This window comes from Pezoporus occidentalis, unplaced genomic scaffold, assembly GCF_034315485.1.
Source record: "Pezoporus occidentalis ecotype Australia unplaced genomic scaffold, CSIRO_AGI_Poc_V1 ctg193, whole genome shotgun sequence".
NCBI lineage: Eukaryota > Metazoa > Chordata > Aves > Psittaciformes > Psittacidae > Pezoporus > Pezoporus occidentalis.
The window spans coordinates 416416-488272 of record NW_026913782.1 but is presented as its reverse complement, the minus strand read 5'-3'; the positions used below and the strand labels follow the sequence as shown (position 1 = coordinate 488272).

Genomic DNA, 71857 nt, shown 5'->3' with positions numbered 1-71857 from the left:
GGCTGAATGTTTAGAAGCTGTTCCTATTGGGGTTAAAGCTGGTTTCCTAAACACAGACCTGTGTTCTCTCCTTGTAACCTGGTTATGGACCATGTAATCTATGGCACACTTTTAGAGTATAATCATATGTAAAAGTCCTTGGTCAAAAAAAGCAAGCAGACAACACTAGATCTCAGCAAACCACAAATGTGCTTTGAGATGTGAGTGTGGGCAGACCCAGGAGCTGAAGACTATGCTATGCATCACGCAGAGGGTAATTTTATGCTGACTTAAAAGAAAAACAAACCAAAACTAAACAAACCCAAGAAAAATGGCAAACCAAGCCCTCTAACAAATCTGATTCAACCTGAGATCTTCATATGGCTGTGATTTGTGATTAGCTTAGTCTTTCCTTCCCGGATGGCCTCTACTGGCTTTCAGTGATGTAGCAAAACACATCGTCCTATGCTTCTACCCCTGAATTAAAAGCAGCCTGCAGTCCTTGCTCACAGGTCTGCCAGCTGAAAATTCAAAACTGCTTTATTTTTCCCTTTTTGGACCATACTCTTTACACACATGCACATGCACAGAGCTCCTGAAGGGGTCAATGGGAGTATATTATTCAGGGATAAGGAAGAGAATACAAGCCTGTCTTGCTGGTGTTTTTCCTAGGATCAGGTGGAAAGATGGTATTTGCAGGGTACAGTTTGCTGGAACAATGCCAGGCTCATGCCAGCTGCTGCAAATTCATGGAATCATAGAATTATTTAGCTTGGAAAAGATGGTAATAAGCCTATTTCTATGCGAAAGAGCTTATTGCTAATAATTTCTGTCAGCTTCTAACCAATTAGTGGGTTTGTTTTGTTCTTAAATCAGATGTTTCCAAAAAGTATTTTATTTTCTGTTTTTACTGCAGTTTTTTAATGCAGTACTAATGGTTGTCAGCTCCATCTGACTCATCCAGCCCAGAAACCAACTTAGGTTGGTTTCTAAAGAGAAAAGCTAAAGTAAAAGATAAAATACAAAATATTTCCCCCCCAAAATTGCTTTTTCCTCTTGCCTGGAATTAATATGAACAGATTTCACAGTAAGAAGTCAAATATTTTGCTTCTCTGCTCTGTTCTCATGAGACCCCACTTGCAGCACTGTGTGCAGTGCTGGTATCCCCAACATAAGAAGGACATGGAGCTCTTGGAGCAAGTCCAGAGGAGGCCACGAGGATGATCAGGGTCTGGAGCACCTCCTGTGTGGGGACAGGCTGAGAGCATTGGGGCTGTTCAGCCTGGAGAAGCTGATTGGAGAGCTCAGAGCAGCTTCCAGTGTCTGAAGGGGCCTACAAGGATGCTGGAAAGGAGCTCTTCATCAGGGACTGTAGCACTAGGACAGGGGATGATGGGTTCGAACTGAAGCTGGGGAAGTTCAGGTTAGATCTAAGGCAGAAGTTCTTCCCTGTGAGGGTGCTGAGGCACTGGCACAGGTTGCAAAAGAAGTGGTGAATGCCCCATCCCTGTCATTGTTCAAGGCTAGGTTGGACAGGATGTGGAGTAGCCTGGTCTAGTGGAAGATGTCCCTGCCCATGGCAAGGAGTTGGAACTGGATGAGTTTCAAGGTCCCTACCACAAACCGTTATGTGATTCTGTGATTCTATGAATCTGCAAATAGCCAGGCTGTAACCATTTGGGCTCTAGGCTGGGAGAGGACACCAAATAGTGGGTGTACCTGGTAGGAGTCAAGCAGACACAAGTCAAATTCTTCAGAAAGCATTGACCCTAAGGTGATGATCTCACCATCTGATGCACAGAGGCACTGTTGAAGAGCCATGTTTTGCCGCAGTACCCATTTTGAGCTATTCTAGTAAGATACAGTAACTTCAAAGCATGGTGGGAGATCCTGTATATGTTATTGTGAGCAGTAGACAACCTCTGCTCTCTTTCTTGTGCTACAGCTTTTCTTTTTCCATAAACATTAAGGAGGAAAATAAGGAAATAAAAATAAGTGGCCAGTACCATTCAGGTTTCCAGGTCACATCAGTCTGTATCACGAAGCAGGCATCAGAGCTGGCATAGGCCATCAGAGGGCCTGGGGGCTAGATTGTTCATAAAGACCAAAACTTCCCAGGAGCTGGTCTTTCTTCCATGGCAAGGCTGAGTGAGATGGAAGAACCTGAATTTCTTGCTGATCCTATGTGTGGCTAGACAGGTCTTCACCACCAATCTCATGCCTTTCATGAGCTTGAAATCCACATTACCATTTTAAAATAAAAAGCAATAACTGTGTGAGCTCCCAGGCTTTCCAAATGCCTATTTATAACTTCATATACCAACAACCAAATTCCTATATATACTGCCATCCCCAGCTGATTTTAATAAGTGAGCCTCTGTTGGATCCCCAGCCCCAAATGATACTTCCCATTCTAGAGGGGCCCTCAGGTAGTTGCATCTTTGCTTTCTAGCTGTCCTGCAAACAAGAATTGCAAGAGAAGAATCTTTGCTCAAGTTGGAAGTGCCAGATTTATTCCTGGTCTGCTTGGTGGAAGAGGAGAGCTTGTTTTCTCCATCCAGGCCTGCCTTAAGTCCTTATCATGCCCAGCAAATATAGATCATACAGGAGGTGAATTCCTTTGGCATCTCACCTGGCATAGCCCGAGAGTGTCTTCTGAAACACCCAGTTTGTAAGGAAAGTCAACAAAAGCATGTCTGATGCTCCTGTGGAAGTGCCCCCCCCCCCCCAGTCACATTTTCTGGAATGTGGGGAGGAAAAAGAAAGCTCAGGACTACATGGAGTTACAGACTAGGAGGTCAGAGGTATTGTGCTTAATTCATCTGATCCTCTTCTAGAAGGAGCCTAATCTTGATTTTGAATTTGCCACAGCCAGGGAACCCAGCAAAACCTTTGGGAGGTTCTACTAGTAGTCAAACATCAGCACTTTGACTAGTCTGAACTTGTCCAAGTTTCAACTTGCAGCTTCTGGGTGGTGTTACACCTCCGTCTTTTGTACCACACAGCCTAGTGGAAAGCTCTGTTCTTGCAGACTGATCAAATCCAGTCCTTCATTTTCTCTGTGATAAAGTGTCAACCTTTTACTATACAAGGCAAACTTTCCACACTCACTCTGCTTTACAGCTTATTAACACCCTCCTAAACTACAGACACTGGGATGGAACAAAGTGGCTGCATCTAGACTGTCCCTGAGATACATACAGGGGGAAGTGGTGGGCTAAAGCTGTTCAGCTTGTTGACTGGCTCCACACATCGACATGGTGGCCTCTGGGACACCATGGCATGGGAGGCTGGTGTTCCTTGCTGGGAACCCACATTCTGGCAGCCCCTATTTTCCTTTGGAGATCCCAGGACCAAGACCGAGGCATGCAGCAAAGACCATGTCCTGGTCATGGCTGAATGTGGCACATCTGTACAGCTCACCTACACAGGTACAAGTTAGATCCCCACCAAGATTTCTGTTCCCCAGCAGTTCCTCACAAGTGGAGTCGCATCCAATGGACAATGGTTTCGCAAGGAGAGGTTGCAAGGTTGTTAAGATTCACAGATGCGCTTAGGCCTCTGTATCCCAAGAATTTCCTGCCTTGTCTTAGAGACTTGGTCTTTTGATCACTGCATTTGCTCAGGGATTGGTACTCATTTGGCTATTCACCATGACAAGGCTGCCATTGCTTTGTAGGATAGAGTCCCTGATTCTATAATGACCTCCTACAGTCATTGCTTCATTTACCTTTATATTGGGGTATATTGCTTATATGCTGTTTGCTTATTAATAGCTCACCCTGCATCGGCGACCTCACTTCTTTGTTCACCCCCAATCTGTGTCATCTGCCACCTTTATCAGCAAGGACTTCGTGTTTTCTTCCAGGTCACTGATAAAGATGCAAAGTAACTCAGCTGTTCTTGTTAGCAGAAGGGGCCAGTGGGACTGTCCCTTGCAGCTTGTGGGTTCTTAAAAATTGGGGCTTCTTATTATACTGACCACAAACTTCCCCCAAAGATAAGCTGCCTAGGAAATGACTCCTGTCACTATCCCACTGGTATTCCAGAGCACAGCTCTACTGCACATGGCAAAGAGATTTACACGTACTGAATTCACTGTTAGTACTTTGACAAATAGCATAATGCCTCAGAGCTAGTTCCTGCATAATCACTTCTGTATGTTTTTACTGACCTTAGAAACAGAAGTAGAGATAAGAACAGTCGAGGAGATGGAAAACATTTTACCAGATGCTCCTTTGCTCTGGGCTGAGACAGGCTGCCTGGAAACTGTTAAAAGACGTGCTCCAACTTCCAGTGTTTTCCTCAGTTTTGCAGTGACACAAACACCCTTTTAAAGGTTTGGGTTAAAAGAGGGATGTGTTTCAAAGGAATGCAAAGGAAGAAAATGAATTTTTGTGTTGTGTAACAGTCCAAACAGATATCTGTGTGTGTGTTTTAATCACGATACGGACAGGTCTGCCTCTGTGGTCATTTATGCATTGGATCCTATTCAGAGGACGTCAGGCAGGGCTACAACCCCAAACAGATGGACTAGTTTAATGATCAACTGAAATGGGAGGCAGCATTATCTGGTTTGAGACATTTTATGCCTAATCTTTAAAAGCTTAAATTAAAATTGTGATGAGTCCATGTTGCTTGCTCCTTCTGATCATGCATTTTGCAGAACCATGTTCACATTGTGATTATGTACCTGGGATTATCTGTGACTTTCACCCAAGCATGTTCTCAAGAAGAATGTGTCTTGACATATCCAAATGCATATCCACCATGGCAAATTCCATTCTCACTGTATATCACTATCAAACCAAAGTTTGTAGAACTAACTAGTCTTTATTTTTTGAGTTCTTCTTCTGCATGTTTCAAACATGAGAATTTTACTTGTCTGTGTTTCTGAATTCTCAGAAGCAGCAAAGTCAAATAGGTGAGATCTGTTTTCCCCTAAAGGTGAGGATTTCCTGCTGTATCACATATGGCTAACCTCAGTGAAGTTTTAGCTAATGAAGCAATGATAGTGTCAAACGCATTTCACGTCATTCTTTGAGAGGAATATAATGGAGCTGATTGAGGGCTCTGCAGACATTAAAGGCCATTCATGTGTTAGCAATATGGTTTCTCTGTGGTGCTGTGCCTTCAGGCTTACAGTTATGAAAGTGTTTGTAACATTTTCAAGGGTTACAGCATGAAAAAACTGAGCAATTGCATTTCCCAGAGTCTGTCAACTACTTATCTGAAAACCAAAAACCAGGTTCTCACATCAGGTTGATTTATTTATTACATAGCATATTACATGCCCATATAATGTACAGGGCACACAATCAATTGTTTTTCTGCTAAAAATGAGATTCAGTAACAACATATACTTTATTTTTCACACTCCAGCAAGTGTGCACCAGCATGCAATTTTATGACTTTGAAAGAGAAATGAAAGCTGGATAACATGTTTAACTTTATTTCAGTTTTATGAATGTCCAGATGTGCTTCTCCTCAGTAGATCCTGTCTGTTCCAATACCTAACTGCTAACAGACATGGCAAAGCAAGGAGAAACCATTGAGATATCTTGTGTTCCCTGTAAAAAAGTGTATTAAATAACACACTCCTAATTCACACACTTTAGAGACCACCCAGATATTTCCAGAGCTGCCATATACCTACAACTGTTATTTTTGCAATGTATATTCAAATGCATTAAGACTGAGTAAAACTAGACTGTAATTGTTGAAGGCCACACACCAGATTACATTGAATTCTGCTGTTTAGTAATTTAAAGAGATTCCAACCTGAGAAAACATTATTTTTTTTCAGTGTTTTGCCCATGATTAGTGCCTCAGTGAGGTTCTACTATGATTTAATTTACTGTAAGCAGTGTCATTTTATCAGTAGCATGCCACATGTATTGCCTGTGCATTTCCTTAAAGCCTAATTAACCTTCAATATTGCATGGGTTAGTTAGTGTTGAAGGCTCGAGTGCTGGGGTTGTTTTAGCTTGTGTTTCCTTTTAACACCGACCTTTTCAAATTCCCTCCTAGATAATGGGATACGACTTTTAAATGGAAGATATAGCTTTCAAAATGATTTAAGATAATAAGAGATAAAACAACAGAGGAGCTGAAAAAAACAGATAGTGTCTCGGAGTTAAAAGGAAAACAACTATCAGTGCCCCTAGCAATTGTATAATTTGGAGACATTTGAAAAAGACAGGTCTTTAGAGGAGGAAAAAATGCCCTAAACTGAACACCACTGCTTTGGGGTTGTGAATTTCAGCTGGTGTGAAACATGAAGGGTACAGATAAACTGCATCTGATGTAAAGCTTCACTGCATAGAGTTAAACCAGCAGAAAATTCGAGTAGGAGGAATGAGCTCAGGCTGGACCAAAACTCCACTTTGTGTGGCCATGGCAGCTTTGGTCCCATGTTACCAACCTGAATAGGAGGAATAGGCTTATACTGGGGGAAGAACAATTCTGATTGCAAAGGAAAGGTGGTGTGTGCACTGCTCTAATTTGTTGTGCTCTGGCTACATGAGCTGCTGGATTCAAACAGCTCAGAAAGACCCACAAGTCCCACAGTGCTGTCTGAGCTCTGCCTTGGGCTGCTGCTCCTTCAAAAATGTCTGGAGGACCCAGTCCAAGGTGATGATGGATGTTTACCAGCTGTGAGAGTCATCACGGGGAACTGCTGCTGCTCTGAAGGTAAGACCTGCTTTTTGGGGTAGAGGATCATTTTCTAAAGAGAGCAGTCTTTGGCATGTGCCAGAAGTATGCTATCTGCATTTTTATTGCAACTCTCAAGGTCTGATTTACAGTATTTAGTGCCATTTGTTTAGTACCCTCCCTTCCCTTTTTTAAAGGAAAGATGACTGGGTCTTTTGGTGGTGGAAACACCTGGAAACCATTACCTTAGCATACTCCAAAGGCTCAGATAACAGAAGGCGAATAGAAGTAGCACAAGTGTATTTATTTGGGTGTTTTAATCTTACACATTTAAAGCAAATCCGCTGATCATTTCAAACCTCAGTCCTGATCTGTGAAGGCTCAGAGTTGCCAATACTGTTAGTGTATGTGCTGATAAAGTTGTGTGTGTTCTCTGGTGTGCTGTCTCAAGGGAAAGTTGGGCTCAGGAGATGAGGTTTGACTTCATTTGCTCCATGTGACCTTAGTCTGCGGCTTGAAACAGTCTGCTCCTTGTTTCTCCCACTGTCAAATGAAGATAATGATTCATAGCCATTCTTAGGACAGCGCTTTGAAATTTATAAATTAAAATATTATTTATATTCAAGAGGTTCCCAGACAAGGAAAATGAATGATTTCCATAAATGCAATATATTTTTTCCTTGCATCATTCCAGTCTGGAATGTCATGTCTAGTTTCTGGCACTCACACACATTGAGGATGTGTGTGAGAGACAAGTACTTACAATCATTTTATGTATATAGAGTCCCTCTCTATAGCAGGCCTCTGTGTGTAACTTTCTGTATGTACCTGTGCATGTATAATAGATATACAGGATACCACGTGAAGTGAACATGAACCCTTCCCATCTCACATCTGTGGGCTGACTGCCTTTGTAGAGCCCTCAGATAGCAAAGCTGTGAGTTTGAAAGGTCAAAACTCACTCAGCCTGTTGCCTAGTGAAATATAGACATTAACAACTTTACTAGCTAAAAGGATGATGTAATGTTTGTCACAGGATGATGCCAGTGTGTTTACCTTAATACAATATTGAACTAAGGTCCAGCCTGCATAATTTTGGTTTCTGTCCAGATGATAATGAAAATTGCCATTGGGTGCCCAGGGAGCTCCACGGAAAAGCTTTCTCTTTTGCAAGAGCAGTTGCACAGGGCAACTGTGTATCTATGAAAGAGTCTAATATCCAAAATAACAAGATAACTCTTGCTGTCTGCAAACTGGGAACCCTCCTTCCCCGGTCAATGGACCAGCTTGGAAGCTCACCTCTGCCTTCTGCTGTGGGTCTTCAAGCTCTCAAGATCATTCATCAAAATGTCTTTCTTCCTGGTTCTCTGTGTTTCTGTATCTAGAGGTCTTCCTGCTACAGAAATTCCTGGCTGTCTTCGGTTTGACTGTGGTTGCTTTGAAAGGAAAAACTACCTTTTTGAATGGAATCAGTGTGCTGTTTATCTTCCCAGAGCCCTTACTTTGTTAAATAGCTTGAAAGAAAGTTCATGTTTTTTTTCTGTGTCTCTTGCTCACTCTTTTTCTTCATGCTTACCCTGTTCTGTTTCTGTACTGTTTGCTACCCTCATGTAAACTGTGTTTGGTGAGTGAAGGTAAAAATATGAGAGAGTGTTGAAGTGAATATAACAGAAATATACATTGTTGAGGAAAACGGTTTTGTTTTGTAAATCAGCTTGTTTGTTCTTGACTTTTTAGAAATAGCAAGAAGATTTTATATTGGAAAGGTGGTGAAAGGGAGACAAAATATGATGGTTAAGGGTGAATACTGGGAAAGTTGTAACTACACCTTCTACTAAATATGTGTTTGGTAACAAGAAACACAAATATTTGCAGATCTCCTGAAGGAGAAACAGATCATGGAAACCCTTCTTCCTTTCTGATTGCTGCAGGTTGGTTGAGCCACACTTGATCCAAACTTATGTAGATCTCAGTTCAGATCCCTCCATAAACCTGATCTTTGCAGTAAGCCCTGGAGGATGCTGGCTGCTGGACTTGACTCTGTCCAGAGCAGGTGGATATTTGCTACATAAGGGGCTGTGGAAAACAAAAAAGAAGCTCACTGCACTATTTCCATTTCACAGAAAGAACCTTCTTCTTTAGGGAATCAGAGTTTCCCAGTATAGTTAATTTCACAGCTGAGAGACACGATCAGGTTGCCTTAAAGCAGTTAAGAAATAAGCAAGAGTTTAAAAATCTATCGATCGCCTTTTATTCTGAGCCTATTTTTAGAAGGTGGAAATTTTAATATGCATGTTTTTTTCAGGGCAGGGGGAGAGAGAAGAGTAAATTTGCATTGAGAGGAGGGAGAATGAATAAATCTGAAATGGCTTCTCCTGATGAGGCCAGGGTAAGGAAATCACCTATGCTCAGCTCTGCAGAAAAGCAGGGCTGCTGCTGTCATTGTGTGGGGACTGTAACAAGAGGAACAGGAAAAATATGTACTCAAAATTGGCTGCTCAGTGCATTGGATGGGGATCCAAAATCACATCCCCTATCAGTAATTTATACCAAAGTCTGCCTAGTGTGAAAAACCAATTGCTTGAGATCGATAGAGATTTAATGACCTCTGAAGGGAAAATAAACCATTCTGCCAAAATGCAGAAGTTGCTAGCAAAGCCTGCTTGAGCCCTGGAGAAGAAAGGCCATCCTGGGGAGATGATGAGCACCCAGTGATGGGGTGCAGTTGGGATGCAGGGGGTCAGTGTAGGAGCCCTACTTGGCCAGTATTGAATGTATTAACTGCTGGATGTCTGCAGTATCAAAGGCTGTCAGATCCCTCCATCAGGATCTGAACTTCTTTTCCCTGACTGAAGTGGTGATGATCCACCTCCTGATGGAAGCCCTGGGCCTGAGTAAGGAGGAAAGGGAAGATGCTAGTGGAAGAGGGCACGTCAGAGAAACTCTATGGCTCTATGACTTTGAGATAGAAATGTCTCAAAGGCAGGCACCAAGAGGATGGTGCCAGACTCTTTCCAGTGGTGCCCTGAGCCAGGACGAGGAGCAATGTCCATAAACTAACACACAACGAGTCTCAACTCAGCATGAGGAAGAACTTCTTTACACTGAGGGTGTCAGAGCACTGAACAGGCTACACAGGGGGTTCTGGAGTTTCCCTCTCTGGAGACATTCAAACCCACCTGGACATGTTCCTGTGTGACCTGCTCTGGGTGCCCTGCCTTGGTAGGGGGTTGGACTGGGTGATCTGCAGAGGTCATTTCCAACCATAATGGTTCTGTGATTCTGATTCCTAGAAAATAACAGTCCTGGGGAGGTTTTAGTAGACTTAAACCCAGAACAAAGCTGATCTAAACAGTATTTCTAGCAGATCCAGATAATCTCCCTAACACTACCATTAGAGACCTCTGCTCAGGATTACCGACTGATTTCTTGTTTACACTGTGTGATGTTTCACAGCCAAGCAGAGGTGGGACTGTAAGATATTTAGCACTGGAGTCATGATGAGGCCCTGAGGTGCACTTCAGGAATTATCTGGGCTCTGGCCAAATAATACATTAGACAGTGGTGCATGTTTATTACCAGATTGTCTTGTAACTTCCTGTCTCTCGTTAAAGTTTCTGAGTCAATGCAAGTGGAAATAAGAGAGACCCGTTAAGCCATCTAGTCCATCTTCTGTCCAGTGCAGGATTCCTCTCCTGAGTTCAGTTGCTTATGCTTTGCAAATATAGTTTAAAATGTATCAAGAAATGCATCACTTCATTGATGAGAGTAATCAATACCCTAACAGACCTGTCGATAAGTTTTCATTTTCTTTTACATTTTTTCCTTTAAAAATATCATCCTCTTGCAAGTTATGCCCACTGGTGTTAACAGCCCTTCTGACATACATAGATGTCTATTGGAACTTCCTCTCTTCATTGCTTAGCCAATACATATATCTTGAGGTCCAGACTTTTGCACATTTGCCCATGATATATTGCTTTGTAAGTAGGCCTATTAAAATGTAGGGGAAAGGATGGAATAAGAATTGAAGTGCTACTCCACGGGAATAAAAGGTGCCCCAGTACACCCCTAAACTATTTTAATCTTTCCTTAAAAGTCAGCCTAGACAACCCCTTAGACACTACTGTTGCTCTTCACTGAACCTGCCCTTTTAGATGCTAATAAGGTACCCAGGAGTGAATTTAGTATTCCTACTGTGGTCACACCAAAGCCATATGGAGTGGAATCTTTTCTTCCCTTTTCCAGGAGGTGATGTCTTTGAATCTGAAGCCAAAAAATTTCCCTTTCTCCTTTTTTGCTCAGTTGCATTTAATGTGCTCTCTACTATCACCCTCAGACTTCTTTCAGCATTAGTTTCCTCGTTTTCCCTTCTGTGGAATAACTGAGTTTTGGATTATTTTCTCTAGATGTCTAGGCTTGAATTTCAAATTGAGAGCCCTTCTGTTATTTGCTCCCCATAGGTCATATATCATGTCATCAGCTATTAAGCACAATTCTAAATGTGGATTACAAGTTATGGATTTAATTTCCATTGATTTTCAAGGGGGAGGAAAGAACTGACAATTACCAACATATCTGAATTTAAATTCCATCCCTCTGCCATCAGCAGCAGAAATAATGGCAATATTATTCTTTTCAGCTTAACAAATGTCTTCAGAAATATTTACAGTTTAGAAATTGTAAACCTTCTCCTTAATAATCCAGAAAAGAGATCCTTTAAACCTTTATTTATAGCCAAATGAGAAGTAGAAAATGGCATATTTAGGGTATACAATCATTAAGTCTCAAGGAAAACAAGTATGGGAGCACTCTTCAGGATAGGTGTAGGATTGACTGGGAGAAAACTGTAGTCTAGTAATTATAATTCATTCTTAATTCAGGATGCTATATTTGGCTATGGTACCTGTAAAGTATTTTAAACTAAATTTACCACTGATGTGCACTGAAAAATGAATCCAATTGAACCACACATTCTCTAATGGGTGAAGCAATTTTGTCCAGTTCTTGCAAAAGTTGAAATAAGGTACGCAAATGTTGTTGGTTTCAAAAGTACTGCAGAAAAAGAAAGTGTCTGACATGCAGGTAAGAGTTCTCCACTCTTTTGTACCTAGAGGGAAAATTCATTAAAGTTGCCCTTGTGAAGTTGAACAGAGTTTGCTGCTTTGTCTGGATATATTGAAACACAAATAATCCACATTTCAGCTCCATTTTAGAAGGTAGGTATGTTCCTGGCACCAAAATTTCTTCTACTTCAGATTAATTCATGGGATTGGTGGAAGGACATGCACTTGGCCGTTGTCTACGGCACTTCCAACACTGTCACTTAGCTTTTGTCCCGGGGAGTTAAATGAGACTGTGCTAAAAAGAGTTGACCATCAACAGGTATTTTACTCCAAGATTCCCAAAAAAGGGCTTCCCCCTTCCCCAGTTCCTTCTATAGAGAAGGCTTCACACAGATGTCTGGGTGAGGACTTAAACTAGACCCAGTTTCAAAAATGAACTTACTTTTCTTTTTCCCTAAGTACAGCCAGAGTCTGAGATGATGCAATCCTGTGGGAATGCTATTGTGGGAATAATCTGTTGTATCACTCCAAAAATTGCAGTTCCTGACTTAATTAGCTCACAGAGCTTGAGATATGTAACACTGACCATTACAGAAAGCTTGATGATAAAGGGTAACGATGCAACACAAACGCTTTAAATTAACACAAGCTGTGCAGAAACAGACTCCCCAGGATGCTGTGTCTCAGTTTTAAGGAAATTCTCCCAGAGATGGGAGGTACTAGAATCTGTCCTTTAATTTGCCCTACTTGGACTGATTATTCCTCCTTCGTATGCTAACTTCCATTCCTCTCCAGGAATAGAGACAATTTTGCATATTTAAAACTTTTGGAAACGTTTTGAATATCCAAATCTTTTGATATTTATCCACACTAAATCTAACACAGACGTTTCCAGGCAGTGATGAACCTAATAACAAATACAGCCAAGTAATAATTAGCCACAATAATATATTGCAATAATCAAACTGTAGTAATACCAGCTTGATGTGGAGAAATGGAAAGAACATTTAAAACCCAAATGTGAGTTCCATAATAAAAGTACTCCCTGCCACTCTGTAGGAATGGCTACAAAAGATATGGCAGCATCCAAAACCATGAAGTACTTGGCCTGAGTTTTCATTTTTTAATGCAGTTGTCAAAAGTCTCCTTGAAGAGCAAGCCTGGTGCTTGGAAACACATGGGAGTGCTACTGTGGACATTGTGGATGAGAGCCCATGGGAGGAAGGTCTGATAGAGGATGGGAACCAACACATGTGAACTGGAATGATGTGAGGTAAAAACATGGTGCAGGGCTGAAGAGCAGGGACAGCAGCCTCTGGATGCAATCTCCATTACAGGAATAATAGTGGGGAGCATGTACCTACCCCTCAGGCACTCCAGCTTGTAACTCACTGTGTATTAAGCTCAAGCCACCGAGAAGGGAGGGTTCATGCTAAGGTGCTAGACTGTGCAGTGTCTGAATTCTAATGGCTGTGGCTCAGACACTGGTTCCCTCCTGTCGACTGTCTTGTCAAGAGATTGTAGCCCAGCAGACGGGTGGTAACAAACAGCTGGAAGGCAAGAACAACATTTACTCAATGAATGTGAATGAGAGCCCTGCTTTAAATAAAGTTGCTGTCTGCTGACATCAGTACAATGCCATAAGGCAGTGACTGCTGCACTGGTTTTGGATCTGAGCTGGGGAATGAAGCTTGCACAGGTCCATCTTTCAGTCCATGCTGAGATGTCATTGGGGTTTAACATCTTGCTTGCAGGGGGCACCGTATAGGCCCAGGGCCCTGAATCTTGTCAATTGTATTCTTCGTTTTTTCTCATCAGATTTTGGGACCTATCAATTCAAAGTGGAAGATTTAATTGCTAAAAGGTGTGGAAGCTAGCAGCAACAGAAAATAGCTACATATGTTTATATGTATATATACCATGGACATGAGACACATAATTTATAGCCCTGATTGGGGTGTTCAGCTTAGACACTTTGGACTGACTCCCTGGGATGTCAGTAGAGCCTGTTCCTTGATGTGTCAGTCTTGTATGGCCATCTTTTGAGTTTAGGCTCAGTGATTACCTAGGGACAGACCATAATCTTACAGGGACAGGATAAGTCTTTCTTCACATGGAGAAGAGGCCAAGCTATTTTACATCTGCAGTCATAGCTCACGTGAAACCTTGGGTTTCCCTTTGGGATGAATGAGAGAGAAAGAATTCAGCTAGGATCTTTGGTTTTAGAGAGGCCTTCTTTTGTAACTACACCAACCATTGCCTCCTTCAGTACCAGTACTGTAGTTCTATAACCAGAAGAACAGTTATTAAGTAACTTTAGTGCTGTCTGCACCTTCCCAGCAAGCTGAATGTTTTTGCTGGCTGTGTGGTAAATAAAGATTGTAAGTATGCCAGGCTAATGAAAGCACCTGTATCTCCAGAAAGTCTATTTGCAAGTTGTAATAGATCTTCATTTTGACTATTTTCTATAAATATAAACTCATGAGAATTGAAGTACTGAAATACTAAAGTTTCCCCAAAACACAGTCAGTTAAAATGAGCCAAAGAGTTTATCTTCTTTTAGCCAACTGCAGACTTCAAGAAAACAACTGGAATTCTTCTGAATGCAAAATCACGACATGTAATGCAGTGGCTAAATACTGATACATGTTATTTAGTTTCAGAACCTATTTCTTACATATATTTTACTATCCCTCCAGGTACCCACAGTCTTTCTTGACATTCTCCATTTTGTGCAACCACCTGGATCAGGTGGAAGTGAAGTTGCCCTGTGCATATTTCTGTTACATTGGCAGAAGTGCCCCAGGTAAGCACACTTTTTTCTGGCTTGTGTTTCATTACCTTCCTGAGCTGCCTTTCTGGAGGTGTCTGTTCAAGTGAGCTTGAGCCAATGGAACACCAGGCACCAGCCTGAAGATCTTGGCTTAATGGAATCATCATGCCAGGTACATGGGAAGCCTGGTGACAATGTGCTGAGCAGTGATTTGGAGCGTGAGCTGTTCCACCAGCTCCAGGCATGCCAGGCCCAGATGAACTCACTGAACTTGAGGTACGGAGCCACCCTGTATGTAAGCAACAGGATGCAGGGGTTTTGCTGTGCAAGAGGTGTCCAACCATCTGCCATGTGCCCTGCATGTCTGCTTCACCCCACAGCTGTGTGACTGCTCAAACACAACTGTTGTGTGCCTGTGTAGCAGTAAATTTCCCAGAAGTAGTGCTTCCTGCCTGAAACTGTGTGCATGTGTGGGGCAAGGGTGGCAGATTCCCAGTAAATGGAGTGTGTGTCACCCAAAGACAGATGCTTGTAAGATCTCCAGATACAAAGCCTCAGAAGTTCCAAACCAGAACCCTGAGGAAACTCTTTTTGAGAAAACAGTGAACAGTCAGACCCAAATCCCAAGAAGACTGTTACCCCTCTGGAGGCAAGCCAAAGAAAATGTTCACACCAGCATAAACCCAGGGATTTGGTGTTATTCTACTGGCAGTGTAGTCGGTTGCCTGGCTGGAAAACCAGATGAAGGAGGAGTGCTGCATCTTTGTCTTCTCATGCAACTTTTGTTTCCAGAATTGTGGTGATAGGAGGAGCATCTTCAAAATCTCTGCCAAAACCAATGACTATATAGGCAGAAATTAAGCACAGCTGTGCCTAGTAAACATTACCTAATAACAGCTCTGTAAGACTCCATGAATTGGGATCTTCTTACAAGTGATGCTGCAGCCTCATATGGGACTAATTCAGACAATGAGATGCAGGATGCATGTGGCTGCCCAACACTCATGATAGACATGGTAGATTTTGTAATCTCCTGTATGCTCCTGATATTTCTTTTCTCTTTCCTTAGGCTTCTTACTTTACACACATACCCTGCCTAGACTGAACTGCTGTGTCTGCTGGTTAGTAGCAATTTTGCCAATGACTTTTTGGGGACTGAGATATAATACCTGGTGTATGAAATTCTTTCATACCTGTTGCATAAAATAATTTCATCCTCTGTAGGCTCTCTCATTTTGATATATTGGAAAATGAGTGACATTTACTGTCTGTGAGAACTGCCTGCCACGTTCTCTAGGTATGGTCTACAGTTGGCATGCAGGCTGTAATTAAAAAAACCCATTATGCACTGATCACCAAAGGAGCATTTGTTTATTTTGCCTGCAGCTCAAGTTGGCCATTTCAATATTGGTCTAGCTATAATTACATTAATATAAATAAAGCTGGAGTGTCTGTGCTTTACCCAACTGAGGGCTACACTCGAGTTTTGGCAGAGCCAGAGGGATGAATCTGATTTGTTGAACAGATCGATCAGATCGCAGCCAGCCTCGTAATGCAAAGGTGATAACCAGAGATGCCAAAAAGAGCTAGCCACCGACAGACTTAGATCAAATAGAGCCTTCTACATGGAGCCCTGTGGTGCACCAGTGGCACCCACGCTTCAAAGGCAACCCACAGGAGAAAAGTGAGCCAGTGACCTTTGGTTTTCCATAAGGAAGCACAAGAGATTGCTGTTGGGTTTTCCTAACTTCATTTGGTACAATAGTAGGAGTATACAAGTCATTAGAGCCTGAGATGGTTGGATTTGCCTTTTCTCTGTTTTGTCTAGAAGCTTTCATGGAGGAATTCTTCCAGATTCAGAGCTTTCTCACGTTTTCTGAAGGGCCAGATGTACATGGGGAGGGCTGTGCTGGCAGGGAACAGGCTTCCAGCAGCAGACCCATGTGCCAGTGGAACAAGCTGAGCTAGTAAAGCACAGCCCTGACAGTGTGTCTGGCCCCAACACACCATACATGGATGGAGGCTGGCTCCACGACCAGTTTCATGTCCCCGACAGACATTGCTGAGTCAACAGAGCTGTGCCAGGTGGACCTGGCCAAAGTCGTTTTGCTGTTCTCCTGCAAGGCATTTGAGCTACACAGGTAATGTCAACACCAAAAGCATCAGCAAACTATAAATGCTCTGACTAAGAAATCCCTGTTCCTATTTCACTTGCACTTCCCTACATGTGTCCCTGTGACATTATAATCCTGCCGGTCCTCTGGTGTCTGGCTTGGAGTATTCTGGGGAAGAGAAGTGATAAGATTCAAGCTTTTAATGAAAAGAAAAGAAAAAGGAAGCCTATAAATATGTCTAAACTTGGCAATTATAAACTCTAAATGGGAAAATAGGCAGAAGCATATTGCATCTTTTCTCCTTTGGCATCTTTAACAATACCAGGGGAGAGCAGCTTTAATGAATGCTGGGACTATCCACACTGTGGACACAAATCCAGACCCTGACTGCACATTAATTTTGTTCTGACCTAAGTGAGGTCCCCATTCTGCTTGTTTGCAGGACAGGCTGCATTCCTTGCTGCTACCACCACCTGTGATGCTAGTGGCTCTTGCAGCACCATCATTTTTGCTCTCCCACTGCTCATGCTCCTGATCTTCCACCCCTATAGAATTACAGAATGGTTTGTGTTAGAAAGGACCTTAACATCATCCAGTTCCAACCCCCTGCCATGGGCAGGGACACCTTCCACTAGACCAGGTTGCTCCAAGCCCTGTCCAACCTGGCCTTGAACACTGACAGGGATGGGGCAGCCACAGCTTCTCTGGGCACCCTGTGCCAGCGCCTCAGCACCCTCACAGGGAAGAACTTCTGCCTTAGATCTAACCTGAACTTCCCCTGTTTCAGTTTGAACCCATCACCCCTTGTCCTATCACTACAGTCCCTGATGAAGAGTCCCTCTCCAGCATCCTTGTAGCCCCCTTCAGACACTGGAAGCTGCTCTGAGGTCTCCACGCAGCTTCTCTTCTCCAGGCTGAACAGCCCCAATGTTCTCAGCCTGTCTCCATACAGGAGGTGCTCCAGTCCCTGGTCATCCTTGTGGCCTCCTCTGGACTTGCTCCAACAGCTCCATGTCCTTCTTATGTCAGGGACATCAGGACTGCATGCAGTGCTCCTTCAGCTTTGCAGCCACTGCAGTACCCCAAAGCTGAGCAGGAACTGGCACTTGAGAACTTGCCCCACTAACAGTAAGGCAGCAAGGAAAAGCAAGAAGAAAAAGGATACTGGCAATCAGTGTCAGCACATCCTTCTTGCGTACTGCCTGTCTGCAGAAACCACTGCTGAAGGATGATGCAGGGGTGGGATAGAGTGCCCAGCAAGGACAGGGCGTAGGGATGCGCAGGATATAACCCAGGAAAGAAATCCAGAGGAGTCTGCAGCCTCAGATCTCTCTGAGAGGAGCATGTGAGGTCATGCTCTTTGCCAACCCCAAGCACTGCTCCTTTCCACATATGCAGCCAGTTTTGGGGTCAGTCTTCTCATGGTTCTCCCTACGGCAATGCAGCAAACACATCCCAAGTGCCAGGGAGCTGCAGCATTAGTTGCTGTATCTTCCTTGATGAAACTACTGATGTGCTACAGAGGAACTGACAATTTTAGATCACTACTGGGGGAAAACATGTCAAAGATTAACTTGTCGCACTGTAGTGCTGGTGTCTCATGCAGCAGCGAAGGAAGAAAAGGCTCCACACTGCACTGAATCCACTTTTGTCTTTGCAGGGTACTGGCTGCTTCTGTTTGAAAGGCTTGCATTGTATCACTGTTCTTTTTTATCAGGTTTCCCATGGTGGTCAGTGTTACATATCTTACATTGTTTGAGCTAATTAAGCCAGGGAATCAGGGAAAGCACATTTCCAGTGGGGATTTATTGCCAAAAGATATTTCAGCTGAAGGGGAAAAAAGGAAATCTTATTTTTTTGTCCAGCATTTCTGAGCTGTTTCATAATATTCAGCGTCCAGCTTCATGGAAGTAAACTGACAATGGTGTCAGGAAGTTTGAACTTGAGCAGTTTTCCCTTGTTTTGTTGAATTTAAAAGCACTGTAAAGAAAGCAAAGGATTTGTATAGCCACAGAAACAATAATGTTTGAATCATCTTGGAAACAGAATTAAGACACATTTGTTAATGATTTACACACAAATGCTTGTTTGCTCTCAAGGTGCTTTGTGCCTCTATTATTTGCACCTACTTCTGTGTTTCTTTACAAGTGATCTACATCTTGACTGGTATGTATTTAGGGTGCTGGTAGGGTGGCATGGGTCACTACTGTCTGCACCAAGCCTGGTTGTTCACAGCAGCATAAAGTGGTGCTTAAAGTGGCTGATGGCAGTGCTGGAGCCTACCGTCAGCTGCCCATGGGGCAGAGCCTTGACTGCAACAGGCTTGTCAGCCCAGCCGAAAAGGGAAACTCTGCTCTTACGTATGGGATATTGCACATAGGTTCATTGTTAGGAAATCCTGTGTGTGAACAAAGCCCTGCTTTTCTTCCAGATAATATTAATAATCCCTGTCGGTAGGACTGGTGATGATGACAGTTTATTCATTTTCACCAGTAGGTCTAAAAGGCTTTGCTGAAAGAAGTGAGGATGATTATCCCCTGCCTGCCAGGGGAAACGTGAGCAACTGGGGAGTGCTGTTGATTATTAAAGGCATCCAGTGTTTGGGATGAGAAGGTCCTGTTTCCAGCTTTGTGTAATTTCTCTCAACCTTTGGCTGTTCGGCATGAAATTGTCTTCAGATGTCTTCTAAAGTGTGGCTTGTTACTTTTTGTTTTGTTTTCTTTGGGTTTTTTGATAGGTAGTTTCAGCTGAAACATTTCAGCTCTCCCAAATATAATGAAGAACAGGGGTTTCACCCACAGAAAAATAAAAGGCTGGCAACTTTGTCCTTAGAAAACACTGGCAGTGCCCTTCATATGAAACAGGGACTGAAGGTCTCATATCACTGTCCTGTCAAAGAAAATTTACTTAACTTCTAGGCCTCTGACAAGCTGCTGTTTGCACATGCAAAAGGTTGGACTTGATGATCTTACAGGTCTTTTGCAACCTAGTTGATTCTATGCTGGCCACAGAGGAGAGGGCTTTATCCAAGCTCCCCTCATTTTTGGCTTGCAACAAGCAGGCTTGAGAGCAATGTATCATCACTATCAGTTAATCCCTCAGGCCAAGTGAGAAGAGTCTCAGAAGAGATTCCAGCTTTGCTGATGGCACATACAGGTGGCAGTGTGAAGCTGAACGATAGCACCTCAGTCTTTCCTAATTATTTTTCTTAAAAACAGGAAATTACATGACAAAGCTGTTAAAAAGATTGTGTTGAGATGGAAAACTCAGACACTCAGAGTCAAAGAGGAAGAACTCCACGGTTAAGGTTCTCTTTGCAATCTCACGCCAGTCCCTTTGTGCAGATTCTATTATTGTGATCCATCTTTAATTAAATGACAATGCTATTTTTTTCCCTAAGTCCCCATTCTCATGTAGTGCACAGGATGTCTCTGCTGTTAAAATTAATGAAGGCTATATTATGAAGCAAGCTCTTGGCTGCAGAGTCCTCACCCAAGTGCTCCTGTAGCTGGAAGAAACACAGCCCATGAGGCAGGAGCTTACGAGAAAGAAGATTACATGGTGCCTTAGGAATTCAGCTGTGGGATGGCATACCTGCTCCTGCCACTGCATCTATACACGATGTTGTCCAAATCACTTAAAGCAGGCTTGTCATTGGTGGGTGCTTGTCGTGGTTTAAACCCAGTCAGGTAATTCGTTCGCTCACTTCCCCCCCTTTTCTTGCCCTCCCCCTGCTCTCGGAGGGACAGAGAGGAAAATCGAAAAGAATGCAACTCCCACGGGTTGAGATAAGAACAGTTTAGTAACTAAGGTATAACACAGATCACTACTGCTACCACCAATGATAATAATGATAAAGGAAATAACAAGGGAAGAGAATATAACACCTCACCACCAGCCGACCGATAACTTGCCCCCCCCAGCCCGACCAAGCTCCGACCGATACCTCCTCCAACCCTGCAGTCTCCCAGCCCTTCCGGCTAACTCCCAGTTACATCCTGGGCATGACGTGCTGTGGTATGGAATACCTCTTTGGTCAGTTTGGGTCAGGTGTCCTGTCTCTACTTCCTCCTGGCTTCCCCTCCTCCCTGGCAGAGCATGAGGCTCACAAAGTCTTTGGCCAAACCTAAACATCACTATCAGCTCTGTTCCCAAGCTGAAAGTCAAAACACTGCACTGCACCAGCTACCAAGAAGGGGAAAAATGACTGCTACTGCTGAACCCAGGACAGTGCTAAACACAAATCTGTCACTTCCAGTGCCCTTGGCTTATCACCCAGAGGCTCCCAACCCTGCTGCTGCTTTTGCCATGCTGTTTCCTATGTTTTTTTCCTGAAAGTAAACCATCTAGACTAAGTGTAAGGCAGGTGGATTCAGATAAGTCTGACATGAATGTTTGTGGATAGAAACCTGCCCTGGTGCATGCAATTAACCTTGAGGGTGACAGAGGTGGGGAGAAAGGTGGTGCAGAGCTTGCTGCAATGCTTCCTACTATGGTTTGACTGAAAAACTCCCAGCTCTTACAGCTGTGTTCTGATTACATCTCATGTCTTTAAATCACATGGATGGGCTCTTTGAGTGCTGAGCTGATAGAAAACAGGACAAGCCACCTGAAACTGCCCCTGGAGATCGGAAGGAAGACGAGTGGTGCATAAGGAACAGTCTGTGAAACCAAACCATTGGAAGAATACCTCTGATCTGGTTGTCTTCTGTCATCTCCTTTCCACCATGAGGAAAGGCAAGGAAAAGCAAGAGGAAGGATGGAAAGAGCACTGAATATTTCTTTTATTCCACAGAAGTTTAGGTGCTGAACTTGTTACAAATTTTATGATGTGCAAAAGGAGCTCCTAATGTTATTACCCCATTTTCCCTTTCTCTCCATTCCTATTATATTGAAGTACATTAGGAGCCTGGTGATGAGTGCTGGATGCTTGGAGAATAAGAAGCAAGGGCTTTTCTCAGCAGCATGTGGGCAAGTAGGAAAACAGCATCCCAATTATCTTCCCTGGAATAATAAGGCACAATCTGAGTGCAGACAGCAGAGCAACCTTCTGGGCTGTGAGCAAGTGAGGAGCAGCAGCAGCAGTGTGGCATTTTCCTGAGGCCATGGTCTGAGACTGTTGCTGCAGCCTTCACAGAATCACAGGATCACAGAATGATCTGGGTTGGAAGGGTCTGGAAATCACCCATTCCAACCCCCTGCCAAGGCAGGGCCACCCAGAGCAGGATACCCAGGCATATGTCAAGGAGGGTCTGGGATGTCTCCAGAGAAGGAGATTCCACAACCTCCCTGTGCAGCTTGTTCAGTGCTCTGACACCCTCAGTGTAAAGAAGTTCTTCCTCATGTTGAGGTGGAACTTGTTGTGTGTTAGTTTATGGCCATTGCTCCTTGTCCTGTCTCTGGCACCATCCTCCTGGCACCCGATTTTGAGATACTGATCTGCATTGATGAGATCCCCTCTCAGTTTGCTCTTCTCTGGGCTAACCAGGCCCAGCTCCTACAATCTCTCTTCATAAGAGAGATGCTCCAGACCCCTGATCATCCTTGTGGCCTCTGCTGGACCCTCTCCAGTAGCTCCTCGTCTGTCTTGTGCTGAGAAGCCCAGAACTGCCCACGGTGCTCTGGATGGGGCCTCATCAGGGCAGGGCAGAGGAGGAGGATCACCTCCCTGGACCTGCTGCCACACTCCTCCCGATGCACCCCAGGGGTGTTCCTGTCCCTCCTGACCCAAGGCACAAACTGCCAGCTCATGGTCAACTCATCATCCACCAACACTTCCAGGTCCTTCTCAGCTGAACTGCTCTCTAGTGGGTGAGCCCTCAACCTGTGCTGGTACCTGGGGCTCTTCCTCCCCAGGGGCAGGACCCTACACTCACCAGAGGCTGCACCAGCCATGGCAAACGTGACCCCGCTCCATTATGGAACTGTGCGGTGCTGTTTTGCTTTTGTGTTTAATATTGGTAATTATGCAATTTCTAGACAACTTCCCTGTCATAACTAGGGCAGCAATGCTGACAAAACAGGCTTTAAATAAGCACTTGTCAAAGTAACAGCTATTTTTGTTTGCCCTATTTAGCGCCGTGTTTAAGGTCTACATTGGAAATCTCAGATGATTTTAAATACATGGTGCAGTTACATTATCATTGCATCACTATATTCAAAGATCCCCGGAGCCTGGAAAATAAAAGTGCTTTAACAGAACCTTTTGGTAGTTTCTGGCTGCACATAAAGGTCGTTGCTTTCGCAAGACCTGCTTGAGTGCCAGGAAGCACAGACAAGCTTAGGGCTGATGAGCCCTTCTTCAGGCTGTAAGGACTGCTGGGCAGGAAAGATTCAATACCCTGGTTTTTCCCATCTCTGAGTCTTCCAGAGGGTTCTCCAGTGGAAAAGAAAGAACAAACTCACCAACGCAAGACTTAGCAGTCCTGCTGTTCCTCAGGTAAGAAACAGAGAGCAATCTCAAAGCTTTGTTCATAATTAAGAAAAGACAAGAAATCCCTTTCCTTTCCTTCATGAGCCCTGCCAAGGCAATGGTTTCCATGCTCCTCAGGCACTGGGCTGCCTGGTTTGCCCAATGCTGGGAGCAGGGAGCATGGGTACAACTTCAGCACATGGTGAGAGGTTTCTTACCCAAGGTGCTGTGAAGTGGCCAACTTCAAGGCCTCTCCTGGCCATACAGCAAAGCAGGGATGAGCACAACCCAAAATCCATGGAGACTTGCTCTTCAGGAAGGAAAAGGGAGACTAGGTGCCCAGTGATATGAGTGTGACAGTAATTGAGTGCTTCCTTCAGGAAATAAAACCACCAGCCAAGCACAAAAGGACTGCACAGTAACACATGAGAGCAATTCCATACTGGTTTATTTAGGCTATTCCTTTTTCCTTTCCCCTCTGTCTCCAGACTATAGACTTCCTATAGCCTGTCTATTCCCAGGACATTTGTGGTGTGTTTCCAGAGAGCTTCTGGAGCTCTGCTAGGACAGCCTCACACAGTTACCTTCAAAAAGCTCTGGGGAGGAGGAAAAGGGTTCAGGAGGATCCTTGCTACCTTTATGCAGGTAACAACAGGAGTAACAGCATTTAGGAGCCCTGTGTTTTGAGCAACACCCTTGCCTTCCCTCCCTCTCATTGCTACCAGCGGATGCCAGAGAGACAGCCAAAGCAAACATAACACTTGGGAAACAGTCTGTATATCCAAAACAAAAGAGGTTTTCTTTCATCAGCTGTTTCCTGTTGTCAAAGAATAAGTTATTGCTTTAACCTTGAATGTTTTAGTGCACAGAAACATGGTAAATTTTTAAACTTTTTGAGCAGAAATGAGTTTTAATATATGTATTAAAATAATCCTGGTATTAAAATCGTATCATACATACATATGTATTTGTCCCCATTGCATTCCCTCTCTCCTCTGGTGCAGGGGGTAAAACAAGGGTAAGTCAGCAGCTTATCAGGTTGGGCAAAAACGCTTTAAATGATTGCAATTTAATGGCACCTGCCTTACCCCACCAACACTGTTCTGCTGCGCTGCTGGAAGTGTAAGGGAGGCTGGTGTGCATGCAGGGCCACCCCATGTTCCTGGAAATCCCTGGCTGCTTTGCTGTGGCTCCCTATCTCCTGACTCCTGAATGAGCTCCTGCAGCACTCGTCACCCACTGCTCCATAGGGTGAGCTAAGAAGCCAGAAATAGCCTCTTTTGTGATAATACGGGGCTCTGCCTATGAAGGCAGCATTCTGGCATCCCAGATAAGAGGTACACAGTCTCCTCTGGTTGCATGCTCAGCCTGCTCAGGCTTTCTGTGCTGGGCAGAAGGCTCATGTAATGCTTTTCATTATATGCAGGTGCTGCTGAAAACACCTTTCCAAGAGATGCTCTTGGTGGGGTCTGATGAAATCATGGCAACAGTGGATGGGGAATAGATCTACCAAGCTAAAGAGCTGCACAGTTGCCAGGGCAAAGGAAACGGAGATTCAGGCCCTGCTGTCCTTTGTTTCCAGCTTGGAAATACTCTTGTCTTCACCAGGGGACTGCTCACCCAGGTCCTGCTGTGGGTACAGGGTGATGGGATGCACCTTCTGCTGTCCACCTGCAGGAGCAGGATTTGGGTGAGAAAGGGGGGTGAGCTATGAGAAAAGGGAATAGTCCCCTAAAAGTGTGGGAGCCATGGGCTGATCACCCCTGACCTAGGGAGGCAGACGTGATCTCTGAGATGTGATAATTGTGCTATCTGACAAGCATTAACGTATAGTCAGCTTGGCTGAATTGCTGGCTGTAAATCCATCATGAGCAGGCCCTGGCTTTTGGAGCGCTTGGAGGGGGTTATTTTGTGCTCCCCTTTGACACCTGTGTTTGTATTTACATGAAATTATGGTTCTTGTGCATGGATACCCCATGTAACATCACCAGGTGGATGGGGGTGCTTCTTTGAGTCCTGGCTGGCTCCTTTCTGTGTGGGAACAAGTACAGAGCCTACTTCTGTGAGCTTATAATAGGTATATTCCAGAGCAGGGAAAACAGTGACCAGGGTTAGACAAAGCCTTCCTTCAGTAACCAGGTCAGTCTGCACCTTGGGATTATGTACTCTGCCTCCAGAGATGGTGCTGATTAGGAAACCCTTGGGAAAGTGGAATTTCCTGCTACTCTGGCAGCTTCTCCTCCTGCTACAAGAGCCTCTGTGCTTCTCCTGGCACTCTGAAACTGGACACTAAAACAACCTGTCCCTTCCATTGTAGCTTTATGGGGGAAAAAACCCTAGAGGATGTGCCATAGAGCTCTCTGGGGATACCTGCCACAGCCATGTGAAGCACATCTCACTGGTGCTGCTTTGTCACTCATCTCTGCTAGGACAGAAACTGCCATGGGGTCACCAGACAGTCAAAGCACCGCAGAATATTCTGGACCAGATGAAGGTGAATGCTGATGCTTGGTTTGTAACCATGGGATTTAGCACGTTTGAATACCTATTATTAAATTCAAGTGTAAATAAGGCATAGATATGAGCTGATAAGCACATTCTAGGAGAAAATATTACTAGAAACACTGGTTGCTTTAAGATTTGATAATCATGTAGTCTAGCAAGGGTGAATTAGGACAGAGTCAACCTGCCTAAAGTATTAGCAGCAGACATATCTTGAACAGACCTTTACTTTTGGAGTATTTACAAGGTGGAAAGCTGGTTTTGTGGAGCAACATACTCTTGGTCATGAAAACAGTGAGCCCCAGTCTGATTCTTTAGCATGTGCTATACCCTGATTTCCATCAGAGTAGCCCAAGAAGACCCAGGGTAAGCAGCAAGCTTGTCTGAAATTCAGCTGTTCCATTTTAACTCACAAGTGTGTTATTGCAGGTCTCACTCGTTAGAGGTGAGGAGCTTATCACACAGCTGAGCCATCTGCCAGGGCTCCTGTTAACTCTGTGAGATGCTTTCCTTCCTCAAATGGTGGCCCATCCAAGGGTTTTTGTTTGCAGTCTCAGCAGGGGTGGACTTCCCAAGCCCACCAGCAGCTGTACTTGAGGTGGGCCTGTTTATTGCTGCTTTGTTGGTTACTGGAGTGCTGATTTTCACAGTACAATGACATTGGTTCATAAGGTAGGCACTTACCAGGGTGATGGGCACCAATGCTGTGTTTATGGCGGTTGTAATCATGATGTGTGTGGCTCTGCTGTCATTAAATAAGCAGGCCTAGAGACATTAAGCAGCATTTTGCTTCTTCTGAGTTTGTTCCACACATTTTTGGCTCAGAAAGGCTCCTATTTCCTTCTACTTGTATCAACCTATGAGCACTAATAGGAGTTAAAAGTCTAAATGGTCTGCTGGGCCTTCAGTACTTGTCAGATGTGTATCTTGGATACTTTTGCTTTTACTTTTCATTGATTTTAATTTCTTTCCTGTAGGATTTCTTTGGGAAAGGGATCCTCTCAAATCCCATGTGCGCTGTGCTTGGGAGGGAAGGGGTTTGCAGATGGTGCCTCCAATGGCAGCAGGCAGGAAGGACTTGGCAATTCCTCACTACCTCCTTGCAATGGCATTGATCTAACCAGGAAAATGAACAGGAGTCCCCACATCCTCACCACCATGTTTTTAACCAAAAGGTAAGTCTGCTGATTCCTCTGACAGACACAGGCCTCCCCAGCCTGCAAGCCCAGTTCTTGCAATAGATGCAGCCAGATGTATATGCAGGGAAGCTCTTTGTGCATCAGTGACCAAGGAGAAAAGGTGTTTTTACTGGATCAGCCAAAGAAAAGTTTTTCTCCTCCTTCCCTAACGCAGCTATGGCACTCTCTCGTGCCTGAAATCCCTGTGTCTTATCACAAGTGAAAAGGGAGCCCCTTGTAAAACATGTATGAACTTTGCAAATGTTATCTTAAGCATTTTATTCCAGCATGCATGTCATCAAATGCATGGGCCCTTATAAAACACCCGAGGGAGCAGAAGGCCAAAGGTGGAGCTGAGTCTTGGCTTGAGATATTAGACACTTATTGGTTGTATTTCTCACTTCACAGCACAGAGATGAAATGCTAAGCAAAAAAAAAAAAATCTTATTTCTTTAATAAGGGAATGTCTAGACTCCATTCTTTCTAGTCCTGAATCTGATAATATAACATCAACATCTTGTTCTTGGCATTTTAAGTCCTCTGCTGAAGCAACGCATTTATAGCTCCGTACCCACTTAAAAACCAGTGGGCCAAACAAGTTACTGAATAAGCCCAAGTGCTGTGGTTTTACCTGGGGATCCTTTCAGTTAAATGAGAATGCACCAGGATTTGTGGTTCCCCCAGGGAGCAAGACGAGAGGAAAATGCCTGTGCAGACGGGGAGGGAGAGCTGGGAGTCTTGTGAAGATGGAAAACACGAGCTAGAATCATTCTCCTTCCCTCTTGAGCCACGTTTTCATTTCAAACGCAGCACTGTCCTTTCTCAACTGGGTGTTTAGAGTCTGGTTTGAAACAATTATGATCATCCACATGAAGCACTTCATACTTAAGACTGTGTGGCAATAGTGATTGAGAATTCGTGTCTCCCAGGCATGGGGTAAATGAGCGTAAATAAACCATAGCACCACTGCTGCTCAAAGATGTGGCCTTTTATGTATTGTCACAAGGGTAGAGTGCCACATTATTTTTTAGTGTCTTCATCTTGTGAGGTTACCACATGTAAAACTCAGGAAAGCTTTTGTTGCAGAGCCAGGATCAGCCCTAACAAACACTGGTGGATCAGCTGCCAGAAGTACTTCTGCTTAGCCCAAGTGTATGCGCTACTGGTGGCATGGAAAGCACTGGTCCCTAGACCCCATTCTGAGCAAGGTCAGCCTGGCAAGTAGACAGATTCTCCTTGCATGTTAAATACTAATGAAAAAGAAGGGGAAATAAATATTTCAGCCCATCTCAGGTGTAATATGCAAAAATTCATAGGCTAGGCCAAACCCTGAGATCTCAATCCCTGTGACAGCCAGGAGGAAGCAAGGCAGGGACTGTGGCTCTCCCAGAATATGTTTCCCTTAGGTTTCCTTCCTTTCTGCAGGTGGGATCCTTTCAGACTAACCCACCTCTGTGAAAGGTGACTGTTAAAAGCACAGGGGAAAAGAAAAAGATGATGTGTTATTTCTGGGGCCAAAAATAGGGATTTTGTAACAGCTCCCCAGAATTCTCCCAGGGCCAAATAACTATTCCACTGACAAGCCTTCTCTTTCCCTCCACTGTGTGTACTGACCAGCCAAAATCTGATGGCTGTTAAACACAGACATTCACAAAATGGAGAGATCAGCTTGCCTGGTGCTTTCAATGAGCCACCTTGATCTCTTGATGATGCTGTTAGATATTGCATCTTTCAGCATGAAGAAGACAGGGCTGGAGGGGTGAGGTGATGGGTGATTTTTGCCAGAGGATGGATTGCTTGTCGCTCAGTCCCATGCTGAGGGTTTTTATTTTTAGTCTGGATGTTGGCTATTGGCAATCATGACTGTAGTCTCTCAGAGCACTGCTTCGGGTGACATTCATCTGGAGAATGTTGAAACATAGGGGAAATAATTATAAGCAGCAGCTGCAAGACATTTTTCACCCCAAAGGACACAGAAAAAAAGCCAGCACAACTTTGAACCATGAGAGTTCAGCTGAGGATAGGAGCCAACCCTTTCATCAAGCTAGCACAAATCCCACAAGCTGACAGATCTGTGCAGAGCAGTGATTTTTGAGCAGAGTTAGTCCTGATCTGCTGTCTCAACAGTGGATTTGGGCTGGGATCATGTCCCTGCTCCTGACAACAGGCCAAAGTGTGCCTCCTCCCCTGCTGAACTGGAGCAGCACCATGGCCTCTCAAAGCCATGGGGGCTCTCCCAGTCTCATAGCCTGGACTCAGCACAGGTCAGAGCTGCTGCATCCTCCCAGGGAGCAGGAGCAGAGAAGCTGCAGTTGTGGCTGGAATTTTCTTTACTCTGTTCCCATGCCTGTGGGTGCTGACGGTAGGGAAGGATTCTGGCTTGAGCTCCTCAGGAGTCTTCTCACATCAGGAGTGTTCCTTCTTTACAAATGGAATGTTATTTCGCTGCTGGTGCAGAGTCAGGGGTATCCCACCGTGATCCCAAATGAGCAGGGCAAGCTCTGTGCTGGGACTGAGAGGTGCCACCCAAATGTCCACTTAAACCAGGTTTGGAACTTCGTACTGGAGAATAATTTAGGTCAGAAAGGACCTTCTTATCCAGTCCCCTGCTCAAAGCAGGGCTAACTTTAAAGTGAGAGCAGGTCTGAATGGCTGGTGTCAGGACACAAGGGCTGTTGCATGCCTGTCTGCAACCCATGGGGGACAAGGGCATCCAGAGGCAGGCTGTTGAATGACAGGAATAGGATGTGTTTGGATTCACCCTGGAAAAATACTTGTTAATTTGGATACCACAGAGACTAGAAGAAGAATTTGCTGTGGTCTTTCCTGCTCTTGCATTATCATGGTCTTCTTTGCCTGGCTAGTGTTCAAATCATGCCACTAAAGCTTTCCTGTTGCTACTCAGGTTAAAGCTGAATAACAAAGGACCAAGCTACCCGATGAACCCACCATGCTCCCCTGTTCTGCTGGGGCTGTTGAGACCTGCAGCGCAGGATCCAGGACCATGCACTCAATGAAAAGGAAACTTGATGGAGTCTGAGATGGCTGCAGCTCTCTCAGCATACATGGAGTTTACAAGTGAAGTCAGTGTTAAAAGATGCATTAGCTTAGAGGCTTTTCTAGGTTCTTCCAGTTTAAGGATATGTATAGCTAGCTAGTTAGTCAGCCAGCCAGCCAGCCATCCTAGGCTGTTATTTTTCAAAGACCCAGACATATGTCTTTATATACATACATACATACATGTCAGCATTTTTGTAACCTAGCATTTATAGGATGCAAGACACCTCCCAGAGCTAAATCTGACATAGTAAACCATTCAGACATTCAGAAACATTCATTAGATTAGAATATGCATGAAGGCTTTTGCTGTTTCTGCTGTTGAAAGCGAAGTTCAGTCCATATTAGTCTGGTTGTGCTATTTTGCACTCACCTGTAGGCATCTGTGCTGCACACACTTCGCTCTGAACCGCTGGAGGATTATTTCCCACTTGTAATCAACTGCAGGGGAACTCGGAGTGCTGGGGTGAGTGGGGGGAATGGCAGGAGAAGGCACTGAAGCTTTACTGGCACTTAGGCAATCTCGTCCCAGCTTGAGCTAAAGCAGAGCTGTGCAAGCAAGCACAGGTTCAAAGTGCAAACAAATACGTGCTTGAGGGCTCCCTGTGGGGATGGAAGGTGAGCAAAAACAAAGGTAGAGACATGGTAAACATACCCAGCCTGTCTGGAAGGAAGAACAGGTTTGCATAGGATGGGATGCTGGGAGGACGTATCACCATTCTGCTTTCTGAACTCTGGCAAGTCATCTGAGTTTCCATCCCTCTCAAAAGACAAGCAGCATATATCTGATTGACAAGGGATAGAGGTTTATATAGTTAGTGTCTGTTAAGTGTGTTGACTTATACATAGCCTAATTCCATCATCTCTGAGGCTTTCACCAAGGTGCAGGGTGAAGACTGTGTTAATATCAGTGAATAAGAAACTACCACTTTCACAGCAAATCTAGAGTCTTCCTCTGAATCTTATGCTCCGTCCGTATGTGTATATACACACATGCTGTAATGCATATATATCTGGTCTCCTAACAGCAGACACATGGCATCAAAAGAACAGTGAACAAACTAGGAATGGGAATGCTGTGCTGCGGGTAAACTAAGGCTTCCATGGGGTGAAGATGGATATTTTCAGTTTTCCTAGGTGTAGGTCCATTCAAAAAAGCACTTACTTGAGATGAACCAGTTTTTCTATAGAGACAGATGGGCCTTGTTATGTGATTCCTTTTCAAATGGAGGCTCCAGCATGAGGGCATTTTGGGACCCCAGGTCTTTTGAGAGGGGGGAGAGACACAGTTCCCAATCAGACCAGCAAGGGCTCCCTGTTGCATTCAAATGTCGACTGTGAAAAGCAAAGTGAGTGAAGTTTTGCTTTGCTTGACTGAGCTTTACCATAGCAGTTATTGTTTTGAAAAGGGAAGCAATACCTACTACATCTCCTGGGAAAGTGAGGAGCAGCTCGCTTCGGAAGAGACAGCTATTACAGTGAGGTTCTCAGCTTAGTTTTCTATTTCTGGCTTTATGTATTCACATCTGCTTGAATTTCCCCTGCAATAACAGCTCTGTGATTAAAAGACAAGAAGAAATGGTTCCGGAGCGTCTGGGGATAGGCAGAAATGTAATTATTCATGTATTGATACATAGTGAGGTAGGTATTGATTTATATAGGATATTAAATGCTCTGGAGCAGGGGAATGAAATATGATTAGTATTTTAAAAGAAGAAATATTACCACCTTGTTTTAAGCACCTGAGGGAAGAATACCACTTCGCTAATGTTAGACCATTTGAACACTTTGAATTATTTAGGGGTCTTCGGTATAGGCTGATATGAGTGTAAAAGCTTGCCTATGACAAGTCAAATGTGATAAACCCGCTCCATGTTCTTCCTTACAGTCCTTTATTGTTAGTCACCTATGGTACTTGCTTAAAGGAAATACAGCCAAGCAGAGAGTTCAATTAAGAAACCTATCTGTCTACCTACCTATATATCTGTTTGTCTCTCTCTCTCTCCCCTACTCCATGGGTGATATTCCAATTGCTAGATATTACATTTTTATAATCTCTATCTCAAGCTAGGCTCTCATAATCATCCTATTTCAGGCGGAATATGTCATTATGCCTGTTCCAGTGGAGCACTAGCTTTATGAAAGGAAGGACAAGGAAATTCAGTTAATCCGTGAGCGAGTTCCTGTGGAGCAGAAGCAATGGAGCCCAGGGAGGGACTCATCCGTGTAGGTTTCTGATGCCTAATAACAGCCGAGCTCTTGTAGTCGGTCGTTTGGCGGAGAAGCGAGGAGGGTCTCTCTTCTCTACTTAGTCCTTTGTTTTCCACAAAACCCATAGGGATGAGGTATTTCTGAAACTTCACCCTTCTGTCAATGTGCCTGAAAACAAAAGGCTTCAACAGTTACCAGGGGAGACTAACGGACAGGCGCTCAGGCAGGCTGCATGAGCCTAATTCGGAGAGGAAAGAAGCCTAAAAAGGAATCCATTATCCTGGAACTATGTTTGCAAAAGCGACCAGAGCATACCCTAGAGAGGAGGAAGAGGAGTGCTGTCATAGCATGCAATTACACCATCCCATCCCATCCCCAAAACACACCAGCACACTTCCTAGAGTGCAGGAGGGTGCACATGGCCTCTGGCCACCCCAAGAACACCCTGTGACCTGCAGGAGAGGCAGGAGGCAAAGGCATGGATCTCCAGCCCATTATTCATGGCACCATCTTTCCTGCTCCCTGGCTTCAGCAACCCCTTCCTCATCCTCTTCCAGCTGTTTCCTTCCTGATCATTCACTTCCCAAATTACTGGTAATTCCTTCTGGAAGGGTTTTTCCCCCTTTCCTTTCTCTTTTAATGGTTTCCCTATCTTTTCCGGATCTTCCACTGCGCGGCTGTGGTTCACCACAGAGCTTGCTTTGTTGGCAACCTTTTGCTGTGTTTTATCTGTTTTGTTACAGCAAAAACTAAATGCTTCTCATATTTGTGTCCTCTGATGATGGGTATGTTTTAAATACATCACTGACATGTTCGGGGGTGTAATGGGAACTACTTCCCTCCACATGGCATGTTAGCATCGACAGATAGGGACTGCAACTGTCTTCCAACATGGGTATGCCAGAGCTTCTATACTGCACAGCATTAATGTTCAGTAAGGCCTCTCTTCATCCCTTTTAGGTTTCCCAGGTTGGAATAAGAATATCTGCACAGCTTAAATAATTATTTTAAGGCTAGATCTGTGCCTCGATTCCCACTGGTTTTGTCAGATTAATGCTAACATATCTGAGGATAAACACTGCTGCTCAGGTTGAAGACTGGTCTACTTTCATTTAGGGTAAGGTACTGCCCAACCTACCCAACCATCAGACTCACAGCCCAAATTACCTTGTGCCAGCCCTCTTGTGGTAACCAACTTAGAGTGTTGTAAATGCCAGACAAAAACCATCTGCTTAAACCTCTTCCATCAGCAGCCATTGCCTCTGTGCCCTCAAGGAACTGAAGTAGGAAAGTCCCAACCATAAGTCAAGTCCCAGCCATCCTAAACCAATCAGCATAAGATAAATAGGAAGCATACACCCTTTTGCACCATTTTAAATACATCTGCTTAAAACCACAGCCTTGGGGACTATCTGTGTGAGAAATCTACTTTGCAGCCCATGTGTGAAATGATGGGGTAGTTTTGGCTGAGATAAATAGGGTCCAGAAGAAAAGCCCCACAGCACTTTAGGCCACCTCCCATAGGTTTAAGGTGGGACAAAGTGGGTACTGGAGGTATCTCTCCCTGTTGAGGGAGCTTAGGTGATTTCTTCAAGTCTCTATTTCTTTGTCTAAAGATTGCACCACACAAGTAGGAAGCCATACCAAGTGCTGCACAGGGAGAACAGGCACTAAATAGTGAATGATCAAATACTTAGGGTAACATGATTGTGAGCGACTCAGGAAGAAAACATGAACTGACAGATGGTCCTGAAAACTGGGAAGTTGGCAATTAGAAACCAAGAAATGCAAGGCAATCATCTGTTGATCATAGATCAGTTGTAACAGCTACAGGGCTACAACAAGGCGAAATCTGCTTGCTTGGTCAGACTCCTAAGTGCAAGCTTAATGTTGGTTTTTCACCACTGATTCAGAAATAGCAGTAAGCACCATCAGCTTCTCTAATGTGTTAGCAGCACACCTCAGGATGTACTGACCTAGATGACATGACTCCTGGAAATATTCAGAACAAGATTTGTCTTCATTTTATCTCAAGACTTAATGCAGACACACTGAAAATTTAAGCAAAAAGTGAAAAGAAATTGGAGTGACATACTCTTTCTAGGATTAAAGAGTGAGAGGATTTTGGCATCCCATTCAAACTGCTCTTGGTGCTGGACACATCCTGAAGTAAGATTTCCATGGAAGTTAATTTATTTCAAAACTCATAGTAGTATGTAATTCACCTCACAATTTAATGTAGGTGAATATGAAACTATTTTAAGCCACTGTGTAATATTTGATATGTAATCTCTATCTACCTGGTAAGCACATTCTCTGGAAACATAACTTCTCTATCTATATATTTTATATATATATATATATATCTTATATATAAGGAAGAAATTCTTTTCTGTGAGGGTGCTGAGGCACTGGAATGGGTTGCCCAGGGAGGTTGTGAATGCTCCATCCCTGGCAGTGTTCAAGGCCAGGTTGGACGAAGCCTTGGGTGAAATGGTTCAGTGTGAGGTGTCCCTGCCCATGGCAGGGGGTTGGAACTGGATGATCTGAAGGTCCTTTCCAACCCTATGATTCTATGATTCTATTTACACCACACACTATGTCTCTGTGAATGTTTCAGTACAAACTTTTCCATCTTAATCTTCCTTCTTGTTTGTAAGTCAATAGTACCGATGTTTCCCATTTTCTATCTTTTCCCTTGTTTTCAACATATGTCAACAGAGAAAAAATAGTCAGCTCCCTTAACGTGTAGTGCAGCCCTATCTGTGATCCAAGTTCATTAATAAAAAATAAAGATTTGTGATTATTTCAGATGGCTGCCTAACAATAACTTCCATGTGCTATTTTTGCACATAATTAAGAATACACTTTCTCACATCTTGTTTCTTAAAGATGCAAATCAAGTTCACTTCTTCTCCTCCCCAAAATGTTTTAGAATATACTTTCTTTACATAGGCTTTTTCCACTCTTTTATATTCCTGTGACCTAAATACTCTCCAGAAAGGCACTATGTCTAAGGTCAATGAAACAGGAAAATGAAACCCTGAGAGCAGCCACAGAAACTGCCTTTACACTCACCACTTCTTCAAGCAGCAATGGTTAAGTTTAGCAGCAATCTATTATTAACCAGACTGAGACTCTTCAGCCTAAAGACAACTGGGGCCAAGGTGGACTGCAGCAGTGTGCTATAAAGCCACAAATGGCTGGAGAAGGATTATTCACTATTCTTGACAGTGAAAATGGGATACCCAGTGAATTAATCAAGGAGTGGATTTAAAATAGATCGAACGAAGTCACCAACAGAGTCTTACGCTGGGAAGTTATTGCCATGGGATATTTAGATAGCAAAGGTATAAATAGGTTCAAAAGCTTATTGCATATATTTGGGGGTTAAGATTTATTATATATGCTAAACATGAACACAACCATGAATGTCAGGGAGAAGATGAACCGAGAATGGGTATTTAGCATTTCTCAGCATTTTACTTGGTGTCCCAGGTTTGGGTTTTGTTTTGGTTGACCAGGCAGTAAATTTCAGACAAGTGTAATTAAGCTGGATCTGATTGCTAGAAGATGCCAAGAAGGCCAAAAGTGAAATGTGATCAAAAAGTGCTTGGGCAGATTGAGATCAGAAAAAAACCTTGAGGGATGTTGAATACAACGATATGAAGACGTCCTTTAGCTCGGCTTTTCAGAAGCTGGGAGCCTACGCCAGCGGAAGGATGAATCTGAATTTGCCCTTTTCTTGCACATTTACTGAAGCATCTGCTCTTGCTGGCTGCCAGAGACAGCTTTCTGGGTGACTTGGTCTGACCCCACTGGATGTTTTGTAGGTTTGTAGCCAAATGATCAGTAGTAAAGTGGCATTTGGATCATCCTCAGAACAGAAGTGATGCTGAAAGGCAGGGAAAGAGCAGGGAGAGTTCACAATCCTTCTGCAGCCATGGCTTGGTTTTGGGTTCAGAGGGATAACAGCACATTGCTCTCTCTGTGTGTTATAAGCCTAATGGTCACTAAACTCTACAACAACCTCAGTTTACCTGTTTTTCTTGTTTTTAACCAAAAGTTTTAGCTGCAAGAGTTACGCAAAGATGATGAGTTATTGTTATGGCTGGGTTAAGCCTTTGTGAAAAAAGATAGTTGAGGGGCATCTTTCATTTAACACAGTTGGAAGAGGCATTAAGCATGTGCCATCGTCCCCCTTCCCTGCAAAAAGGCAGACTGGGTATCCTTTAGGGATGAATGCTGTTTGAGGGGTGTAGAGAGTGCGTTTGTTGCTGTAGGAAACAAAGACAAAGCTAAGGTGTAGAGGGAATAACAGACCTCACAGAAACAGAAGAGAATTTGGGCAGAGTCTCATGGTAAGTTTTGGGTCAGGGTGTTGACCAAAGGAGGTGTGGGGTGAAGGGTAGGGAAATGGCCCTTTCTTGTTGTTGTTCCTGTGCTTAAAGAAGCAGGGTTTTCTACAGCTTTCCAAATAAACAGAGTTGTAGCAGAGATACCTGATTGCATCACCCATGTCTTCTCCTAACTGGAATAAGCCAGAAGAGTTTGGATTGTCATTAAGCACTCAGCCTCGAGGGATAAGAAGGCATTTTACAGAAACCAGAGAGACAAGCAGGATGGCCCTATTCTGCTAGCAATGTGATGCACACTGTTCCACTGAGTGCAAGGTTTTACTTCTTTTTTGGTGCCCGAGTTTCCAGTGCTAAAAGAGACACTTGGGATGGCACCAAGCTGCACTGACAAATACACCCCCAGCTTGCAAGTGAGCTCTGTGGAATGGTATCTTTCAATGACCCTCACAACAGCAAATCAGCCACGCGTTGATTTTAAAGTGTGGCAGGGAAAGCCTCAATGTGTGTTATTTTAGGTACCATTTGTCCCATATCACCCAAGTTCTGTGCTCCTGAGTCTGTTTGCAGAACAGCCATGCGTGCTCCAGCTGGGGACAGGGGGAGAAGAGGGGTGATGAGGCTGGTTAGCCGGCAGAGCAAAGCAAATCTCCATACATCCAAAGATGATCTCAGACATCAGAACAGGGGTGCTTCAAAAAGGTAACCCCTGGAAAAGCAGCAGTTCAGGAGCTCTGCCATGCAAGTCATTTTATTCCTGCAAACAGAAAGGGGAAAAAAGCCCTACCTGGCTTTGTAGCAGAGACAGACTCCGTCTCTCCCTGCTTCTTGGCTTCTCTGTTTTATTCCTTCTAGTCTATAATGGGAAAGCATGTTAGGCCCAGAGCTCAGGCGTGGGAGTCTGCGAGAGAATGGCAGCTCCAAGACAGTAAGAGGAGGTGACAAGTTCCCGTCAATATTAAACATTAACACTGAATATTTTGTTGGTATTTAACTCCAGGATGTTTCACGTTACGGAGCAGAAACAGAACATCCCCCCTTCACCCCCACTGTTTTGTTCTTTCCTCCTCTGCTCTGTACATTCAGAAGGCAGGGATGCGAGATGCTCCTTCAGGGTTGAAGTGGCTTTATATAAATGAACAGAGAGGGTGAGCTTGTGAAGTGGAGACAGGATCTAATTCTGTACTCCACTGAGACTGCGACTTGAAGATGGGGAATACTTTGTGTACGAGGTGGGCATGCTTATGTGTGTGTATATATATATGTATGAAGCTGGAGACTGGAGAAATCCCTCTCATTTAGAAATCGGACGGTGGCAAACAGCTGAGGGGAAGAGCTGGAATTTTAAAGCAATCTTTTAAAATGTTTATGTGCGTTTTGTTGCTGTTGGAAATGCCTGGTTGCACCTCAGGGAGGCTCCTGAACTTCCCACGTTGTGGAGCAGCTGGCCCGGAGGGGCAAATTCATTTCCGCTGCAAGAGAGAGGGGTTCGATCAGCGAAGCACTGCCCTGAAGCATCCATCGCTCTCCATCTCTGAAACCAGAGTGAATGCAAGGTCAAGAACCACTCCTCACAATCTTGTATTCACCAGCTGTGGTCCTGATGCCCAGCAATTATCAAATCTGCCATGACTTTCAGCACCCGCTTAATGTGCAATTCTGATTGATGCATTTTGGGAGTACCCATTACAGCGGTGTAATTGCCACCCTGACCCGGAGCCAGGTTAGACCACAGAGAGAAGCAGTTCCCATCAGCTGTGCGGGTGGAAGCAGTGGTGGAAGCAGTTTCCATCAGCCACTGTGGTAGGAGCACTGGGAACGAGGTATGGGAGCACATCCTGCTTCCTCTCCCACATGCCCTCTTCTGCTGCAAGCATCCCCTGCTGCATAGGGCAGCAAGGAGAGGAAACATTCCCCTTATGTAGCAGGAAAGGTAAACAAGGGTATATTTACCACTAGCACTGTCTCCAACCACCCAGGCTGTGCTGCTCCGTTGAGAGAGGGGTCCTGGAGGACCAGCTCTGCTGCCAATGGGAGCTGCTGTGCTTCCGCTGAGCTCAGTCGCTGTTGCCTGATAGCATCTGAGGAGCTGGTTCTCACATGTTGAAAGAGAGAAGCAGATGCAAATGCACACACCCCTGCAGATCTGCACTGATGGGCCTCAGCAGCAAGTGGGAAATCAGGATGGCCTGGGGACTCACCCAGATGCCCCTGAGGACCCCTCCCTATTCCTGCAGGAAGCTATTGTCTCTTCTGTCCACTAATGTTTTTCCTCCAGGACCTGCTTCTTATGCCCCTGAGACACATGGTAGGGTTAGGGAAAGGGAAGGGAACCTGCTGGCACTTCGTGCAGTGCAAGATGTTCACATTCACTGGAAACAAAGGACAGCAGGGCCTGAATTTCTGTTTCCTCTGCCCTAGCAACTGTGCAGCCCTTTAGCTTGGTGGAGCTATCCCCCATCTAGGGGTGTGTTACTGCAATCAGGATCCAGCCCGCTGCAAATCACATCCTCTCCAGCTTGCATTCTGCAGTCTTTAACTCACCTTTCCATTTCCACTGCTGTAAATCATGATTAACCCCATTAAGTCAATGGGCACCTACTAGCATAGAAGCAGTGTAAGTAGGAGGCGAATGAGACCCAGCAGCTTTATGAGAATGTTATCTGATTATTTACTATGCTGTTAAGTAACAAGTGCTGTCCACAGCAAACTCAGTAGTAAGCAGTAATGCAGTGCTGGTGAGATACACTGTGATTTTCTACTATTATTTGCCCATTTTACCACATTTTAGGAGAACAGTTTGGTTGTTTCTTTCACAGTAAGCATGTCTGTGCTCTCTCTTGTATACAAAACAGGGTAACAATGACTTTTTGTATCTGTCTCACAGGTTTTGTTTGTTTCCTCATCCTTTTGGGGGGATGAGAGCTCTCTTCTGATGTTGAGTGAGCTTTTTGAGAAGCAGCAGCACAAAAACATTCATGCATTGCAAGAGTGCAAAGAGTGGTGATTCCAGGTGATGCCTGTAGCACACTGGGGACAGCAGATTCCTTTCCTGGCATATCTGTGTTGCAGAGCATCATTCTGGTTCTGTGCTGGCCATAGCCTGAGTGAAAAGTGGTGGCCTTTGGGATGCTTGGCACAGACGTAAGGACACAATAAATGGGGATGTAAAGCTCAGGTTTCCTTCTTCCTCACACTTACCATAGCTTGTAGCTCTGTCTTGTGGCAGCACATTGGTTCACTGATGGCTAGGGGACAAGAGGCTATGAGAAGCAAGAACCAGTGCATCCCCAAAATGCACTGGTGGGGCAATAGGACAGCCCTGAATGGGTTAAGCCACCATCCTCATTGCCTGCAGGGTGAAAGCATTGGCAAGGAGCTGGCTCTAGGGATGGGGTCAGAGCAGCTCGGAGCTGAGACTCAGGGCACGGCCATAAATAAATGGTGTTAGTTAACCCAGCAGTGGTTAGCGTGCCCATTAATGCACGCTAAAAGTGCATGGAGTCACCAGTAAAGGATTGAATCATTCAAATGATTTAAAATTAAATGCTCTCTAAAAACTTATCCTTTCTTTCCTGTTTCACCTGGCAGTTTAGAGAACAGCCTCTGGAACACCAGTACTGGCCCACTGAGACCTTAACCTCAGAGCCACCGTCATTCCCCTCCTGGGTGCCCCTGCTGCTGCCCAACTACGTGCTGAGCTGGACAGAGAAACTGGTTTGGGTTAAAAATTAACCCCGATAACTGCAATGATTATCCAGGGAAGAACTGATACCGGCTCCCTCAGAGACACTTCTGATACCCCTTCTGTTGCTCCCTAGGTGCCTGTACCTTTGCAAGTGAAACGCCTTCCTCTGGATGCAGCAGACCCTCACATCTCCCTGAGAGTAACTCTCTCGGAAAGCACGAGTTCAAATTCAAGCAGTTTTCCTGTTTCTTTGCTGCCTTCCTGCATGTTTGTCTCTAGAGGGGCTCATTTGCCAGGCCAGTTTAGCATTTGCCCTCTGAAAGCAAAAGGGAAGAAGTGATGGCATAGGCCACTTAGTTGCCACTCACGCTCTGCCTTCTCAGACTCATTGCATGAAGCTAACTGGGTCATTTGCTTTCAGTAGCAAGGTTGTTTTTCTTCCCCCTCAAGTAAAACTGGCTTTTATGTAAATAATTTTTGGACCAGCTGCACTGAACTAATTATCTGGGTCATTCAAATTTCTGCTTCTGGAAGTAATTATGGCCTTTGGGAGTATACTGTATAATACGGGTTTATGATTGGAGACTGAGTCTTCCTTATCTGCATGAATAGTATAAAGCAAAGTTAGCAAATCTTCCTTACATCCTCAGGGCCGCAGAGCGCTCCTCTCCCGCGCACACAACTCCCATTTGGTCTAATAAGCATATCCCTTCTCCCCTTCCTCCATATGCACATCCTGAGGACTCTCGTTCTGGATATACATCGGCAGGCTCTGGTCTGCCACGTGGGACCGTGCTCCAGCATCCTTCTCTACTTCTTCTTCCTGCCTGAAGCTTTATACCCCATTAGCTTTTAACTGGGGCATCAGTGAAAAACAAGGAGGAAAGTCTGCAGAGAGGGCAGGCATGTGCGAGGCGATGAGCAATTGGGAAGTGCAGGTCCACTGACATGTGTTGAGGAAGGAATGAGTTTACACAAAGACGTAGGTGTCCTAGATTTTGTCTGCAAGAGGCTTTGAGACTGCGAGTCTGTAAGCTGCCCTACCTGTGCAGAAGGGCTCTCCTGCACAGAAAGGGTTCTTTAGCAGGAAGAGGAGGGTGAGAGGTGGTAGCAGTTCCTGCCACATCTCATCTTGAAGGGGCTCAGGGCCATTATCTACCACAAAGTGGGCAGAGTAACCTTGGGGGTGCTCTCAGGTTGGCAGTGCTGCACAACAAGGAGCATGGATGTGGTGTACAGCCATGGTTGATTTCTGGATCCCACAGCCAGCTCCCACGCTGAGGAAAGGTCGTGTAGCTCTGAGCATTAGTCTTTCACTGAGAGCAAGGACCAAAGGCTCTGAGCTAAAACAAAGCTGTGTAACACCAGGGTAGGAGAGGACATGAACCTAGAGACACGGTCATAATCAGAATGGGCAGAAAGTGAATAAATGTTATCATCAGCCTTATTTTTTAAATGATAATCATATGATTTATATTAAACATAAAATCAGTAGTAATATAGCATATTTGTATGCCACTAGACCTAAAAAACCCCATGAACACAGATTCAGAGTACTTCAGGTTTCTGAGCTCATCTACAATTCATACGTGCACCTCTCATCAACCTCTCCCTTGACACAGACTCAAGTGTCCTTTATTGCTTTTTTCCCAGCTGGTTTGTCCCTCTCTAACTAAACCCAATGCAAATAAACCCTAAGGCAGGAAAATGGAGGAGGGCACCAAATATGAGCTCTGTTTCTATCCCAGTGCATTGCATGAAGGTGTCCAGCTTCAGTCTTTCAGAAGAAGGACCTGCCTGCTCTCCTGTGCTCCTTCTGACCCCAGCGCCACAGGGTCCCGGCCACAGTGAAGTACTCTCAGGCATTGCTATCATACATACCATTCATTATAACAGCAAGCAATAATGCTTCCTAACTCAGAGAAATCACTGCAATTGCCTGCCCCATTTACATGCCACGAATATTAAAAATTAAATGAAAAGAGAAAGAAATCAAACCCTGGTGTAAGATGATCAGAAATGGGTAACATTTTTTGCCTAGCATTTTCTTTTCCTAGTGGGCCGTGGTTAAATGAGGGGGTGAAAAAAATCAGATTTGGTAGTTACACTTTGTACTCACTGACTTGAGTGTTCCTAAACTGTTTGGTCTTGAAACAACCCTAAAAAAGCCACCATCCCACTTAAGCAAGTTTTAAAACATTTGATGGTGACAGCTTTGAAACAAAACTGAAACTGTCACGTCGAACAAGGAAAAACCCCATCTGATCCAATCTGAATGGATGTGATTCTATGACTCAGCAGAAAGCGTTGATTGCTTTTCTTTTTCAGCACGATTGAAACCAGCTCCTCTTTTGGTTTCTCCTGATTTTGGGGACTGGCAGTAAACCAAAGCTTCATTTGCCAAGCATTATTAGTCATCAACAGGGCTGGATGGGGAATAGCTGGAAAGTTAGGTGCTCCAGAGATCAGTGTTAGACCTGATCTTATTTAATATACTCACTAATGATCTGAGACCATATGTGTACTCTATATTAATTGTATTCATTGATACCACTTGGATTCAGAGGGGTTGCAAAACCCAGTGGGGAGAATGGGAGATTGAATAAATGGACAGAAAATTAACATCCTTTCCAATTGATCCAATTAAGGATATTAGTTTCAAAAAATGGTACTTAACAGAGCTGGGGAAAATAGCCCAAAATGCAGATGTCAGCTAAAGAGAAGTACTCAGCAAAAATGCTGGATGCTGGGTGGCCATGAACTGGAAAGAAGCCTGGAGTATAACGTCAAGGCAAAATGCACCTCACCTGTTTGGGCTGAGCACTTACTACAAATGACTCCAGTGGGAAAAAGGTCCATCAAAGGCTTTCACACCCAAAGCTCCTCAGATGTCCAGAGACTGCTGGATGTCTCCAGGGAAGGCTTTTGTTTCTTTATTTACCCTTTTTATGAGCTTCTTCAATTCATCTGCTGTTGGCTGTTGTTAGGGACACCCTCATAAGACCCTTTTGGTTTAGTCCAATATGATTGCTCATATTTCCCTGTGGACATCCCTGTTTTGACAGTGCTCATCTGGGCAGCCCAACACAAGAGATGAGCAGCACTGGAAGTGAGTGGAAGCATGTAGATGAAATAATCTATGGCCAACAGCTGGACAGCTTACAGAACAAAATTCCTGATGGCTGGGAGCTTTCAGGGCTGCAGGAACAAACTCTGTCCCTACATGTCCAGACCATTTCTGGAACCATAAAAAAGTGGAAGTAATCTTTTGTTGTCTGTTGTACAGCAAAAGCATCTTCCACTATAGCAGGTAACTGGCAAATGGGTCTAGTAGGTCTTCTCCATATTTAAGCTCTCCACCAATTGTCTTCTACCTTTGATCTTGCTAGAAATCAATAGCTCACCTAATCAATGAAGAACAGTGCATATAGATTGAAGGCAGCATCTTTGAAGCTCCCAAATGTCAACTAAAACATCGTAAAAACTTTTCCAAGAATATCTATTGGCTCATTATTTATAGTGTGAGTAGTACAGAGAGTCAAGGACACAGGACATTATCTCTGCAAAGAGACATGTCTGGAGCACTTATGTAAGTGCTGTGGTAGGACAGGAGTCAGCATTATGGGTACATAAATGATAGCTGAGAAGAAGGATCAACTTTGCAGTCAGCATGGGAGGAGTGCTCACTCACCTTTCCTTAGTTTTCATGCCTCCAGGACTGCTTAAGCTTAATCATCAGATCATAGAATAATAGAATCATAGAATGGTTTGGGTTGGAAAGGACCTTAACATCATCCAGTTCCAGCCCCCTGTCACGGGCAGAGATGCCTCACACTAGAGCAAGTTGCTCCAAGCCCTGTCAAACCTGACCTTGAACACACTGACAGGGATGGGGCAGCCACAGCTTCTCTGGGCACCCTGTGCCAGTGCCTCAGCACCCTCACAGGGAAGAACTTCTTCCTTATCTCCAACCTAAACTTCCCCTGTTTCACTTTGAACCCATCACCCCTTGTCCTATCACTACAGTCCCTGATGAAGAGTCCCTCTCCAGCATCCTTGTAGCCCCCTTCAGACACTGGAAGCTGCTCTGAGGTCTCCACAGAGCTTCTCTTCTCCAGGCTGAACAGCTCCAATGTTCTCAGCCTGTCTCCATACAGGAGGTGCTCCAGCCCCTGAGCATTCTCGTGGCCTGCTCTGGACTTGCTCCAACAGCTCCATGTCCTTCTTACACTGAGGACACCAGAGCTGCACAGAGCACTCCAGGAAGCGTGCATGAGGGTTTGGACTTGCATTCACTGATCAGAGAGTTTGGATAACGATGTCTGCAACCCTGCATCTTGGCCCTACCCTTCTGCCAGCATTACTGCCCTGAGACCATCAGCACCAGACCCACCAGTGCTCTCAGTATGAGCTTGGTGTCTTAGTGCAATCTTACCCTCCTCAGGAGCATGTACATACGTGCTATAGCTGAACCAGCGTGGCTGCAATGCAGGCTTGGGAGCTGATATGCAGATGCTGTTGCAGGGTTGGTATCTCCTTGCAGAGGAGTAGGGACAGCCTTGGGGACAGCATGATTTGCTAAAGCCCATCCACCACAGCCCTGCAGCGCTCTTCTCCCTGTGACTCCTCTTATTTCCACTGCAGGCTCTGCACTGCATGTGCAAAACTTTGACTCCTATAGATATGCATATGCTTCCCAGCATGGGAAGTGTGCCAGAGGTCTGCAAGGATGGAGAGGAGAGAGGCTACATCCTCCATGAGCCCTGCATCCACTGCTCTGACCCTTTCCGTTCTTCCGCAGCAATCACCAGGGACAGTTTCTAAGTTGCAAGAGATCTCCTGATTGCTTTGAACCACTAGTAGGCTTTTATCATCATTCATCCTTCCTAAATCTTAAACCTAAAATAAACAGTGTGACATCTCTGAATATTAGGAATTATGGGCTGTGGCAGTTTTGTTCACAGATGTTGTATATGTGCATTTAGGAATGCTGTTGGCAAACCTCCCCTATTATTTCTTCTGGCTGCACATTGTTGATACTTTTCTTCCTGTTTTTGAAAGCAGAAATTGTTGTCCCAGTGGCTAGATAAAATATTTCTCTTACGGAAGAAAGCACTGGTTGAAGAGAAGCACTTTTGTAAAGGGGAAGAGAGATTTCTGGGACCTCTCACATTAATATTTTATGAACTACCTGAGAAAAGGTTTAAAGAACAAATGGCTAGAAATGGGAGATAATGTGGAGGGGGGGATAATGTACCCAGGGAGTGAGTTAGTTCACGCTGTCTTCCGCCCTTCTATTACAAACCAGGTAGGGCCAGCTCTCAATAGCCAGAGCCTCCTCAGCCAGTACTTGGTGTTATTGAAGCTGACCACAAAACAAAGCAATTGGCTCAGTCATTGTCCCTCTGGAACTGCAGTTAATTCAGTGAGGAGGCTAAATCCTCACTCAGTGAGCTGCAATTACTCATGGGAGCAAGCACAACAAGGCTGCCTGGACTCCTGGCATGAGGAGGGCTGACAACACAAGCAGGGATGTGCCTGTTGGGGACCCTCAGTGCAGCACAGGCACCCCCTTTTCTCCAGAAGGGCTTGGCAGAGCTATTGGGGCAAATGGAAAACCATGTGCATGCAACCTGTATTGCCAGTGCAGTGAGGGCAGGGAGGTGACATGAGTTATCAAAGTAATAAATGCCCCATCCCCAGCAGTGTTCAAGGCCAGGTTGGACAGAGTCTTGGCCAACCTGGTCTAGTGTGAGGTGTCCGTGTCCATGGCAGGGAGTTGGAACTGGGTGGATGAGCTTAAGGTGCTTTCCAACACAAACTGTTCTGTGATTCTATGACAATCCATTGCTAAATTGAGAATATAGCAGAAAATATAGAGGAAAATATAAAATATTTTAGAAAATATAAAAAAATATAGAGGAAATGCAGAATGACAATATAGAGGACTATGAAGATCGCTTTGCTTTTTGTTTATTGTAAGAGCCCTGTGTTACCAAAGGGTCCTGTTTTACACCCAAGGGAGGAGCTGGGTGAAGTCTCCCACCACGTTTATTTTTTTCCTTACTGAAATATTTCACTCATTCACTATGACCTTAGTTTATGCATTTAACTAATGACTTACCTAGGTTACATCCCTTAAACCCAAACTATACTTAAGGACGTAGCTTACCGCTGTCATTATTGTCCATCACTTTGATACTGCCAGTAGCCAGTATGGCTGCTATTGTCACCTATCATGATGTCATACATCACCTGTGTGATATACCAACCACTTTCACTGCCTTCTCATTGAGCTCTGTGCACAGCTGTTGGCATTAGAATGGCAGCTGTATGCCACAAACACTGACAGGGCTCTTGTGTTGTTGCTCCTGTCAATTAAAAGACGGAAGCATTTAAAGGCCATCTGAAAGCAAAGGGCGCAGGTTGAGGCACCAAATCACAAGCTTAACTCATCAGAGTAATAAGGCAAGAAGCACGCATTTGTAGAGCAATGTTTTACTGCACATAATCCCTCTCTGATTTCCTGATGTTGGAGGTGAAGTGCACGAACATCCCCTTCTTTAGCTTGTGCCCAGACGGCAGCTCATCCACAACAGCCATTAAAAGAGGCTCATTCACCCCTTGTGTCAGGGGATCAGCTCTGGCTATAAGACGAGCCAAGCTCAATCAGTGTTCTCTGCTTATGTGATCTCTTGCCGCTTCTCTGAAGCCAAAGGACGAGGCAGCTTTGCTTTAAGCTGAGAATCCACCTCCCTCCAACTTCAATTTTATCACAGTGATTTTGGATAGCAGCAAAGGGAAATTCTTGTAGTCAGAGGGGAAACGCTCACTTCTGTTCTTCCAGTGCCCAGTGGGCACTGTCAGCTCTCTGTCAGGCCAGACAAAAAGGCAGTCATTTAAACAAAAAGCATCTATGATAATTGATGTGCTTTTTCAGTTTGCAGACTTTGCAGTGCTGGCAGAAGGACTGCGCATTTCATTGTCAAACACTGGGCAAAACCTAGGACCTCCTGCGCTGAGTTTTGCTGGTGATTTCCCGGTGCTCCCCACAGACGAGCAGCTCTGGGAGGTGATTCAGCTTGCAGTGGCACTGAACCCCAGATGCGGGATGCTCCTGCACTTCACATGGGTCTCCTTTCTTCTCCTGGTGCTCCAGCTGCACAGAAATGGTGGGTAAGGAGCACCCAAAAGTCCCTAAAAAGGCTGGTGCAGTTCTATACCCCAAGAGAGGGAAGACATTTGGCATCTCTTCCCTCTTTGGTGGCTGGAGATGGAAGGCAGGAATCACTGTAGGTATCAGGTGAACGATGATTTCCAAAGGAAGTGCATGGGGAGGTCACATAGCAAAATCAGATATTATTTCAATGACAGGGAGAGATGAAGAGGAGTCAGCATTTCCTTCCTCAGATTATTCCTTCTTCACAAATATAAGAGCTCTTGCTTCGGTTTCCCTGGGCTGCTGGCTGTGGTTTGAGGTGACGTCCATCCAGGTGGCAGTGATTTGGCCTTCCCCTTCTCCAGCTCAGTTCTGATTGCAACACCACATCAAGGAAAACCAAAGACCAGCAGCTTCTGTGAAAATAGTCGCACTGACTTCAAAGGACTTTGGGTCCAGCCTCACACAGTGGTCAAACACCAGGCATACCAGAGCAACCAAAGCAGCTACTGCTCACAGCTGAAGCTGTAGGCACATAAGAAGACAGCAGAGGCGCATGCCTATTCATTTAGGCTCAGATTGCCCCAAACTCCAATGGTTTTTAATGAATGTGAAGGGTTTAGTCCTTCACAGCATCCCCTTGTTTGAACCTGTTCTAATGGGGTGTGTTTACTGAAAGGTTTATAGAATCCCAGACTGCCTTGGGTTGGAAGGGGCTTTAAAGCTCATCAAGTTCCAAACCCCTGCCATGAGCAGGGACTCACTAGAGCACATTGCTCCAAGCCCCGTCCGACCTGGCCTTGAGCACTGCCAGGGATGGGGCAGCCACAGCTTGTGCCGGTGTCCCACCACCCTCATGGTATTCCAGGCTCAAACCAGCAAGAGCCTCCTTGCCTCCAGAGGCAATTGAAGCTGTCTGCTCACTTGTGCTGCTGTGCACCCGTCAGAGGAGGAGAGATCCAAACAGCAACACACAGTTATCAGTGGGTTTCTCTTATACTGATGAGAATGTGCATCAACAAAGAGGAGTTACCTGTGTGGGTGTGTGTGCTGTGCATTCAGATACACATCTGCATAGAAATACATACATACATGGATATACATCTTGAGGCATTTCAAATAACCTACTATGTAAATCCTATGGTTCCTATCTTATTAGCAAAACACAGGTCTAAAGCAGTTATTGTGTCTTGCAAGGGATCTTCTTTGTAGCATTTTTATACTGGGATCCTTAAGAGAAACTGGTGGAATGACAGTCTGATGCAGACATCATTTGGCTTAGCATCCTGGTGGAGCCAAAATGCAATACATTCCTTCTTAATTTATTTGCCTGTTTGTTTTCAGGATAGAAAGTTCTCTTTGAGCTTTGAGGGACCTTTTGGAGTGCATTTTGGTCACTGACAAGTAGAAAAAGTAATGTTAAAAACCTGTCACTCACCCTGGTGCAAAGCCATGGTATACCAAAACACGTGTCTGGTATATAGCTGTGCAGCAGGGAACTTTATGCTGAGTTGTTCTCCTTGGGGGAAAATGTGAAGCTGGAGTTTAGGTCTGCATTACAGTGCAGTCTTAGGGAATGAGACATGTGCATTGCACCATCATGCCTTCTGGAAGTTATGAAGAACGGGATAAAGAAGTCAGTAAATACGATAAGTGACCACTAGTGTATGTTAAATGTTTCAATGAATTTATTTTTCATCGTGCTGTGCTGTCTAAGACCAGTTTCTAGTGTGCAGGTGCTACCAGGTATTACCAATAAAGTTGCAAAGCAGTCTCTCTTTTCCCGTTTTGCTGTCAAAGGGAACAGTTTAGTCCATTTCTGCCCCATTAAGCTGAGATTTTACAGCCTGTGTCTCCCAAGTTTTGCCATTTTCATTTCTAAGCATCAGGAAAACTACTTCAGCTTTCAAATCTGACACAGGAGGACTGAATGCAGCATTTTTCTTACTGTCTGGTAACAGCTTCTTACGAGAGTACCGTGTCTTAGGAAATAGGGCTTGCTGGCAGATACTGCTACTACTGTGTTCAACCTTCGGTACAGAAAGGTTGGTTCCTCTCAAATGCATCAGGAGGTAGAGGGTCTCAGAGAATTAGCTTGGGGGAAAGGGAGGTTTTCTATGATTTAAATACAGTTTCCCTTGTCTGTTCTCCTCAGGTGAGGTGATGAATGCGAATGAAGCCCAGGCCAGCCTGGGAGGCTCTTGCTCTGTTCCCAGCTGCCACAACCTCCTGTGTGAACCTGGCAAAGTCAATTAACCTCCCTGTTAGTTTTTTGTCTGTAAAAATGCAGGTTCTGCTAAGAATGAGTGACTGAGCCGAACTCCAGGCATGTTCATGGGAAGACAACTGTTGACTTCAGGATCAGGCTTATAAGTCTCACATGTGTGGTGAGATGGGACTGGATGACGTCCGTAAAGATCTCTAAGGTTCTCAAACAGAGGTAAAGATCTGAGCAGGTAAAGAACTTCATTGACAACTCTTAATGAACACACACCTATTAATCCTTCCCCCTCCCCTTTTCATTCCAAAGTAGCAATAGGAAGGAGATTTAAAGTATTTACTGAGTGGTTGAGAAAGCCAACCTTTGTGCCTTAGAGCGGTGCCTGGGGCAGGCAGTAATTGTGCAGAAAGGCACTGATAGTGTGTCTCCTTATTGCTTAAGAAAGGTGCTTTTCCAATTTGCTTTGTTCACTGCGTTGCTGTACCAGACTTGAGATTCACAGCTATAAATACAGGGAGCTATATATAAATACACATACACGTATACACGCACGGGGACTGTGACTCAGACACGTTAGCAGCACGCTACAGCCCAAGTCAGTATGATTGATAAAAAAGAATGGGGAAAAAGAGAATTCATTATTTTTAATAAACAGAGCCTGATCCCAAAATCACTTTAACAGAACTATTCAGACCTACTGAGAACGGAGCGGCTCATAGGCACAGAAATTTGCAGTAGACCCGTAAATCGCGTTGTGTAGTCAGCAGGGTTTGGAGCTGCACATCATATTGATTTTTTCACCATAAGAAAAGGGACTGAGATTGTAGAAATTGCCTTCAGATTTTCAGACCTGAAGAGTTTTGTTACTTATTGACTGGGGGAGGATCTCCCAGTGCGCGAAGTGGTTGCTTTTGGACTAAACACCCATTCAGTGTGCCTACAGAGAGGGAGGAAAGTGGGGGGACTTCCTGCACCTTGAAGAATTTCAGGGAACTTGGGAATACTCACTGAACTGCCCAAAGGAAACTGGATCTCTGTCTCATCCACCATGCCATGGGGTGGGGTGGTCAATGAACTTCACGATTCTTCGATCCTACACGTGAGGTCAGATATAATGCTTCCCTTTCCTGACTTGCTTTAGGTTGATTTTAATAGATAGGGGCTTGGTGTACGTATATGTGATTATGCATTATATATATATGTATAAACTCCCAGTATATAATTAAACCCAATAGTTTTTACCATTGTGTCTGACAATAAAACTCTATGTGAGAATAGCAACAAGAAATAGATATTGAGCTAAAAATACATTCAAAATAAGCCAATTCAGCAACATGAATGCATTATGAAGCTATAGTCTAGATCCTGCAGTCCTACTCCTGCACAAAACACAGTGGGCCACATCTGCCCTTTGACAATATTTCTGAAATACAGAGTTTTACAATTTCTATACATCCTTACTGTGGTTTTTCTTTTAGAATGAGCAAACAGAAATGCTGGTTTTGAGCCTCAAAAGGCTGTTTACGGGAAGCAGAACTTACCATGCTTTATGAACAACAGGGGGAAAGTCTATCAATAACGCTTTTTTCTCCCCACTTTGAGAGCCCTCAGATACATGTTGTCAATTGAAGCTACAAATAGGTGTTTCTGAGGAAGGAAAGTCTGGCTTTAAAATGCAGCAAAAGCCCAAATTCTGTTCTCTGTTATAGCATAATGAACCAGGGATGGCTTCATTGACTGTACATAGCATCAAGACATTAAGGTCAATAGATTTTTTTCCTAGTTTTCCTTAGTGTAGTGGACTGCAAATTTTGGCTTTACCTCTCTGTATTCCAGGTTATATGTGAATCTTTCAGCAACAACAAAAAGTATGTTGTTATCGCTGGTACAAACCTATTTGCAGTACAACTCTGGGAGAGCGAAAGAACTATTACCTAGGTGACAAATAGCTGTTCTCCGCTCCAAGGAGAGATGGGCCCATACCCTGCAGTCTAATGGGGAGCCAACCACACAGCAAAGAATCGTTCTGCTAAAGAGAAAAGGAAGGGAGACGATTTGGTGGTCACTGTCTGGGTGGGTGTGTTAGATGTTAAAATGGAATATATGGTTTTTAAAATAAGCTTGGTGACCACATGCAGGTTCCTGACAGACATTTTAAGCAGCGTTGCTATAAAGCCATAGCTTGTCTATGTTGAATATATAGGCTACAGTGCATAGCACAGTAATCACCACAGCATTGCCATACCCTTTCTGATTGTTCATGTTATTGCAGTGGCCCACAAGCTGTAAGTGCAGTGTCTGTAAAGCCCAAATGATAGCAGGCTATACTGACTGCCTGCAATGACTTGTCTTTTCTAAAGACCTCGGAGAGCTCCAGACTGAGGACAGCCAAGTCCTCAACCCTGTAACCGTCATGAGAACAGCCTAAGAATTTGGCACAATGGGTCACTGCCCATTTATGATTTATGAGCAGCTTTATGGGCCATTGGCTAAGGGTGGTGTTCAAGGCCATGTTGGACAGAACCTTGGGTGACATGGTTTAGTGTGAGGTGTCCCTGCTTATGGCAGGGGGTTTCAACTGGATTATCTTAAGGTCCTTTCCAACCCTAATTATTCTATAGTTCTATGATTCTATGGGTGAAAATCATCAACCAATAGTGCCTTATCAATGAGAACAAAACCAAGACCTTTCATTGGTTTGGATCTTTGACTCTAGAACCAGCTACAGCACTGAGGAAGTAAATAATGTATCAGTAGTATAACTTCAGGTGGGACTGCAATAAATGATACTGTGTGGCTTGATAGATATATTTAGGGACATCAATTTGATGGATGGACCACTCAGTGGATAAAGAATTGTGCTGGATGGCCACACTCAAAGAATTGTGGTCAATGGCTCAATGTCCAACTGGAGACCAGTAAAAAGAGGTGTCTATCAGGGGTTGGTGTTGGGACTGATCCTGTTCAACATCTTTGTCGCTGCCATGGACAGTGGGATTGAGTGCGCCCTCAGCAAGTTTGCTGATGACACGAAGCTGTGTGGTTCGGTTGGTACCCTGGAGGGAAGGAATGCCATCCAGAGGGACCTCGACACGCTTGTGAGGTGGGCTGATGCCAACCTCATGGAGTTTAACCATGCCAAGTGCAAGGTCCTACACCTGGGTCGGAGCAATCCCAGGCACAGCTACAGGTTGGGCAGAGAAGAGATTCAGAGCAGCCCAGCGGAGAAGGTCTTGGAGGTGTTGGTTGATGAGAAAACGAACATGAGCCAGCTTCAGTGTGCGCTTGAGCCCAGAAACCCCCCATATTCTGGGCTGCACCCCCAGCAGTGTGAGCAGCAGGTCAAGGGAGGTGATCCTGCCCCTCTGCTCTGCTCTTGTGAGACCCCACTTGCAGCACTGTGTGCAGTTCTGGTGTCCTCAGCGTAAGAAGGACACGGAGCTGTTGGAGCAAGTCCAGAGGAGGCCATGAGGATGATCAGGGGCTGGAGCACCTCCTGTATGGAGACAGGCTGAGAACATTGGGGCTGTTCAGCCTGGAGAAGAGAAGCTGCATGGAGACCTCAGAGCAGCTTCCAGTGTCTGAAGGGGGCTACAAGGATGTTGGAGAGGGACTCTTCATCAGGGACTGTAGTGACAGGACAAGGGGTGATGGGTTCAAACTGAAACAGGGGAAGTTCAGGTTAGATCTAAGGCAGAAGTTCTGTCCTGTGAGGGTGCTGAGGCGCTGGCACAGGGTGCCCAGAGAAGCTGTGGCTGCCCCATCCCTGGCAGTGTTCAAGGCCAGGTTGGACACAGGGGCTTGGAGCAACCTGCTCTAGTGTGAGGCATCTCTGCCCATGACAGGGGGTTAGAACTGGATGATCTTAAGGTCCTTTCTAACCCAAACCAGTCTGAGATTCTATATTAGAAAAGGTGAATCTTTTTCTCTTTCTTCCTACTTTTTTCTGTCTTGGCAAATGCATAGCAAGCTAGAATCCATGTTGCTTAGCAACTCCTTAGGATGCAGGAGGAAATCAGTCAATACAATTCTGTATTAAAGCTGCAATGACCCACAGAAATTTTTCTAGAGAAAACCAAGAATAGCTGTATATTCTCTTTTTTCCTGAAATCACATTAGCTTATGAGTTAAACTCTTTAAAATGAAGAATCATGGAAATAGGTCTTTCCAAGGTAGGAGAAGGAGGCTAATTTATAGCAGCAGTCTGAAAAGAAGGAACTCATTTTGAATTCTAGCAATGCTGATTATTTTTGTTACGGTTGAGTGTGAATTTAGCTGGTTTGGCACTTGAATAATTTGTGAGCCAGGCATGATTTCAGTCATGAGACACGCTGGATTAATTCCTCCACTTGTTTGAATGGTCATTGATTACACTGGTATGGCATTGATAACAGCTGAAGCAACTGACATTGCACCAATAACAACTGAAGACGTAGCATATGCAGTCAAGCTCTCAGCAGAGCACGTGCATCAAACCCCCAAAAGCTGTGCTTAAGAATTGTACTCTTAGCCTATGAGTGAGCACACAAGTCAAGGTCCTGGTTTTGGCAGTGGATGGCTGCGTGGGACTGTGCATTTTATGAATGTGTTTATTCACCAAACACAACAAAAATCAACCAGATGATCAGGATTTGTGAACGTGCCCATCAACCCAGGTTTCTGAGTATTCAAAACCAGTGATAAACATGACTTCCTAGAAGTCCAAGAGAGATAAATTTAGTTCCTTTACTCGCAGTAGTATTTATATACCCGTGTATTTGTTTTTACTATTTGACCAGAACTCATCTGAATTTTCAGTAACACAGTATTTGGTCAAAGTGGTAAAATAGCAGAGGAAAATGGGTATATGAAGAAACCAGTGTTTTGTTACAACAGATTGCAAAGCACACCTCGGACTTTGCAGTTGCTCTTTGGAAACAGCAGCACTGAAGGGATAAGGCAAACCAGTCTCATCATTGCTTTTCATACCAGCAATTGCTTCTTGTTCAGAGACAGAAGCAGGCAGGAGAAACCTTTCTCTTCTCTTTTTCCTTTTTCTTGTTATTAATAATAATTAATAATTATAAAGATCCTTGCTTCTGCAGTAGCTACTACTGCAATGCTTGCAGCCCTAGTTGCTTTACAATATATGGCACTATTCAAGGCCAGGTTGGACGGGGCTTGGAGCAACCTGCTCTAGTGGAAGGTGCCCCTGCCCATGGCAGGGGGTTTGAACTGGATGATCTTAAGGTACCTTCCAACCCAAACTGTTCTGTGACTCTATTATTCTATATTAATAACTCTTCTAGTTTCTTGAGCATTCCTTAGACATGCTCTATGTATGTAAGCCCATTGGCTTCAAAGAGTGGCAAGGCCACCTTGGCGTGATCAGCAGAGAGCCAGCACCTGAGTGTGGTTCCAGTGCTGCAGGAGCTGTCCCTGTGTGCTTTGTAAGGTCCTTCTGAGATCCATAAAAAGAATCTGCAAAGGCATATATCCATGTAGGCCAGATTCTGCTCCCCCCAAACCACTGTTCAATCCTGCCTTGCTTTGCTGGCAGAAGGAACATGCTGTATATCTAATCATCTTGAGTATCTTCTGCCCATCCTACTGAATGTTTGTCCTCTTTATTCACAAGTTTCTTTCCTATAACTTCTACTTGTGTGACCTGTGAAAGATTACATCTTGCTACATCTGACAATAAAACATAAGCTATATATGGTGTTGAACTGCTACACAGTGTACCTCAGAATAACGTGCAGTATATTTTGTACTGTTTTATAGTACATCTGTCATGTTTGTATCACATGTAGGGTTATGGTATATGGAGAGTTTACTTCTGCTATATATGCATACTATGTATGCATCTGTAGATAATGCAGAAATATATTATGTCATCAAGAGAAATATGATGTGATCTAAACTTAATTTCTCCTTGGTATCTACTAATATTAAACCAGTTCTGTAAATGGAGCAGAGGAAGAATGAGATATTTCACTCCATTTCTGCATTTGCAGACCTTTGCAGGCCTGTCTATACAAAAAGGTTGTTCTCCCAAGAGTTCTTGAGACAGCTCTGTGTAGAGTTCATCCCCGACATGCCTGTCACTGACCATCCCCTCTTCCTTGGGAGGCCAAGGCTGCCTTTACTATGACAGAGGCAAAGCACTGCAGTCATTGAGTAATCCTTGGGAAGTCACAGTTGCATGAGATCCACATTCTAACCTACACACAACCCCACATGCATACTGCTCCGTTCACGCTGCTTTTGGTTCCTACCCAAGTAGGTGTTCTGCAACCCTTCTCAGGATGGGCTGGAGTGGGCAGACTCTGGGATTTTCCAAGCGGTGCATCGGGAGAGGTTTCCTTCCTTGAAACTATTTCACATCTTCTCCCAGGCTGTATGGAGTCAAGCTGAGGGAGGCACTGGCATCGGGGGGAACATCATCCCAGCTCCCCTGTCTGTGTTTCTTCACCTTTCTCTTCATAATTAGGGCAAGACGCATATGGGAAGGGAGATCAGAGGCTGCAGATCAGCCAGTGAGCTATGTTGGTATTCTTTTCTTGATGCTGAAATGCATGATGGTTAGCCTTTCAGTTCGTTTGAAGGGGCCACATCTGGAAGCACTTTACACAGCCTCAGCCACTGTGGCAATATGCCTGAGTAAGCACCTCAAGATTTAGCCAACAGAGAATGTGCACTGCATAGCTCATTAAGAGCCTAATCGCTGTCCTCTGGGTTGAATTCAAGTGGCTATTAAAACCAATGTACTTATTTGCCAGGAAGAGTGCTAAAGAGGTCATAAGATGCATATGAAATGTGTCCTGGAAAAATGATAACAGCACAGGAAAGAGCCCAGGTTTGCTTAGGCATATCCTAACCCCTCGCTGCTGTTAGATGGGGGGGGGTCTGTACCAGGGAAGAAGGAACACGAAGGATGTCAGCTGGAGGAATGATGAAAATATCTCACAGTCAAGTGACAAGAAGCACATCAAATAGCAGAGGAGGACTATGCAGATAACAGCTGGCTGGCAGGGGAGCCGTCTCCTCTGATTGGAGGCTGTCTCCAAGGAACGTGGACTGACTCTTTGCTCACTGACCTTGAAAATGGAATAATTTCAGAGGCAGCCTTCTCCCATTTGTGGAAGTTTAAGCGTGTTTGTTTCTATCTAATGAATGTGAATGCAAGCTGCCGTGACATCACGGGGAAAGCATCGTTCCTCATTTATCAGCGCATCTGTTTTGGTATCAATGACAGAGCTGCTTATAAACAGAAAATGGTTTTAATGTGTGCCTTTGCCTTGTGTAAAATATGATGAAAGGTGCTGAGGACAGAGCAGAGATTGCAAGGAACCAGGGGAAGAGGCATCCTCTGAGCAAACATCATCCAATGCCCGATGGCTGGAGATGTGCTGGGAGGGAAGGCTGCATTTCACAAGGGAAGGATTCAGATGCAGGAGAATAAGAGGACAACCTTGCCTGGCGCTCTGCTTGTGCGTGTAAACAGATGTGGTGCAAACACAAGTATCTGTCTTCCTACATGACCCTCTTCAATCTCCCTTCCCCCTTCCTAATGAATGTTATAAAAGCAAACTCTTCCCGGAACGAATCACTGTTTTCCTGAACAGTGAACTTTTCTGTTGCAAAGTCAACAAAGTCCTGCGGGAATTCTTGGAAAACCTCCAAAGATATGCAAAAAAGCCAGTAATTTGTTGTCTCTCATGGCATGCTTTCAGGCCCCGCAGAGGCTACTGGGGGCTGAGAGCGGTCTGGTTGTCAGCAAGTAGGAGCTGCTCTGCAGATTTCCTCACCGTCCCAGAGCTGGGTCATTTTAATTTATGGGTTTATTCTTTATACCCTCATTTTAGTGCCACCTGTCATTGCAAGAAGAAGGCAAGGTGATGGAAATATTTGGTTTGGTTTATTAAACTGAGCTGCTTTCCTTCACTGATGGGGAGGTCACCTTGCAGGGACCAGAGAGTAGGAACAGGCACATACTGCTGGCTCTGCAGGTTTACACTCTGATTTTCCCTGTGGTTGCTATATCAAGCAGGATTTACAGATCCACCAGCTAAGTCCTGATCCTGGACCAGCTGCAATGCAGAGGTTGAACCAACTTTAGCCACTTGGGTTCTGAAGTCTTAGAAAAGCTGAGCACAGGGCTCACAGCCGACACGGTGGCCGGGCTCCATTTCTTGGTGAATGTCTTCACTGCAGTTGTTGGTCACAAAACCCCTCAAAGCCTGGCTTATGTTAACATAAGGAAAGCAGATTATAGTGGTATAGGTAAATTAGGTTTTACTTCCACTTGACCAGTTTATTTTGCAGGGAAACATGTGAAAACAAGCTGGCCATGCCTATGGATTTGCTTTTCTTCTTCTCCTCTTCCACAGTCTGCTTTTAGCTGCATTTCTAGGTCTGACTCCCTCTTTTTCTTGCACGGGCTTACCTGCTCCATTTTTGCTGCATAGCATTGACACCCCCAAAGCATCCTCATCTGGGGAGGTGGACCTTGGCTACAAGTCACCTGAGGGTGGAAAGTGCCATGACCCAGGGAGAAGCTCCAGCACCAGGGAGCAAAGGGAAGAGGAGTTTTGGGAGTCCTGCTGCAAGCAGGGAGCACCCACAAAACAGGTCCCCTTCCCTCCTCCCAGGGCAGCTGAGAGAGGGGAAGGAAGACACAGCTTAGCCACATCAGCCTCATCTGTGCACCAAGCAAAGCTGGAGCAGGAAAGGTGAAATCAGTGCTGGGGGATGATGTTTTGGCTGTGTAGTGTGAGCCACTGCCTGCCCCAGATGGCACTGGGGTCTCTTCTCCACCATGCTCAGGCAGGCTGCCAGCAGACAAGGCTGGGCAAGATGTGGGGAGAAGGTCACACCGCTGTGGGGAAGGAGACATATAAATAGTGCCTGTTTGGAAGGCCAGGTGTGTCCGTCCAACTCGAGCCAAGCATAACAGGAGGGAGCAACGAGTGCGCCTTCCTCTCCAGACCCAGCTCCTCAGATGCATTTCCTCCCCTGTGTTTCTGTTATTACGGGTGGGTGGATAGAAAGGAAGGAAGGGAGAAAAGAAAGCAAAAACCTTTGGTTTATTCCTGGATCTCACCCCCCTGAGTCTTTATTTGTTCGCTTCGTAGCTGCTCACTTGTGCATTGTTTGTCCTGTGCATGTGTTATGGCCGAGCCACTCTAACCCCTTGTTTCTGCTGGAGGGGGAGTTTTGCTCCACTGTCTCCCACTCCTCTTCCTCACTCCACCTATCCCTGCTGCCAGGTGCACAAGCTCCTCCATCACTGGACCTTTCACCAAACCAAATCACCCCATCTGTTTGTTAGAAACCTTCTTTTGCTGGGTTAGTGAATTGAGCTGGTGCGCAGCAAGTTCAGACAGGCAAGGCAGAGAGAGGGAGAGAGCAGACGCTTGCAGCAAGAAAGGGAAAAAGCATTTGAGGACAAAGAGTTTTCTTGTTTGAGTTTGCTGACCTGTTATATAGGTTCCCTCTTTCGTGGGTAACTTAATCACCAGCTGATATCCTGGCACACTGTTGTTTTCCATGCTCTCAGGAGGCACCTCCATTTCAAACATCACCCTTTCAGCCTGGAATAAAGCTTCAGCTCCCATGTACTTCTAGTTTTCCACTCCAAAGCTGGCCTCAAACTGAACTCTCTGACAGAGCGTATCTGGCCAGCACTGTGGTCACATTTACAGTCATTCCTTCTGCCAGCATTTTTACAGCAGCATGTTATGATGAACCCCTTGGAAAACAAGGATGTGGCAACAGAAGGTTTCCCTTGTCTTCCTGGAGACAGACCCACTCATGGGGGGTGCCCTATCTGGCTGCCTGGTCCTTCAGCATAAAGCCAGTGCTGGTATCTGCTAACTCCTGGAAAACAGGGATGGCATCAGAGAGCGTGGCACCTAAATGTCCTGGTAGGGAGTACCGTTTGGTTGCAGTGACCAGGAGCAGGCAAGCCATCCTGCTCCTGCCATTCCTTGCCCATGGATACAGGGCATGTGTGCCTGTGAGCACTGTGGGCAGGAGGGTTGGGGTGGAGGGGTGTGTTGCCAGCAGGGATGAGGGGGCAAATCTGTATCCTGGTTATTGTGGTTTTGAGGCCCACGTGTGCTTCAACCACGTTCCCAGCTATGGGGTGCCCTAGTGCCTGGCTCACCCTAGAGACACCCACATCACCCCACTGCTTGGGGGAGCACAAAGCAAAGAGCCACGTTTCCCCAGCTGCGTGGCCAGGGCCAGCCCCGGCTGCTCATCATGGGCTGTGACTGGGCACGGGCTCCTCCACCCCATGTGCCTCTGCCTTTGGGTGGTAGAATCATAGAATCCCAGACTGGTTTGTGCCGGAAAGGACCTTAACATCATCCAGTTCCAACCCCCTGCCATGGGCAGGGACACCTCACACCAGACCAGGTTGCTCCAAGCCCCTGTGTCCAACCTGGCCTTGAACACTGCCAGGGATGGGGCAGCCACAGCTTCTCTGGGCACCCTGTGCCAGTGCCTCAGCACCCTCACAGGGAAGAGCTTCTGCCTTAGATCTAACCTGAACTTCCCCTGTTCCAGTTTGAACCCATCACCCCTTGTCCTGTCACTACAGTCCCTGATGAAGAGTCCCTCTCCAGCATCCTTGTAGCCCCCTTCAGACACTGGAAGCTGCTCTGAGCTCTCCAGTCAGCTTCTCCAGGCTGAACAGCCCCAATGTTCTCATCCTGTCTCCATACAGGAGGTGCTCCAGCCCCTGAGCATCCTCATAGCCTCCTCAGGACTTGCTCCAACCAGTTCCAGGCTGCTCGAGCCCCTGCCTCCCCATTCCTGAGGGCACGTTGGCAGGTTTGCTGCCACTTGATTTGCTCTCCTTTCCCTGTTCTCTCTTTCCTCCAACTTTCTGAAATGGGAACATCATTTGCAAGGCAGGCGACGCAGAAGGAGGCCTCGCAGCGCCGCGACCGCAGCGTCAGGCAGAACAAACTAAACGCCTAAGGAGGTGTTTCCAAGAGCCTTTGAAGGAAACTGGAGCACAGATCCCTCTTCTCCCTCTGTTTTTGTCACGTCTCTGTAACACAGTGGACGTTTTGCCGGCTGCTCGGCAGGGCTGACAGCGTGTTGTGAGGACAGGGCTGTGTCCTAAATAGAAACTCTGCAGGGTCGGAAAGTTCCCTTCCTCTAATTGGAACTAACTCACGGGGGTGAAGAAAAGCTGCAGAATTGTTTTAAGCTGTGAGCAATTGTAACAGCCCTCACGGTGTCAGTGACACGGAGAGGATTTGTACTGGGTTATACCTAACGTGGACATGATCTAATGCTCCACGAATATCGCGGGCCCCGCTCTCAGAGTCGGGTTCCTTGTTCTTCAAAGTCGTCTGGGGCTTGGGGAAGATGGGGAGCGAAGCCATGCAGAGAGTTTTGGTGCAATGTCATGTCTCGTTTTAACAGCGCGAATAAGCAGTGTTAAAGTAACAGGGGAAGGCAAAATGGATTCTAACAGGAGCCAGCCTCCTGCTATTTGGCATTCACCCCACTGGGCAGAGAAATACTGCAGAGGTCATGCAGTGATGGGACATGATGGTGCCACACCATCCGTGGTGCCAGGAACACCGGGTGAACATATTGTGAATCTTTCTCCTGTCTCCAGGCTGCATCACATTGTCTGAGTCAGCTTTAAGAAGTGCTTTAAAATAATCCTAACAGGATGGAGGAACTTCTGCTTCTGCAAGCAGAGGGAAAAGGGAATGACTTGGTGTGTGCCTCCTCAGGGCAATGGAGCTGGTGCAGGGCCTGGAGCACAAGTGTGATGGGGAACGGCTGAGGGACCTGGGGGGTTCAGTGTGGAGAAGAGAAGGCTCAGGGGGGACCTGATCGCTGCCTGCAACTGCCTGAGAGGAGGTTGTAGTGAGGTGGGGTCGGTCTCTGCTCCCAAGGAACAAGGGACAGGACAAGAGGAAACGGCCTCAAGCTGCACCAGGGCAGGTTTAGATGGAGCTGAGGAACAATTCCTTCCCCAGAGGGTGCTCAGGCATTGGAACAGGCTGCCCAGGGCAGGGCTGCAGTCACTGTCCCTGCAAGTGTTCACACAGCGTGGAGATGAGGCCTCAGTGCCATGGGTTAGTGGTGGCCTTGGCAGTGCTGGGGAATGGTTGGACTGGGTGAGCTTGAAGGGCTTTTCCAACCCAGTTGGTGCTATGATTCTATATGCAGAGAGTCCAGCAATGTGAATCTCTGGTGGAGCTGGCTGCTAGGGCTCTACGGAGATAGTGATCATGAGAAGCATGGTCTATAGGAGAGGAGGGGAGAAGGGGGCTGTGTAGGAGCTGAGTCTGCAGGCTGGGCCTTGGGGAATACCTGCTCTGGTTTATTATATGGCTTGCAGGGAGCTATTTAATCCCTCTGTAGAACAGCTCCTCAGCAAGTAGAATTAAAGCAATGGCATTTTTCTCCATGGGAAGGGATGAAGAGAAACCTGCATTGGTGTGAGGCACTCAAACCCTAGAGTGACTGGGGAGGGCAAAGACGGAAGGCAGGGAAGGAAGTCACTGAGTGAATAGAGACACATATTGTCCTTGAAGGTTTTCCTTCTCGCCTTGGATTTTGCTAGTGAAATCAACACAGCCATCCAAAGTTCTCTGGGGACTTAAACTTCAGCCATACCTGAAGGTCACAGAGTACAGATTGTGCTTGGGAACTACCCAAGATTTGCCTTGGAGAAGAAAGGGAGTACCTCATCAAATGGATGCAATTTTTTTCTCAACCTAGACTTAGTGCCTGGTGCAGGGAATTAACGGGGGTGAAAATGGCTTTATATCCGTAATGGGAAGCTCCTCCTTGCTAGTGCTAGTGAGCTCTGCAGCGCTGAGCTCTGCAGCAGAGGTGAGGAATGAGGCCAAGAGGTCTAAATTACATTTGCTGTATATACTGCCTTTGAATTTGGTCCTGACGGTAGGCTGGGTCGGCCATACTTCTTACTAGCAGCATAATTTGACTGATGAATGGAAGAATTTCATATCAGGCCCTTAGGAGATTTTATACTACTAATGTAATAATTTTGCAGAGATGTCAAATAGAAGTATACCTATGCAATGTTGAACTGTAATCCATCCCACTGAAGTCCACCCAGGGGATAAGTTCAGACCCCCAAATAGGACATGACAAATACCAGACAACTAACATAAAGGAGTGTGTCTCCCATTGTTGCTTCCCAGCTCTCCCACAGCCCACCTCGCTACCAGCCCCATGCACCGATCAATCCCAAGTAAGCACTCTTCTGAAAGTTTAGCTGCAGTGTTGTTAATGCCAAATTGACAAAAAGCTATGAGCTAAAATAAGCACCTGCAGGAAGATGAACTTAGCTTGAAGAGGAATGTATTGCAAAGAACCAGAAGGAGCATGAATCCGAAGGAAGGTTGGAGGTCTGGGCCTTTGAGCCTTCCAGCTTTATAAATGGGGACCGAGATCTCTCATGTTCATGTGTTTCTAGGAGAACACCAGCAAATATGGGGTGGGAGGACAGTTTAACCTCATGAGAACCAGCAATATTTGAAGGTTATATTGCGTAGAAAAGGTTAACAAAGAATTGTAGGCAATTCTACACTTCTCACAGGTTTACAAAACCAAAACCAAGCCAGTCTGAAATAGTTTGGCCAAAAGAGACAAACAGTTTATACTGATGCAGGAAAGTCTTGTGGGAGTTGCAGGTCAGGTGCTTCGTGCTTTTGTTCTGCTCCTCATGAGCCTCCCAGCTAGGATTTAAGCTTCTGCAGCCCCTCAAGAAGCAGAAAGAGGACCATTATGGTGAGGAGACAAAGAAAGGAGGGGAGCTGTGGGGCTGCGGAGAACCCTGGGAGATGAAATCTGTTGGAAGATGTGCCACCAGCTCCTCACCATAGGGATGAGCTTGACCCACTGTGAAGTTCCTCAGAACTAGTGCTAATATCCTGGGCTTGCAGTACTTAGGCAGCAATTATCACCTATAAAATAGGTGCTAATGTAGATTTTCACATTCAGAGGGCCAGCTGCTAAGCTGGTACAAATGGGTGTACCTCTGTGGGCTCCACTAGAGCTGGGCTGGTTGATGCCAGCTGAAAATGCTCCCCAGAATTTTGAAGACACCAATTAGTCTTAAAATCAAACTAAAGGGAGAAGAAAGGGTTCACGTTGATCCCTTCATTTTAACAGGAAATTTGAATCAGGAGGTGTCTGAAGTTCCACCTGATGAATGATCGAACTGCGAGAGGCCAGCAGCACGCAGCATCACACACTGGTCATTTTATAGCAATCACAAGGGAAGTATTTCTGGAACTAATAGACAATTCCAGTGACCTGGCAGAATCTAGCAGCTAGTTTGCAGCCTGTGGCTTTCCATCTTGGCAGGGTACTATTTTCCTTCATTCTGTAAAGTACTTGGATTGGTATAATACAGCTTTTTCGGTGGGGTCCTAAAGAGACGATGTATTAAGGTATAAGGGGGGGGGGGATAGACCAATTTGGGATTTAAAAGTGTCAGGAGCTTTTTCGTATGGGTACACAGAGCTGCCAGGTCAAAACGCTGCTTTCCAGTAGCTATAGCACAGCACACATTTCCCCAGTAACACACCAGCTGTTGGTTGAACCTCATAGCAAAGAATCAATAAAGTCAGGACAATTTCCTTAACCTTCCATCTGTAAGAGATTATGGAAGGGAGGTGGGAGAAGGCTTTTCCTTAGTGGCTAATGCTTTACTAAAGTTCAAATGAGGCAATATATAGTAAAATAAATTCAATCTCTATTTTCCTCTTCTTTCAATTTTAGTGGGGACTAAATGAAATGGAGCTGTGTCGATTCTACCCGCTTCAATATATCTTCACTTTCTAATAATCAAGGTCATTTTTACCTTCATGGGAAAAGAAGCCTAATATAAAGTACTCACCCAAACTGAACAAACACATATTCACACTTTTTCAAACGCCAGGTAGATGAGTGATATATGATGCAATTCATTTCATGGCACACTGCTGACTGGTTTTTTATAGATAGCGTTTAACCTTGCCAATTTTGCTCGGAGATAATCACTCCTTTGAGGATAAAATCTCACATTTAACATGAGAAGAAAAAAAAAAAAGAAGCCCCACGTGCCAAAATCTGCGGTGTACAACAAATAACGGGGAAGTTACTTAGCCAGAAAGATAACGATTAGAGCAGTTTTCACTGCTGACTCTGTGATTAGCCAGTGGTTGTTATAATATCAACCAGAAATACAGTGATAACTGCTTAGACGATGTTTTGAAACAGCCAGTGAGCAATGACAAAATGCTTAGACATCTTAGAATAATGTATTTCTGCCCTGACTAATGGAAGTGGCAAATAGATTCATAAAAATCCCCTATATTTAGCACTGGAGCTATTCTGAGAGTGCGGGAGCTTTGCTTGTGGTTCTCTGGAGTTTATGATCAGGAATATTAATAGTGCTGGCCTCTCATGGAACGGATGCAGACCCTGGAAGACACCTCTGAAGCACCCAATGGAAGGACATCAATGGTGGAAGTCAGCAGGGTCAACACAGTGCCTGTTTGCTCTGTGAGCCCTGATTCTCCCCTGGAGACTGCTTTTGAGAGAGGAACAGTGCAGAAGGTCAATGCAAAGTGGAATTTTACCTGGAGGGAGGAAAAAATATGTATGAGCCCGGATTCATCCTACCGCACTATAGGCACGTAGCTGAGGTGGCTAAGTTTGGAGTGCTGTCAGCCCTTGGTTCCCATTATAGGCAAGGCAGGGAGAGGCAGGCACCTCCTGAGGGAGACTCAGCCCACCTATGATATGAATCATCCTCAGGAGATCCTGTGTTTCACCCCTGCTGTTGCAAACCAAGCGCCTGACGTGAGATGAATCCTGGCCTTGACGTGCGAGGATGAGACAAACTGGCTCTGATTGATTGAGAGCCTCCAGCCAGGAGAGAACCAAACATAAATCAAACAGGTATCTCAATTACTGAAATGAAAGATTTCATTAACTTTTAAAGATACTTCACTCTCGCCTCCACCCTTCCCTTTTGGGCACACACTTGGGACCATTAACTGGATGCAGTGTTCATTAGGTAAGCCCCCATCTTCATGCCATTTCCACTTCCTGGAGGAACTCGACTTTAAGGCATCATATGCCTTAAAGCCCACTTTAAATAAGCTCTATTTTAGGGACATAATATGCTGCATAAGGCTTTGGAGAGGCTTTATTCAGGGGGACAAATTATCCTTAGATGGCAGAAGTAATACTTAGAAATTAATGTGGAGAATCTGCATTTTGTTTTTTATTCATTTTATGCTTCCTCCTTATTGAAACTCCACCTCAAATCCATCCAGAAATAGCAAATAACATTCAAAAATACTTTGCAAGTACCACCCCCCCCCCCCCCCAAACTAAGCCTTGTCTGAAGACATCACTTTAAAACACCATAGGATCTCTGGCAAAATTCCTTTGTCTACAAAAGATTTCATTTTTTTATACATTTATTTAGGAAATCTACCTCTGTTTTGTTATTCTGATCTGTTTGACATAGGTTTCATTGCACAAAAAGACTTTGAGAGTACTTACCCCTACAAAGCACGCTTCATTTCGCCACTGCGTAAACCAGAAGCGGGGGCTGTTTTTCTTGTTTCCTAACCCAAACAGCAAAGACCTGAGTTCCTCTGGAACTACTCATGTAAAGTAAATAATTAGACCTAGAGCTGATGAAGGCACTTAACAGCAGGCTTATTTTTAACGCTGAGTGCAGCCACTGAATACAAAGGGATTGTTTGGATGTTTCAGTTGAGTGCGTATTGAAGTGCACTGCTGATCCAGAGTGTCCTAACCCTTAAACTGGGCCATTGCTTTCAGTGGGGCCACCAGTATAGGGTGAGGGCAGCAGGACAGCAACCATGGCTTGATGAAATCATGAGAAGCTGGTTTTTACCTCGACCCTCCCCAAAGTCCCAGAGGCTTGGTTTGGTTTTGGTGGGTTCGGATTCTTGCTGGTGTTTCTTTCCCTCTCATTTAGGTTAGTCCATGTCTTCCCCATTCCAGGGGAATATTATCTCAGCCATGTGAAATGGAGCATACTCATCCTACCCCCATAAAACACTTGGAAAATATGACCAGGGAATGATCAACAACAAATAGACTGCCAAGCCCTGCAATTCTTCACTCTTGTGTCTAATCTCAAAAGGAGGCTAGATAAGACCAGCAGCACACTCCTCACTGAGCAAAGATTACTGATCAGATTAATTTGATCCTTTAGCAGACAGCTGACACATGGTTTCCTCCTCTTCACCCTGCCCCTTCCCGCACTCCAGCTTAAATGGGGCTGAAGTGGTGCATGGGACTTCTGCTGTTCCTTGCTCCTGGGCTGGGTTTCATCTCAGTGGGAAAGAATTAGCACTATTGGGCTCAAGGACCTCATCTTACCAACAGGGACTTGCTTTTCCTCAGGGCAGACCCATATGCCTTTTCCTTCCTAAGAGATATGCTACCAGAAAAGCAGATTGGTGCAATGGAGCTCACTCCTTAAAGGTGAACTGAAACACTTATGTACTGTTTATAAAAGCCAAAGTCTGCTTCTTTGAACCTCACACTTTGTAAGGTGCGTATTCAATGCAGCCATGCCACGATCATCTTTGGAAACACTACAAGCTGCATGAGAAAGAAATTTATAGGCACAATTTTCCAGAATTATTGAGTTTCCCCATTCAGGGCCGTGTGAGAGGCCACCCTAAGTCTGATGCAATTTAAACCACTCCATAGATCATGCTGGACATCCTCTAATACGTATCATTACAGCCTCACTGAACCTAATAGATGTTAGCCAGGGAGGAGGACAACGTGTACTCTATTACCTATGCTATAAGCCTATCCTCTTTCACTGCACCATGTTCTCAGCTCATCAGCAGAGCTCTGGTGCAGTCAATGTTTTTTGTGCCAGTTTTCACTATCTGAGGCCTGGACAATCACATTTATTGTGTCAGGTCGGAAGGTTTCCTCTTTTTGTTTCTAACAATGCCTATGCAGTTTAATTCTCTGCTCTGCCTGGGTGACTGCAAGCAAGTCCCCTGTGACTGGCTCCCCATCATGTGGACTGGGGTCAGGTCTACATGCCCCATTCCATCCATCCCTCCCTGTCCAGCATGAAAAGCTGGGAAACCCTCAGCAAATTGGTGCCAAATCCTGACGATCAGGCTGCAGGAGAGACTGTGATACAGCTACACCACTCAGTAATGGGCACAGCGTGAGACCTGAAGTTATCATCGCAAAGGGGTGGATACGGTATCAATCCCAATGCAGTCTCATCAGACATGTCAGACAGAGACAAGGTTTTCCCTATGTTTCCTAACACACTTTGGAGCTAACACTGGCGATCCAGGTGAAACACAGATACCAAAACCAAACCCAACATGGACCCCAAATAGTGTGCACGCTGTTGCTCCTTCCATAGTACTTCCCTTCTGCTCCTTCTGTTTCTGAGGTCTTAGGTTGAAGTGTGATGAGAGCTTTGTAAGAACTTTAGAGTTCTGGTTATAAACCCATTTTTCAGCCTTTAGCTTACATGAGATGCATTTACATGATCAGCTTCAGGTACCCCAGGGCAAGTCAGACTTTCTCATGGCTGTATAAATACATATTTTTTTTGTAGCACATCTATGACTGATCGTCACCTCTGTTTGTGTATTTATGCCTGCGACAGTTACAGAGCTTGCACAAGAAGACACACGTTTTAATGGTGCTTACATTCATTTCAGCAGTCATAGTTATATATAGCTACGTATTTGAAAGTCCTAAATAAAGAGGTTACAGCTCACATAAGAAGTAAAATGGAAATATAAACTAGAATTAAATCATCTGAAGTCTTAACCCTTAAATAGCTGGCATGTTTTGTGCGATATAGGTACATATACATTTTAAAGGCTTATGTATTTGAGTATAGATATGTAAAAAAAGATCAGTATTTGTATCTAGTGGATATAAAAACATATAATGCAACATGCAACAATACACACATGTGCAAGCGTGTACCCATGCGTGCACCTCCATGCATTTGGAATACTTGGTACATATGATTCAAATCCTTTTGAATCCTTGCATCTGGAAGGTGTGTTTTACAATAACACTTGGGAGCTTAAAATAACATAGCTGCCACGCGAGTGCACGCTGGAGGAGCTGCTAGCACTGCAGGTCTGCTCAGAAAAGGGAGCTGGGAGAGCAGCAGAGAAACGGGCTGGAGAAGGTCCTTTGGTGTACATTGCCATTCACCACATGGTGCACTGGAGCCCATCGCTTCAGCTGGGGTGCAAACATCACACACGGTGAAAATGACTGCAGTTTGACAGTATGACCCCTCCATGTGCTTGAAACACGTACCCCAGGTGGGACACAGCGCCTGCATGCTGCTGTTTGTACCCCAAGGATCCCAAGGGAGCAAGGAGATGGAGGTCTTCAGGGAGCTGGGCATTTGGGTCCTGCGAAGGGGGCTGCGTGCTGGCAAAGAGGGGCTCTCTCTGGTGAAGCTGCAAGCAGGGCTTAGAAGGTGAAGCAAGGAGAAGGGAGATGGCTGGCTTGGCATCACACCACGTTCTCCGTCTCGTTTCTAAACCACAAGGCAGAAGGTGTTAACTAAAGACAGGACTCAGGTGCTGACTCTGGGCACAGGAGCCACCCAGCACTGGGTCTGCACTTGGTAGCCCAGACCATGTTCAGAAATCACTCAATTAGTGCTTCACAGAGGTTCTGCTTCACCTCTCAGTCACCTTGAGGGAAGCACGAGCTCCGCTGCAGCCGATGGATTCCACTGTGGTCCCCGTTGAGGAAAGGCAGCCCTCATGTCTCCTCCCTGCTGGACACCTACACCTAACAGCAAGCAGGATCTTCATGCACCTCACTGCCTTGCTTCTGCCTGGCTCCTGCTCTGATGACTGCTAGCACAGCACAGCATGGTACCGAGCAATGGACAGTGCCCCTTGCAGAGCTTCCTGCCCCACTTCCCTTCCCTCTTCCCCTGCCAGCACTTGCAGCCAGCACCTCCCTTCCTGAATCAAAAGGAAAACTCCTTTTTGCTGCTGTTCTTAGCTGGACTTGCTACACGTATTCCCAGGGATGCTGTTCTCCTGGCCTCCGATAATCTGACGGGCGGTTGCTGAGAGGAACCTCGTGCAGGCAGCGATGGAGAATGTTCCCCTTAGACCCCCCTCACTATCACGTCTGCAGGTGCTGATCCACAGCCACAAGGAGTCTGTGGTATCTCCCCAGACACCCTCTTTCTCCACAAAGCTGATTGCTTGCACTGCCTGGAAACCAAAACCTCAAGCCCATGGACTTAACTCTTATCCCCACGATAGTGGCGTGTATCATTGCAGTATAAATGACTCAGGTGAGAGTCCAGGAGCTGCTGGATCCCAAAAGCCAGATTTACAGCACCTTCTATGGAGGTTATTTTGTCAGCACTCAGCAACACCACCTGTAGCCTGTGTAGTATCCAAGCCTGGTGGGAAAACAGCCTCTAATGCTGATGTTGATGCTGGTGCTGGTGCTGATGCAGATGCAGGAGTGGGAACCAAGTCCTGCTGGGAAGCCAGGCCCAGCTGAGAGCCATCAAATGCCATGAAAACATAACTCAAGGCTCACAAGTGGGATTGCATGCTCTAGACCCAATTCCCTTCACCTTATTCAAGCAAGAAGACCCATTAAAATTGAAAGAACTGCCCGTGCCTGCACATGCATTTTCCTTTTTTGATCAACCACCTCCTTGCTGCTATGCCTTGTAGAGTGCTCGAAAACCCCATAAATGTTAGATGTCCATGATAAAAGACAGTGCCCTTGTTGGGCCTGTGGCCGTTTTGCATGCTTATTTGCTTATTTGTTTCAGTTCAGCCCAAACACACCAGTTGATGCACAACACCCGTGTGCCGCAATACGGCTCCAGGTTGCCTTGGCAACGGGTGGAAAGGGTTTTGAAGAGCCAGAGAGGCCCATGCTAATGAAAACAAGCATTCAGGGGGCCTCTTCTCCAGGTGGGCGAGAAGAGGCTCCCTGCTGGGCTCCCTCACCCAGCCCGCTTTCAAACAGGCTGGTGCTTTAAGCAAACACTACCAGAAACGACAACAAAGAAGCCCATCACCCAGCCCCCTCTGCTTCTTTTGCTTTCCAGGCTAAAGCACAACTACTGATTAAAAGTTCTGAGACGGCTCTTTGAAGCCTTTCATTAATAGGTTTCCTTTATGAATCCAAATGAGACGGTCAACGCGTTTTCCTTCAAAGAAGAGAAAAAGAGAAAGGAGAACTATTATGGAAATGGTGGTTGTTGTTGTTGCGGCTCCTGGCTTTTATATGTGTAATCTCCCACATGTGCATCTGTGCCAGATGGCACTGCCCATAAAGCAGGAGATAATCTTTGCACACCGTCTTCACCAAGTTGACGCTGGTTGGGCTGCTGTAGGGTATGGCTCTTGTTTGGACATGGTGGGAACCATGGGTTTTGTCATGGGCTCTGTGGGATAGTGCTGACCCTGTCTGGGCTCAGCACACGCAGTTCTCACTGCGAGTCTTGGGTGAAGGTGGGGAGAGGGTGTTGTGTTGATTGAGGCCCTATTATTAGGACCATGGGGATGCTGCGAGGGCTGGAGCAGCTCTGCTCTGGAACCAGGCTGGGAGAGCTGGGCTGGGTCAGCCTGGAGAAGAGAAGGCTCCTGAAGGGGAGACCTTAAAGCAGCTCCAGTGCCTAAAGGGGCTGCAGGAAAGCTGGAGAGGGGCTCTGGGCAAGGGTCTGTAGGGACAGGACAGGGGGAATGGCTTTAACCTGAAAAAGGGTGGATTTGGATTGGATATTAGGAAGTTCTTCCCTGTGAGGGTGCTGAGGCGCTGGCACAGGGTGCCCAGAGAAGCTGTGGCTGCCCCATCCCTGGCAGTGTTCAAGGCCAGGTTGGACACAGGGGCTTGGAGCAACCTGGTCCGGTGTGAGGTGTCCCTGCCAATGGCAGGGGATTGGAACTGGATGAGCTTTAAGGTCCCTTCCTACCCAAACCAGTCTGTGAGTCTATGATTCACAGAGGTCTTGCAGTAATGAGGCTGTGATACTGACTGCGTGGGGAGATCTCCCCACTCAAGGAAGTGGGTCTTCTAGAAAGACATCTGGGCACCCATGCTCAGGAAATTGAACAATCATTAGGGTATATCTGACCCAATTCAATATCCTCTCTTCGTAACATAAGGAAAATGGTAGTGAATGACACTAAGAATGAGCAGGAGTACATCCACTAGCTTCAGTGAGATCCACTTGTGTTCCTCTGCACTTAAAGCTTTCCAGCAACTGCTGGGTATTCCCAAGGGCCGAACTGCTGACTGGGTCAATGATGTGATGCCCATGGGATGCGCAAAGAGATAAGTACGTAAATGTGAGGATGACACAAAAGGGGAAACATCCAATGAAGTCCTGAGCATAGGCTGAAGATTGCTGTAGGCTGATGATGCTAGATAAGGGAGCGAAGAGCTTCTGGCATCAAAGCCAGC

General features: G+C 45.3%; 3 long non-coding RNA genes across 4 annotated transcripts; 1 reads left to right on the top strand and 2 right to left on the bottom strand.

The window, feature by feature from the left end:
• The first annotated feature begins 4848 nt into the window (after positions 1–4848).
• LOC134162897 (uncharacterized) lies at positions 4849–16819 on the top strand. 2 transcript variants are annotated; one of them, XR_009964481.1, is made up of 3 exons: positions 4849–6672; positions 11748–11852; positions 14399–16819. It is a non-coding gene; the product is annotated as an uncharacterized LOC134162897 (long non-coding RNA). The 2 variants fall into 2 exon arrangements; XR_009964480.1 differs by lacking the exon at positions 11748–11852 and having other exon boundaries at positions 4849–6738.
• Positions 16820–26940: 10121 nt separating this feature from the next.
• On the bottom strand, positions 26941–30495 carry LOC134162883 (uncharacterized). Its single transcript, XR_009964474.1, has 2 exons — positions 30391–30495; positions 26941–28579 (listed from the first exon to the last, which is right to left on the bottom strand). It is a non-coding gene; the product is annotated as an uncharacterized LOC134162883 (long non-coding RNA).
• Positions 30496–64531: 34036 nt separating this feature from the next.
• LOC134162881 (uncharacterized) lies at positions 64532–66024 on the bottom strand. Its single transcript, XR_009964472.1, has 2 exons — positions 65918–66024; positions 64532–64983 (listed from the first exon to the last, which is right to left on the bottom strand). It is a non-coding gene; the product is annotated as an uncharacterized LOC134162881 (long non-coding RNA).
• Between the last annotated feature and the right edge of the window lie 5833 nt (positions 66025–71857).